This window comes from Bos taurus, chromosome 7, assembly GCF_002263795.3.
Source record: "Bos taurus isolate L1 Dominette 01449 registration number 42190680 breed Hereford chromosome 7, ARS-UCD2.0, whole genome shotgun sequence".
Taxonomy (NCBI): domain Eukaryota; kingdom Metazoa; phylum Chordata; class Mammalia; order Artiodactyla; family Bovidae; genus Bos; species Bos taurus.
Window position 1 is genome coordinate 77,235,620 of NC_037334.1, and position 72,089 is coordinate 77,307,708.

Genomic DNA, 72,089 nt, shown 5'->3' on the forward strand with positions numbered 1-72,089 from the left:
GCACAGAGGTGTAACAAAAAATTGAGAAGTAATGGAGAAGATGATGTGGTGAGTTCTAAAAGATATATATGAAATAGTGCAAAAACAGAGAGATGTTCTATAATTCTGATCAGTATATATGTGTAAATTTGTTCACCTGCTTTAAGAGCAAAAAGATTTAAGAACATACATTGTCTTTACCAAGAGTACTGGAGTGGGTTGCCATTTCCTTCTCCAGAGGATCTTCCTGACCTAGGGATCGAACCCAGGTCTCCTGCATTGTAGGCAAATGCTTTACTGTCTGAGCCACCAGGGAAATCCATCTTTACCATAGTTACTTTGAATTCTGTGTATGCAGTTACTCTAAACTAGATTCAAGAATCATTTAAAAAAGAACACTGTAAAAAATAAAAATGTCAGCACCTTTCAACTTGCAAACCACAGGGGAAAATATGTAAATAAAATCCAGCTAAATAATTGGCTTTCTTAAAGCACTGAAATTTGGAAGCAACTATTTTAAGTAACCTTGTTATCTTGTCCAATTAAAGGAATTCTTAGTAGTTAATAATTCCCTGCACATCTCAGTTGCCATGCAAGATAAAAAAAAAAAAGAATATCTTTATGAAATTCCTTAGAAATGTAGGGATAACAACATGAGATCCCTTTCTGATGGGTGTAACAAGTATCATATTGTTATACTGGATTCCCTCTATAGAGTAAATTAACTTGAGAAGTATGGCTTTAAAATGTCAAGTTGTTAGCAATGTAGTAGAAAATATATACCTCAAATTCTATGGAACTGTCCTTACTTCAAGTATTGTTTTATTGTAAAATGTACATTTTAGTTTAAGGTTAGAAAATATGATGAGATGATAATCGTAAATATCCAGCCTTATGCAGCATTCTCCTATATAGTGAATAGGGCTGGCCTGTGTAGCATTTAGGATACTGTACATGTACACTCTTTGATTTTTGTATATGTTTTGATGATGGCCTTTCTGACCAGTGTGAGGTGATAACTCATTGCAGTTTTGATTTACATTTCTCTAATAATCAGTGACATGGAGCATCTTTTCATGTGCCTGTTGGCCATCTGCATAAGACCATCTTCTTGTTTAATAAAACCTCAAATGTGTCCATGGCCCATCTAATCTGAGTGGTTTCAAGAATACAGAGATTTAGCCTTTCTTTTTTTTCTCAATATCCACTTTGAACTCATAAAACAACATATTTTTTTGCTACCGAGTACATAGAAAACTTTTTTCTATATATTAGATTGTTCCAAAAATATGGAAGTAATTATAAATAGTGTAGAATAAAAACAAATTATATTTCATTGGTTTAATAGTAACAATAGCATTTATGAACATTTAATATGAGCCAGACACTTTGCTACATGTGTCACATGTCTTAACACGTCTTTCTCACAAGAACAACATAAGAATTAACAGTATTATCCTCTTATGTAGACATCAAAACTGAGGCTAGCAGAATTGAGCCCAAATTACATACCCAATCTAGAACTCAATTTTTAAATATAATACTAGAATCATTTTAAACTTTGACACTGTTACCTATTTTTTAAGTTTATCCCTACTTTGAAAACCATGAACATAAAAATACAAACATGATTTCTATACACTTGTTTTCCTCTTTACTGACAAAAGAAAGTGGCTCCAAATGGAACTTTATCAATACCTAAGTAATCTTCAGTGGTATATAATTCATCAAAGTTGTGTATTGTCACACTGCTTATTTAACTTACATGCAAGAGTACATCATGAGACATGCTGAGCTGGATGAAGCACAAGCTGCGGTAAAGATTGCTGGGGGAAATATAAATAACCTCAGATGTGCAGATGACCCGACACTTATGGCAGAAAGTGAAAAATATCTAAAGAGCCTCTTGATGAAGATGAAAGAAGGGAGTGAAAAAGTTGACTTAAAGCTCAATATTCAGAAAACTAACATCATGGCATGCGATCCCATCCCTTCATGGCAAATAGATGGGGAAACAGTGGAAACAGTGACAGACTTTATTTTGGGGGGTTCCAAAATCACTACAGATGGTGACTGCAATCATGAAATTAAAAGATACTTGTTCCTTGAAAGAAAAGCTATGAACAACCTAGGCAGCATATTAAAAAACAGAGACATTACTTTGCCAACAAGGGTCCGTCTAGTCAAAGCTATGGTTTTTCCAATAGTCATATATGGATGTGAGAATTGGACTATAAAGAAGGCTGAGTGCTAAAAATTGATGCTTTTGAACTGTGGTGTTGGAGAAGACTGTTGAGAGTCCCTTGGACTGCAAGGAGATCCAACCAGTCAATCCTAAAGGAAATCAGTCCTGAATATTCATTGGAAGGACTGATGCTGAAGCTGAAACTCCAATACTTCGGCCACCTAATGCAAAGAACTGACTCACTGGAAAATACCTTGATGCTGGGGAAGATTGAAGGCAGGAGAAGAAGGGGAGGACAGAGGATGAGATGGTTGGATGGCATCACCAACTCGATGGACATGAGTTTGAGCAAGCTTCAGGAGTTGGTGATGGTCAGGAAAGCCTGGCGTGTTGCAGCCCATGGGGTCGTAAAGAGTTGGACATAGCTGAGCAACCGATCTGACTAAGGAACTTAGAAAAGGCCACTCAGTTTTTCTTTAGAATAGTCATAGATATCCTCAGATATTTCTTATTTATCTAACTAAAATTATGTTGCCTAAAGCAATCAAAACCAACATGAATAAAAACTAATTTCTATTTTAAAATGTTTGTTTCTAGGGTAACAACTGGAGTATGTTGTACTTTCTTCACAAAATCATATATTGTAAGCTAAACTTGGGGGATGTGCCTGTCAAGCTAAACGCTCTTTATAATTTACTTTAGAAGGTGCAATTTTATCCTAATTCCTAGTAATCTATTCTTAGATAAAATTCTGAAGCACTGATGATTCACATCCTGGAATCCTCCTATGAGTATGTAATTTCAAACAACATGTTGGTTATTTTATTTTAATCATGTTATTGTTAGTTTTGATTGCATAGTCTGAGACCTTATCCCAATATCAAAATTCTCTGTAGAATTAAATGATTCCCTTAAGAATTCAGTTTTATCCCAACAACAACAACAAAAAGCATTATGGTAAAAATGTTTCCTTTGAAGGAAATGAATCAGCTGAGGTGAGATGAATTTCCCATTTTATGGATTTAAGTGAGTTAAAATTGGTCTTTTATCGTACAGTGAGAAGTAATAAAATAGAATCATGTAGAAAGGCCAGGCACCAAACTCACCTCTCTCCTTAAACATCTGTAGCTGGAACCACACAATAATTCCTTGAGGATTTAAAAGATCAGACTCTTGCACTTGTTGTCTTAGAAGTTTCCTACTTACATCTTTATATAATGGATTTTCTTCTGCATTTTTAAGTTGTGAGCAAAACATAGACATTTAAGATGAATCTCCTAATTCTTATCCTGGTTTCTGGAAAACTCTCACTCTTTCACACACAGTACATATGAAGAGAGTCACAGGCCATCTGTGTAATTTATTACCAAAGAAAAGCTTATAATCTGTTTATAAGCAGTTGTGAAATTGTGATCACTCTTTTATTGTTGATGGCATTCATGTTGGAAGTCTGGTATTGATAGATAGGACATGCAATGAATCTACCAGAGAGAAAGCTTTATTAATAGCGTACCCAAGCAAAATGAAAATTCATAAACTGTGCTTGCCATGCTGTTTGTTTCATCTGGATCCCTGCAAAACCTGAGTCAAATATTATGCCTAAATAAGTAAGGTTTTTGATATCATTTTTCCTTTCCTTCCCCCAAAGTCAATCTTGGCTGGTAAAGATCTGTTTACTCAAATCATAAACGTTACCTCTGAGGCACTTTAAAACACACTGCTTCTGATCAAATGCTATTGGAGAATGATTTGATAGTATCAAGGAAAACTTTTGGTGAAACTGACCACCTGGAAATGGAATAAAGTAATTGTTTCTAAATATTTGTATTCATCATTTTTGTATATATCTCTCCTTACTTATAGTGTCCTTTTTCTACCTCCTTTGGATCAATTTGAATTTTTCCCATTTCACTTTTTCTTTCTCTATGATGCTTTTTTTTTTGGATAACTTCCTTCATTATTAATTATTCCATTCACCAGTTGCTTATTGCATATCTATCATATGATTGTCCAGATTTCTTAGTGTTAAAGGTAATGTACGTAAGAACTCAGGACTTCCCCAGGTGGCTCAGTGATAAAAAATCTGCCTGCCTATGCAGGAGACCCAAGAGATGCAGGTTCGAAATCTGGTCAAGGAAGATCCCCTCTAGAAGGACATGACAACTCATTCGGTATTCTGGCATGAAAAACTCTTGGGCAGAGGAGCCTGGCAGGTTACAGTCCATAGGGTCACAAAGAGTCAGACATGGCTTAGCAACTAAACAACAAACTTAAGGACTCAGACTCCAATCTTTGGCATCTTTAATCAAGGACTTTCTATGGCACTGTCCCTGAAGCCACAGTGAAGAGCTCCATATGGTCTGATGACAATCTCATTTTCATCTTTTGTGTTCTCTGTTCAAATAGCCCTCCACAGAATCTCAACCATCCCCCTCTAAATGCACACATCCCCTGTTTATTTAAATCTGTTCTGCGACCTCCCACTCCAACTTTTCACCCTTGTGATCAGTGCCATGGCCCATATTTCAAAGGCCTAATCTGAAGACACTATTTATCCTCAAACACTTGCCTACTCACCAATGGAAATGGACTTTCTCTGCTTCTCACATCAGCTGAACCAGTCACGCTTGTGAGTGTCTCAGTCACTTAAGTATGGTATAATCATAGCTCAATATTTAAAGAGATTCTGGACATCTGGAATGTTACATTTATCTCTAGAAACTGTTTATTGAAGAAATACATTTAGCTTTTTGATGGACTTTGAGAGTACTCCTGATATGAACTTGATTGAATAGAACTTTTTCCCTTTGGTTTTAGTTTTGATCCTTCAACATGTTAAAATTACATATTAGATTTAATAATAAATGTTCCTGTTAAGATATCTTGAAATATCCTCCTCTGTATCTAGTATTTGGATTTGAAATACAAAATATTCTTTATAGAACTCCATGAACTTCTGGTAATGGAACGCCTAAGTGGTCTTCATTAATTCTTGCTCATGGAATTACTCTTAATCACTAAAATACATGTATAAAAACTAACATTAACATTTTAAATCTAATTTTCTCCAACAGTCTGACTACCATTCAAGTTTTGCCAGCATTACCAAAGGTGATATTGCCACTTTGTAGCAGTAGATGGTGAGAATACTCAGTGTTTCCATTTTTATGAAATACATTTTGTCATTTATGCATCTTCAACATTATGTTACACTGTGTGTGGTTTTCTACCAATATATTAATAGCTTTCAAAATAACGATTCTGTTAGTTAAATTTCACCACTTGCAATTTATTTTGTTACTTGGGTACACCAGGATGCATTGAGGCATATTTAATACTATGCGTAGTAATATATGGGTTTCCCAGTTTGACTCAAATGGTAAAGAATCTGTCTACAATGCAGGAGACCTGGGTTCAATCCCTGGGTTGGGAATATCCCCTAGAGAAGGAAATGGGAACCCACTCCAGTATTCTTGTCTGGAGAATTCCATGGGCAAAGGAGCCTATTGGGCTACAGTCCATGGGATCGCAAAGACTTGGACACGACTGAGCAACTAACATTTCACTTCATAGTAACATATAATCATAATGCAAGGGCAGCAAAACAATATAAACTAGCATTTTCTTGAGGATTCACATGTATCCTGTATACCATTAACCACTTGATATGAATTCCAGAATGTGATTTTACCAAAAAAAAAAAATCTGAAATAGGTACTATCATATTTACCATTTTAGGGATAGGAAAATCTGAGGCTTAAAGATTAAATTCTCACTCCGAGCACACAGAAATAGGAAATCTAGAGTCTAGGGAATCAGATTTCAGAGTTAATGCTCAAATTCATTTTATTATGACAACATTTTCAGTTCATATAGGCACTACTCTTCAAAGGTTAACCACCTGTTATTATTAAGCTCTGGACTCCCCAGGTGGTAAAGAATACACAGGACCTGGTAGGAGATGTGGGTTTGATTCCTGGATCAGGAAGATCCCCTGGAGTAGGAAATGGCAACCCACTCTAGTATTCTTTCCTGGAAAATCCCATGGACAGAGAAGCCTGGTGGGCTATATCCACGAGGTCACAAAGAGTGGAATGGAAACACACCTGAGCATGTATGCATTATTAAGCTCTGTAGTTAACACAGGTGTAACCACACCTTGCTGCCAATTACTGGTATGTTGACACTTCATTACAAAACAGCCCTTCCCTACTATAAAAGTCACGCTACAGGCAGGTACTTTGCTATCACAAGTTCCTTATAATTGAGTATTGAATGACCTGGAAAGCAGGAGTGGGAGGAACATAAAGTTTTTTACCTATCCTAGGTTGAAAGAATTTAAGGCTATAATGTCTTCAATGATAGAACAGAGTACGTGAACACTTAACAGACATCACCTGTATTTGTTTATGACCTTGTTACTAAAGCAGGTCCTTGAATGCTGTAATGAATAGAAATTGATGAGAGGGTAGATGAGAATTTCAGGCAAGGCTTTACTGGGACTCCTGCTGTAGCACATGGTAGTGAAAACAAGTAACAGATTTCCTTGTTCATTCCCAGAGGGTTATCAGTTCCCAAAATGGGGTGTGGGTAGGGCTAATCCGTGGGGTGGGCCAGAGTGCGGTCTCAGGTGGTCTGTCCACCCCCTTGGTGGCTCTGGGCACGGGTGGAGTGTGCAGTATCCTGCTTCTCCTCCTGCCACCTGAGAAGAGGCTATTGGGCTTTTGGTCTCTTCAGTCCTCAATATTACCAATGCAACATTGCATAAAGTCAGTTCCTTTCTTCTTGTCATCTACGCTCCTCAGCCTGCTTGTCTTCATCACAAACTGGGTAAGTACCCTGAGGTCAGAGATGAAGTTTTAAATGTTTTTGGTCAGAATTATCCACAGAGCATAGGGTCTAAATGTATCTGTCAATTTACTGATTAATTGAAACTTGGCTTCCAGAAGCTGTGATACTACTACTAATAATAATGATACTGCTGCTGCTGCTGCTAAGTCGCTTCAGTCGTGTTCGACTCTGTGCAACCCCAGTAATGATACTGAGATGAATATAAAAACATGGAGTGAGTGATTGCATACCTAGAAAAATAGATGCCAGCGAAGCACACACCAACCATCCCCAGACAAGTCTCGTTTTCATTGGAAAGGAAAATTCTTCCTAATAATTTTACTTTTTGGTTGTTTTCAAGGGTACATTTAAAGGAAGAGTGTCAGTCTAACCCAGTATTTCTCAGTCATGGCTGCACCATAGCGTCCTCTGGGAAGACACTAACACATACTCATGATTGCTCTAGGTTGTGGGACAATTAAAGTGGATTATCCACAGCAGCAAGTCCAGGAGTGCTAAGTTTTAGAAGCTCTGCAAGTGATTCTAAGGTGCAGCTAGACTTGAGAAACTGCACTAGCTGTGTATGTGTGAACAGATAGATTGAGTGACAGAGGAAACAAGGTTTTCTTGATAATTGTGTAGAATTGAAAGTAACCAGCTCTCTCCCCACATTCCTTTAACTGAGGCTATCCATATTCTTAACATTGTATTTAAGAATTGTGGCAAATATTTTAATCACTACCTTTAAGACTATTTTGTTTGACTTGTTATATGACCTCTGCTCATAGAAACTAAATTAGAAAACAGTCCTATGGTAGAAGTTTAAAAACTGTTTGGGAAAGTGCAAAGCATTTTTACCCTTCATTTCAACCTTCTGGAGAGCCCTAGATTTGGTGAGGGGAGAGAGTAGATTAATCAGGTTATAGGATCATTTATTTTTTATCCTTTCTCTGGAGGATATCAGCAAGAGCTCCTACGTAGGAGACTTATTTTTGTAATGTGAGCAATTGTTCTTTAGGAATGAAATTCTGTTCCACTTACAAAAGACGTGAGAAAGCTCAGGGTGCCCCCTTGAACTGTCTGACACTTTGCACAAAAGGTAAATCTGCTAAAAATATTTTTTAAAAAATACTTGAAATTCTCTCCCAACATTTTCTAAAGTGCAGAAGAATGAGAAATCAACTTCTAGAAAAAGGAAGAAAGAACAGAAAGGCTAACAAGGCTCACAAGAAAGCAATTTTCTGAATAGGAAAAAAAAAAAAAACTCATAGTTTTCTAAAATTGAAGAACATTATTCCTTCAAAGAAAATGTCTCAAAGTGTCCTTAAAAAATATCAGTCCCTGTTAAAATCAAATTGTGTCATTTTTATCAAAGTACCCATAGATTTGTCAATTTTGTAATTGGGTTGGTTGGGTCATCCAATTTGACACCTGTGGGGATTTCACCACCAGGCATTCTTATCAATTTTTTAATAAATTCCACAGATTGAGAATGGTAAATAATAAATGATACAGAGCTTGCAAAGTCAATATTTAATTTAACATAGACTCAGGGAAACTATACTATACATACACATAATTCTATGGCTTAAGTTTAAAGAAATAAGTGTCTTTATTATAAAAACTGAAAAGAAAAAAGAGATCAAGGTTTTAAAAGGCATGAGACTGTAGCAAATCATATACCTCAAAAAGCTAATACATGAGTGCAGTTAATCAGCTTACTCATCTAAGTAGAGAAATACTTGGAAACCAAAAACAAGGCTCCCTAATTTCTTGTTAGAGCTGGAACATACCAAAGAACTATATTAATGTTTAACCAACATTGCTTTTCCAAAATGGATATTTAAGTGGCAAAGGACTTTTAAAAATTAAGGAAAAACCCATTCACACAGAAGACAGAATGATAGTAATTATTGAATTTGGATATACAGAGTGCAGAGAAACATTCTGATAGGATCACAGTAACTACTTTTTAAAAATACTAACTTCAGCCTATTTTTGGTATAAAGTTTGGTTTTACTTGTGTTTAGAAGTCCAACATAGTCACAGTTTGGCGCCTTATTGAATCTTTGAACAGGAATTTTTCATGGAAAATGTGGTTTCTACTACCTGGTTTTACTGGAGAAACAGAATTGTCCTGGACTTAAATACTACATATTTGAATATTATGATTAATAACCTCAACCAACCAGCAAACTATGCCCAAAACTTTAAAGATATCTAAGTGGCTCAGATGGTAAAAGAATCTGCCTACAATGCTGGACACCTGGGTTCAATCCCTGGGTTGGGAAGATGCCCTGGAGAAGGGAATGGCTACCCACTCCACTACTCTTGCCTGGAGAATTCCATGGACAGAGGCACATACAGTCAATGGAGTTGCAGAGAGTTGAACATGACTAACTATCACTTTCACCATTTTTTAAAAGCAAGCAAGCAGCTAATGTTTACAAAGCCAGAGAGACTCAAATGAAATGAAGAAATGAAGACATTGTGTTTAAAAAAATAATGTCATTACTAACTCCTGGAAAGAAAGGGCCCTGTCTTACTGTTCCTCACTGTCCTCATTATAGTACTTTGCACAAAGGGTATTTGTTTGAATTGGCTTTTTGTCCCCTCACGTCTCAGTTTTGAAGAGTGTTTTCCTAATGTTATATGCCTCTATTATTATTTCAAGACATTTTAAAAAAATTCAACAGTTTTTTTTTTTGTTGTTTTTTGTTTTTTTAGAAATTTAGAAAATACGATTAGCACTAGTAGAAATACGTAGAATTCATCTAAAATAGGATGGGGTAGATACAATTGTATAATTGTTTTGGAAAGTAATTGTAAATGTAAAGTTTGAACATCCACTTACAGGTTCAAATTATGGGTAGATCAAGGCAGGATACAAAAACAGATATCCCATAGATAAACCCTTTTTATAGGACAGGGACCATGGGCTAGAAGTCCTGTTCCGTTCAGTTTCTCCTGCTCCCTGTCTTGTTCTCTCAGGTTGCTATCCTCTGATAATATTTTTCTATCTTCTCAGTAAAATATTCACTGTTTACTCAGATATTTAGCCTTTGCAACCCAATGAGATCAATCTAATGTTAACAACAGTAGGCACCACAATAGATTAGTAATAGAGAAGGTGTATATCATGTAAAAGTTGTCTAGTTCCCCCCCAACACACATCATAAAAATGAAGGTAGCTAGTGCCCCCCACCTCCACACACAACTTAAAAATGTAGGTAGCTGCCTACAGCTAATGTATACAGCTGGTCCTACTCAGGAGTTACTGAAAAACTAAAGGAGAATGATCACCCAAAATTTGGATGAATGAAATATAGTGAGAGAAAAAAATATATATATAGCTAGTTTTAAGTATAGCTAGAAGAGTTCAGCTACCAAGCCATTAGGAGGCAAAAATCTGCTAGTGACAGATATACTTAAAGCTTCCTGCAAGTATCTCCTGTGTTTGTCAGTGAAAAACAGGGTACAATGCAAGGTCAAAAGCATAAGCCAATGCCAAAAAAAAAAAAAGTCAAACAACGGGGCACTGAATTTCAGTCATCATTTAGAAACAGAGGAGCCTATTTACAGTTAAACTAGATCAATGTGCATCTTGGTTTTAAATCCTGCAATAGTTTTCCATTGGACTTAGAATAAAAGTCAAATTCCAAGCCCTGGCCAGTGGAACCCATGCCTGTTTCTCTGACATTATTTGCTTCTCCCGTCCTTTTCTATGCTCCTTGTTCAGGCATCCGTTCTGTCCAGAAATAGGACAAGGATTCCAGTCCCTGAGTTCTTAAGGGTTCTTGTTTCTCATCTTGTTTCTCACGGCTTCTCATCTCCAACCCCTTGGTCCCACAAGAGCCTTCCCAAATCAGAATTTTTCCTCTATCACAATCACTTAACACACATTTCTTTACAGCACTTAGCTCCATTAAACAATATCTTGCTTATCTGTTTTCATGCCTATTTCTGTAATTTGTCTCTATAATGTGAGCTCAACATTCCAAAGACGTGAGCTATTCTGCCTGGTCCATCGTATTTCCCGTGAACTGGAATAGCATAGGTGCCTAACTGATTTCTTACAGACAATGTAATTTTTAATGTCATATATTTATTCATTAAACACTGATGTAGTATTACTATAACCTAGTCATCATTCTAACAACATAGGCTTTAGAGTTATTCCCATTTTACAGATGAAGAAACTGAAGTATAGGGAGGTTCAGTTACTTGCCAAAAGTCAAAGAGCTAGTAAGAGGCAGAGTGTGGTTTAGAGCCCAGACAGCCAAGCTCCAGGATTCATGCTACTAGCACAATCGATTGCTGACTTTATTGTAAGCTATCAAATCAGAGTTAAGAATAAAGAACTACAATATTTGAGATAGAACCACAATTTGGTCTGTTTGTAGGAAGTGTAGCTGGTTTTCAGAAAGTTCCAGAATGTTTCAGGGCTTTAGTTTTGTGGTCTTGCTTAGAACAATTTCCCTTTACAATTAATCTTCAGCTTCTAAATTAATGCCTTCACATCTTGTGATGCCTTTCTTTCCTGACCAAATTTCTGAGTAGTAGTGTTTTACTCAGAGAAGAAGAAAATCTTGTTACCTTTATTATTTATTTACTTATTGGTCTCACCACCCAGCATATGGAATCCTAGTTTCCCAACCAGGGATCAAACCCACACTTCCCGACCCACTGCATTGGAAGCTCGGAGTCTTAACCACTGGACCACCAGAGAAGGCTCTTATAACTTTTAAATTACACTTACCCAGTGTTCTTGCCTGGAGAATCCTGGGGACGGGGGAGCCTGGTGGGCTGCCATCTATGGGGCTGCACAGAGTCGGATTCGACTGAAGCGACTCAGCAGCAGTGTCCCATGACGTTTGGATAGTTGTTCCTTTAAAAAAAAGAAAAAGCTTATGTGGTGGAAACAATGTATAACAAAAGAAGAGTAAAAAGTTAAAAATAAAAATAGTATTTTGTAACACATATAAGAAAAAGAATGTAAAATGTGTAAATTGGTCCCACATTGTGAAGCCATATGACGTTTACAAAATATTATATTTGTATATTTCCAAGGTCTTTTATATTTATTAGAATGCTTTAGGCTACATTGAATTTTGAGTACTAAATGAGTAAACTAAGTGATTAATTCTCTAAATTTTTGAAGAATTAAGGACTGCATTTAAATAATATTTTAAAAGCATTTTCATTCACCTGTTGTTATGCCACTTTCTTCCTACTTTACCCAAATAATCAGTGACGATTTGCAGAGTTTTCCTAATCTAAGTTTCTGCCTGTCTATTAAAAGCATACGAATGCCTCTAATGACATTTTCCTTGTGGCCCTCCTTAGCCAGAACTCCTAAAGAAATTCAGCTGAAACTACAACTTAGACTCTATCAACCCTACAGGCTGCAGAGCCGACATCTAAGAGAGATTTATGTGGTTTATCACCAAAATTTAGCTTTTTAACACAGTTATTAATCAGCCTGTTGAGATCCTATTTCCGAATGACACAATTTTCTGTAAGTCAAGAAACCTCCACCGAATTAGAGTTACGGGGGCAGGGGGTTGGGGGTGCAGGTGGAAGAGATATTAAATATGGCCGGGGAGTGATTTCTCCTGGGGAAATTCAAACATTTCAAAAGGATGAGGGCCTGTGTGTGTGTGTGTGTGTGTGTGTGTGTAGTGTGTGTGTAGTGATGGTATACTTCCTTTTCTCCCCTTCTTCCTACTTCTTCTCCATCTCTCCCTTCTTCTTGATCTTTATTACTTCTATTGCCAAATGTCTGATCTGATTTTTTTTAATACAAATTGGTGTGTTGATATTTATTCTAATGCCATCCTTCACTTACAATTTAAATGCTTTCTTCCTTAGGGTGTGTGGGCCATATTTATTTGCATTCAGAATGTGAACCAAAATAGAAACTGGAATTGCCTGTTTACAAAATTTAAACTTTGGATGAGGAAAATGGATTGTGAGCAAATGTCAAGTATGTCATCGCTGTGGTTGTGTCTTAAGGAGAGAAATAGTTTTAAGCAAATATTTAGAGCACTTTGGCCTAATTAAAATTCTTCTACTCTTCTTTATATTTGTATGCCTCAGGGTAGACTTTAAATTATTTTTATTTTTGTTTTCCCTTTTGTGTCCTCCTGTAGCGAGCCCAACAGTAATTTTCCTTGACAGCCTTTATGTTTTCTTCTAATTCCCATTAGCATGTGTTTGTTATTTTTCCCTTCATATCACTGTCTCCTTTCTCTTTTAAATTTTATGGCATCTGTATCTGTAGAGATAATTGGGCCACAATCATAATCTGTGTCACAATCATTATATGATAGGTATTTCTGCATATATATTTAGATGTTAGAAATGCTTAGAATCTAGACAAAATGAACCAGTCATATCTTTTGTAGAGTCTGTACTCATCTTTTTGATTTTGTGGTGGGAAAAATATGGTTTTAGCTTAATTAAGTGAAAGATGACAAGAGTAAGACAGTGTCTCTGTGTTAAATAAACCTTTCCATTTAAATGACAGATATTGTCAGAAACAGCTAGCAAATGCAGACAGAGGAAGCTATGTGTGATTCTATCACAATGAACAGATTCACAGTTGATTCCCAGTAGGGCCAGGAAGTGGTTTAATACTGTACAAATGTCATTCACAGGTATTTTTTCAAAGTAATTTGACCAGTAAATAGCTTATCTTGACCAGATACTTTTTTTTTATCTCCAAAGTGTTGTAAGTCAATTAGTAACAACTGTGCAAGGGACTTAATTGTGGTAAATTTTGGTCTATTATCTATAAAATGATAAGACGACTTTCTTTATAGATTTAGAATGAGAGTTAAACTAAATTGTATATGTAAAGCCCTTAGCATAGTGCCGAGAGAATGTTTTTGTTGTTGTTCAGTCACTGAGTCATCTCCCAGTCTTGTGACCCCATGGACTAAATAGCCTGCCTGGCTCCTCTGTCCATGGATTTCTCAGGCAAGAATACTAAAGTAGGTTGCCATTTCCTTCTCCAAAGGATCTTCTCAACCTAGAGATCAAACTGCTGTCCCCAGCATTGGCTGGTGGATTAAAATAGTAAGCATTAAATATTATTACAAATTCATATTCACATAATCTATACTGGACAGAGGGCTTCCCTGGCAGCTCAGCTGGTTAAGAATCCACCCGCAATGCGGGAGACCCTGGTTTGATTCCTGGATCAGGAAGATCCCCTGGAGAAGGGATAGGCTACCCACTCCAGTATTCTTGAGCTTCCCCGGTGGCTCAAATAATCTGCCTGCAATGCAGGAGACCTGGGTTCTATACTTGGGTTGGGAAGATCCCCTGGAGGAGAGCATAGCAACCCACTCCGGTATTCTTGCCTGGAGAATCCCATGGACAGTGAAGCCTGGCGGGCTACAGTCCATGGGGCCACAAAGAGTCGCACATAACTGAGTGACTAAACACAGGCAGCATTCATTTAAAATATAAGCTAGGTAAGTGAATGATACAGAAATATATGGCAGAAGTCTTATCCTTGAGGTGTTTTCTATCTAGTTGGGAAACAAAATATTACATAAAACATATAGATCTGGTCAGAATATAAGGGCTAAATTACATGGTAGGAAGTATAAGCAATATAGCAGATTAGAGGTGGAAACACATATTATGGATGATGTTCCTATGGAAGGTAGTTGTCACCTCAGTAAATACTTTCAGTAGTTGTAAGTTTTGTACTGAATAATAATAATATAAAACTACTTCATGCTCATGTTTAAATCTCTCATTATGTTATCATGATATGCCCTTCGTGACTTCTCACATGTCTTTATAACCCCAAATGTAAATCATCATTCAAGACTATTACCCTTTATTCTTAGCCACTAAGTTGATCTTTATTAAGTGTAAATAGCTTCCTCATGAATTTGAAATAAAGCCCAAGCCCGCCTCTGAGGCGTAAGAAACCTGTCCCCTGCCTGTTTCTCCAGCATTGTCTTCTGCTAGTCTCCTTTGTTCATCTGACTGAAGTCATTTTCTATCAGTTCTGAGAACAAAGTCCTCTCTCCCTAGGACATTCATATTTTTCTGTTCCTTTGCCTGGGAATGCTCATTCCCCCACTTTTCCTGTAATTCAACGCTTATCTAAAATATCACAACTTTCTTTCAGCTCTCCCTCAATCTCTTTCCATGCATGCCCTTAGCCTCTGTATCTTAGCCCCTTGTTTCCTTCACAGAATGTACTGCATTTCTAAAGTCTTTTATTTTCTCTCTGGATAATATTTTTGTTAGCCGTTCATCTCTGTCCTCTAGGGGAATGCAAGTTTCCTGAAGGCATGGAACATGTCTGTCTTATTCACCATTGCATCACGGAACACAATAAACATTTACTTTAAAAATGGATAATCTGTTCTTCCTAGAGTTTTCATTTCTATCTAAAGCATATGTATGAACCGAGGTTGTTCCTAACCCCCAGTCATGTCTTGAACTTGTCTTCCCTTGATCTCTTCACTGATACTGCTCTCTCCTCCTTAGACAGGCTCTGATCCGCATCATCTTGTATGAAAATCTCATCCATTTTTTTCCTTCCTCCATGAAACTATTTTTAAGCAAACATAAGCAAGCTCTCCCTCTTCTATCCCTCCCACAATTATATATATATATATACCACTCGAGTATTCTTGCCTGGAGAACCCAGGGACAGGGAAGCCTGGTGGGCTGCCGTCTATGGGGTCGCACAGAGTCGGACACGACTGAAGCGACTTAGCAGCAGCAGCATATATATATATATATATATACATATACACATATATATATATATATATGTATATATTTATCTTTTTCTCCCTTTGGGTACTCATTACTTTTCTCATAATACACTTTTTTTTTAGCCCTCGCTTCATCCCATATAAACTTTTCTATCAGTTTGTGTCAGTTGGGATACTTTGATTATAAGCAATAGAAGCCATCTATGGGTAACTTGAGTTAAAAAAAATGCAATACATGAGGCAGTTTATGGAACGGATGAAAAATAGAACCACTAGGCTCTAAGAAAGACTGAAATAAGGTAACTTCTAGAGCTAGGAATTAAAAAAAAATGAAAAGTATCATCAGGTTTCCACTGTCACAGAACGAATAAAGTGTTTTCTATTAGCTCATTGTATTCAGGATTCATTTTCCTGAGAGAGATTTTGGTTGACCTAATTTAGGTTATTTTCCACCCATATTATGTTAATATTATAATCAACACCTTGAATAAATATCCCACCAAAACTACAGTCCAATGAAGGGAGTGTGGTCTCTAACAAATAACTGAGGTCATCTCTTTACAGAAGAGAGAGAGTAACTCTGGGTAGGCAAACAAAACAATTTTGGCTATGGCAAGCTTCACTGAGATGAGAAAGAACCTGACCAATTAAAGAACATAATAAAATATACCATATGTATAACAATACAAACATGCTTTTCTGATGACTAAAAGCATGAAAAATAGATTAAAAACTTTATAAAACAGATGTTATTGCTTTATTGCCTCATTTCTTTGGGGATTTTTAGACTGAAAAGCAGAGATTTGTTTTTTCCACTCAGGTCTTACACTGAAAGTGAAAAGTGAAAGTGCAAGTTGCTCAGTCATGTCCAACTCTTTGCGACCCCATGGCCTATACAGTCCATGAAATTCTCCAGGCCAGAATATTGGAGTGGGTAGCCTTTGCCTTCTCCAGGGGATGTTCCCAACCCAGGGATCATCCCCAGGTCTCCCTCATTGCAGGCGGATTCTTTACCAGCTGAGCCACAAGGGAAGTCCAAGAATACTAGAGTGGGTAAACTATCCCTTCTCCAGGGAGTCTTCCCAATCCAAGAATCAAAGCGGGATCTCCTGCATTGCAGGCAGATTCTTTACCAACTGAGGTATCAGGTCTTGTATTACTGTAACTTAAAAGCTAAGATCACGGCAGCCAATGCCATCACTTCATGGCAAATAGATGGGGACAAAGTGGAACCAGTGGCAGATTTTTTTTTTTCCTTTAGTGTCCAAAATCACTGTGGACAGTGACCGTAGCCACAAAATTAAAAGACACTTGCTCTTTGAAAGAAAAGATATGACAAACCTAGACAGTGTATCAAAAAAACAGAGACATCACTTTGCCAACAAAGTTCACCCACCTGGTGTCTAGTTCTCCCTCTTTAAGAGGACTGAAATTTGAAGAGTTACCACATGCTTATGCATTTCAATCATGGGCCTCTCCTCCCTCTGTCTCTCCAAGGAACGCTAGTTGTAAAACCCAGTTTACATACAGGATTTTGCAAATACACTTTTAAACCAATGATATACTTGAATAACTTTGTTTCACAACTTTAGATCAAATAGATGTCTATACTTGATATATACCAATTTTTTTTTACTATTTTGCTGAATTGCCTATTGCATAAGTTCATTAGATGAAAATAAATCATTTTACAAAAGTATCACAAATTCCTAAACATTTAGGTTTGCCAGCCTAGTTCCAAAAGATAGAAGGGTCAAAAAAAAAAAAAGAAAGAAAAGAAAATCATATATGTGTATACATATGTGTATGCATATTTATATGGGTGCCTATATATATTACTCCATGGACACAAAATGGTCCATTTGCAAAGAGCCGTCTTATCAGCATCCCAGCTTAAACAAACCCAAAGAAAAACTTCTTTGTTCAGTCTTTAAAAAATAAAAGCCAATTTCTTAAAAAAAAATACATATGTTACATATATTCATTTGATTTAGATCCAAAAACACATGTGAGTGAAAACATTTTGAGATCAACTTTAGAAAAACTTATATCAATGAGTTTGGCAAAAATAATTTAGCAAGATTTTAAGGCCTCCAGTGAGCCTGCCACTACACAAGGCATTGCTTTTATTGCTCAAAATTTGATTGTAATTTATATTCTGTATTCAGGTCCCTTCTCTTAAACAGAGCCCAGAAGTCAGGTGAGATTCGTCTCCTCACATGAACCCAGACTTAGCTCTCTCTTATATTTTTAAGCTCTTTCACTTCTGTCTTCTAAATAGTTTTCCATACCTGTGTCTCCAGTGTCCTCAACTGATTATCCATTAGGGAAATAGATGGGGAAACGGTAGAAATAGTGTCAGACTTTATTTTTTGGGGCTGCAAAATCACTGCAGATGGTGATTGCAGCCATGAAATTAAAAGACGCTTCCTTCTTGGAAGGAAAGTTATGACCAACCTAGATAGCATATTCAAAAGCAGAGACATTACTTTGCCAACAAAGGTCCATCTAGTCAAGGCTATGGTTTTTCCAGTAGTCATGTATGGATGTGAGAGTTGGACTGTGAAGAAAGCTGAGAGCTGAAGAATTGATGCTTTTTAACTGTGGTGTTGGATAAGACTCTTGAGAGTCCCTTGGACTGCAAGGAGATCCAATCAGTCCATTCTAAAGGAGATCAGTCCTGGGTGTTCTTTGGAAGAAATGATGCTGAAGCTGAAAGTCCAGTACTTTGGCCACCTCATGTGAAGAGTTGACTCATTGGAAAAGACTCTGATGCTGGGAGGGATTGGGGGCAGGAGGAGAAGGGGACGACAGAGGATGAGATGGCTGGATGGCATCACTGACTCAATGGATGTGAGTTTGGGTGAGCTCCGGGAGTTGGTGATGGACAGGGAGGCCTGGCGTGCTGCGATTCATGGGGTTGCAAAGAGTCGGACACAACTGAGCAACTGAACTGAACTGAACACTTGCTTCAGCTCTCCGGTTGAAATTTTTTTTTTTCCTTTACTCTCTTTTCTCCTCCCAAATTTAGGAAATATGTAGATTTCAGCATAACCTACCACCATCACATTTTTCCCATTGCATTAAAATGATGTATATTCTTATCTTTTATACAACTGCATTGAAAACTCTGGAAAGACAGTCTGAGTCTTGTTCATCATTTTAAGTGTGCATAGTGGGCAATCCATACATGTGTACTGAATGATGACCTTGCTTACGTGTCTTTCTCCATCTTCTCTCATGCCTGCAACTTCCTTCCTCAAATAAAATGTAGCAGCATCCTTTGTAAAAGCAATTCCTGAAGCCAAACTAGTCTTGTATGTACAGTGTCTTTTTTCCCCATGTTTTACACTACTTGGATGTGTTCTAGCCTCTTCATTCTGACCATGTATTCAGCAAGTTGACTGCTGTAACAAGATGTTTCTGTTTTATATTCCTGAGTGCACCACATCTGAAGCAAGTACAAGGTGACTTTGCTGTAACTCAGCAGTCTTTTCAAAATGTCTTTTTCTCCCCTTTTAGGTCCCTGGAACACTGTCATTAAGGGCTGAGAGGTGAAGATACATTAGATAAGAAAATAGCAGACAGGGACCCTGAAGCACTTTAAGAAACCCCAGTCTGCAGGAAATCCTCATCTTGGCTCCAATCATCAGAAAACCTGTTCTTTACCAAAGGTAGGTCCTTCAACCTACATTTCTTAAGATTTTCTACAAATGTCCTTCATAGGAAAGAAAGTTTTGTTTCTCTGTTATATCTAGAGTGTAAAAATACATAAATTTAACTTTCAAAATTGTAACGATCCTACTAGAGTTCTTCTAAATTGAATAATTTTGATAGGAAATACAGTATCTTCTCTATTGTCTCTTCTGTGGGAATTCTACAGATGACTTATATATTCCAAAGAAGTTTGCTTTAAATGACATAGTTTGGCAACAGCCTTTCTGATACTTCTGCATCTAGCTGCTGAATCTCTATGAGCATGAGGATTCTGTTTCTCTGGAACAGGGTGCCATTCAGGTCATGAAAATTGAAGCAGAGTAAAATGAATATAACTTTAGTTACTATTGTCTCATTGTCTTCATGAGGGAGATAGATTCAGCATAACAGAGGGTGTTAAAGCAAAAAAAACTTAGGCAATGACACTTGTTAAAGATGGCAAGGCAGACTTTATTAAGGATCACAGCCATAGATTCAGAACCACTACTGTGGGTTTTCACTGTGGGGCATAGAGATTGTACTCAACTCCTAATACAGCATGGGCAAGTGAAAAGTTACTGCCAAGGAAACTACCAAGAGGAAACATCAGAAGTAAGGGAGATAAAATGACCTAGTGGCCAGCAGAGTGTGTGCTGAATAGATATCATCTGGGAAATGGTGGAGGATGAAGGACATGATTAAGGGTTGGGGGTTATGATTAAACTGACTTACCAGGGTTCTTATTAAAACTCGTACAAGGAAATGTATAGATGTACCTGGAATATCAAACTTCAGTTTTGTTCTGAGACTATTTCACTGTTCAATTTTCTTGAAGGTATGAGAAAGTTTTGGTTGTATTTATCACAGAATCTCTCACGTTATCAAACCACGGTGCTTGAAATTGCAGGACTATTTATCAACATTATCATATTGCTTGAATATTCAATACCTTGGCATAATTCATAAGTATTTATAACAGAAAATTTTCTGAATTGGTATGTGCATAATATGTTTTCTGTATAACATTTGCATGGTATCTTTTGAGAGGCCAAAGCACTCTTTTGTCTCTGAAACCACAGAGGAGTAAATCTGTAACTATATCTCTCTTCTGCTGCTTTCATGCTTTCTCACTCACATGTCTAGAAATGTAGATGTCTATATATTAAACAAATATGTTTGCCATTGATTAAAATATGTCAATGTGAGCTAACCATCTTTCGTTTTGTTATTTCTTTTCTAATTCTGCTGTTCTCAAGGTCTCCCTGACTTTTTACCATTTATATCATTATTTTTTGATTCCTCTGAGATTTTTTTGTTGTTGTTCTGATTACATAATTAGGCATTTACACCGTTGTTTCTATTTTCAAATCAAATCTATTTCCCATTCCTTGCAGAATTCCACTGCAGCCTTCCCCTTGCTCAAGCTTTCATGGCCTCTTTCCTGAACTAACACATTTTATCCCTAAGTGGTCGCCACCTCTATATACCCAAGCTGAAATTTAGCTCACCCAGGTAAAATTATCAGATTTCTTAAATAGAACTTCCATTTTTTCTACCAGTTTATAAAAATTTAGATGCATTTCGTTATGTTAATTTTAAACTTGAGAAGAATAACATTTACACTGAAACCTCATACAATCAGTACATAGTTTTATATTTAGAAAATGCATAGTTAATATATCAGGAATGAAATGATTGTATTTTTAAAGGATATAGGTATATTTTACATACTCAACTCATTAGTTAATTTTAGAATTTAAAACAAATTACAAAGCCTTAGAATTTTCAAGACTTTGGAAGAGAAGTGGAAAGACAGAGGTGGGGGTTGGAGGCACTTTTGAGTAAATTCCTAGTTAGAAAACAAACTCCCAAATGAAATTTTTCTTCCTGAAGATAAAATACACATCTGACGTGTGATAGTTTGATGGAGGGGGCATGACAAGAAGAGTTTCCAGACACTATTGCATTGATAAAAATGAGTAGCAATGGTCTTAAAAAAAAAATCAAAATATAAGCTTTCTTAATGGATCTCTTTCATAAAGGGAAGAAAAAAAAAAAAGCTGCCAACCTCCACAGTTTTATCAGGGGCCTGGGGCATTATGGTTTATTTCAGCCAATTAAAATAACAATTGCTGCAAGAAATGCTAATAGGAGTACCCTTAAGCTGGTGCATTCCCACCACTCATTGTATAATTAAAACCCTTCAACTTCAAATTTTTATATTGTAATGACTACTTGTACTTCAAAAGAATTTGTACAGTAATTTGAAAGAGTATATTCTGTTTACTCCCTTCATTTTCAAATTTTGTTCTTATTGTTTAATCAACTCTTTCTTCAGTATTACAGCCTGAATTCTAACTTTCTTTCCCTACACTTGTAAACTGTTTGTAGGTACCATATTATTATTGTTATTATATAAAAGCCGGCACCGTGCTTGCTATGACTATGATGCGATGTTTCCATAATGAATTTCCAGTGTAAGCTGCTTTATTGCTGACAGCAAAATGATCACTCCAAGCATCCTAACTTGACATATGAAAAATCTCAATGATAATGCTGATTAACATATCTTTTGCATTTAAATTACTGTGTTTTTTTTAAGAAGGGAAAATTATACATTTGGTGGGTTGTTTGCATAGTCAAATAAACATATATCAGGATGTACAATCTAGTAATTAGGTGCATTTATCTACTTGTGACACCACTGGAAAATACTCTGAATGAAGACTCTAGGGGCAAAAATACTTTGACTTCGATTATCATTTCCAAACACGTGACCTTGCATAGCAAAATGAGTGCTTATGCCTAAACAAAGGAAGTGTTCGCCTAAGTGCTTGATTACTTAAGATATAGCCATGTATTTGAAATAAATCTTTATTTCTTTAATAATTCATTCTTTATTTATGGATGTGTTTATCTTATGTGTTATCATTGTAATAGACTCTAATTTATTTGGTAAAAAATACAAGTCTAGAGCATCTCTGTTTCCCTGAGAATGTAGGTATTTAGCGACTGTTTTAGTATTTAAAAGTACCTTGTTGACCAATGTCCAAACAAAGGAGTGCTGAGAAATGCAAGATGTTTTAATATGACATGTATTCTACAAACATAAATGAAATTAAGGTATTGAAGCTTTCAGGGCATATTTCACTCAGGATTAACAATCATCATTCTGCAGGTTTTTTTAAATGGAAACTCATACGTGATCATAATATCTGAGGTTTCTTCCAAAATGTCCAAATGTTACTATAAATATTTACCAGTTCAATGAATAGATTCATTGTATTGGATTCATTGTCTGTCAGCTGCACTGAGTTATGTGATATAAAGGCCTGACCTAAACAGCAAGTCTCACCACCCACTTTAACCCCAGCAGACTCAGTGGGGTTTCAGGTAATGTAAAGGAACCATGCTCTTGCTGAAACTCAGATTTTCTGATCCACGTTTATGTAACAACTTTCTCTCTTTGATACCGCCTCACTTTAAACATAATAACATAATTGACTTCACTATGTTCATGACAGGCATGTTTTAGTGAATTCTGTTTTAGTGAATTGACAAGAAAGAAAAATTAATTTGTTCTTCTAAAGAGAGGGTGGATCCAGATCCAAAGAAGTGCAGCTTTTGTTCTTGTAGGAATGGGAATGAGCAGAATATCAATCTGAGAACTCAGTTACTACACATCAGAATGAAATGTCAGGGTATAGGGTGAAGGGATTAGATGCTTAGGATAAAGGAATGGCTTGATTAAGAGAGCAAGAAACTTTGAAAAAGTACAGTCAAAATAAAGAATGTCAGATATAACACTCTTCCATTTATGTCTTCACAAAATCATTAGTTGGAAAAACTCTCATCAAAAAATTTCTCAACAATGCTATTGGAGAATGTGATTTTGTGATATAATAAAATATATAATAAAATGTATATATATATATATTTTTTTCATCCTTGGTTCCTGGCACATGGCTCCCCAAATCCGTGTAGTGTCTTGAATGATAGGAGTGGGAAGAGCATCTTTTATTACTCATAAGCCCGTTTCAAGTATATGTGAATGTTAGTTGCTCGGTTGTATCCAACTCTTTGCCACCCCACAGACTAGACTAGCCCACTAGACTCCTCTGTCCATTGGCTTTTCCAGGCAAGACACTGAATGGGTTGCCATTCTCTCCTCCAGGGGATCTTCCCAACCCAGAGACTGAACCCGGGTCTCCTGCATTGCAGGCAGATTCTTTACCATCTGAGCCACCAGGGAAGTTCATGCCTGAGTTTATGATAGAGCGGTGACTCTTAGATGATGGGGGCAAGTTGCTAGAGGCACCAATCATGTGGTTAGAGGGTTAGGACTTTGAGTCCCAATTTCCAACCTTGACTTAATGATTTAATCAAATCAACCATGAATAAGTAATATAACCTCCATAAAAAAAAGTATTTGGACATCTTCCAGGTTGGTGAACAGGTGGAGGTGCTGGGAGGGAATCACATCCAAAGAAGTCATGATGCTCTGTGCACACATTTCCTGTCCTGCCTTATTTCATCTGACTGTTCATCAGTATTCTTTATTAGATCCTTTATGATAAGGTGGTAAATGTCAGTGTTTCCCTGAGTTATGTGAGCTCTTAAAGCAAATTATTGAACCAGAAGAGAGGGTCATACAAACTCCCACTTTACAGCTGACTGAAGTATGGGAGGCCTGGACTTGCGATTGGTATCTGAAGTAAGGGACAGTCTTTGTGGGACTAAGTCCTTTTTCTGTGTGTTCAGAGGTAACTCCAGGTAGCTAGTGTCAGAATTTCTCAACGTGCAGGGAAATTGCTCACAGTTGATGTCAGAATATTATGAGTAGAAAAAGCAGCAGTTTTTCTTTTAGAGGAGAATTTGGAAATTGTTTTATTAGTTTTCTTTATAAACGCATGCAGATCTGATGGCAGGAACTGGTTAAGACTAGGGTAAAAATTTTATTAATCTGCACTGTAGAGATGATTTCTTCTCTTGCCTGTAGCTATGGTTCTTAATTTAGTTGAGCTTCCCACTGCTTATAGTTATGGTTCTCAATTTAATTGAGGGGCCAAAGTCTGAAATACCTAGACAACTTTCAAAATTAGTATTAGAGGATACCTTCAATAAGATTCCATTCCAGTAGAATGGATAAACATGTGCATTTTCAAACTATTCCCCTGATAATTCGGATATGCATTTGTTATTGGCAGAGAGAGACACACACACACTCTTATCATGATGAACAGAAGGATGAAATATACTAATGTTAATTATTATATTTATTGCAGCTGAACACAGTTTTCTTTTTGATATTCAGAAGCAATCAATATTTTAAATATGTTAAATGTGTTTAATACAATACAATATTTTATGGCATCTTTAATCATTTTTTTAATATATGTAATATTTTGTAGTCAATTTTTTTATGTCACTACCTTTGATTAGAGCTAACATAACATTAAATGTAATTCATTGAACATGGCTAGGGGTGGGGAGTGGAGGTAGGATACAAACCAGTGTGACTGAAAGATCATTATATATTTAAGTGGATAGATAACGTGTTTTTTATACAGCCTGAGAATTGCCAGCTAAAATGTTATGTGGGTTACTTGTTAAAATTACAGATTCTTAGTCCTGATAGAATTGTCATAGTTGTTTAGTCACCAAGTCATGTCCATCTCTTTTGCAACCCCATGGACTATACCCAACCAGACTCCTTTGTCCAGACAAGAATACTGGAGTGTGTTGCCATTTCCTTCTCCAGAGGATCTTCCCGACTCAGGGATCAAATCCGCATCTCCTGCATTGGCAGGTGGATTCTTTACCACTGAGCCACTAGGAAACCACCATTATATTAATAGACTCAGTCCTATGAAATCAGAATCTGCAAGTATGGAGTATGGGAATTTGAATTTTTATAAGATCTAAGTTAAAATCATGCACTATAAACATTGATATCTAACATTTATAACTTCTAGAATTTCAAACCGGTATTCCGAACCACACAATTCAAAATATTAACTTTTATGATGTGCAGGAAATGTTAGCATTCAGTACCTTTGACTGAACAAGAGTAAACCTCTTACTTTGACTTGTCTTAATTCAGAGCTGTTCTATCTTAGCACAATACTCTGAATTAAAACAGAATAGTAATAACAGAAAAAATGATAACAAATAAAAGCAAAATAAAATATAACCATTACTGGATACATATTCATTCATTCAACAGTTGTCTATTAAGTAACTAAAATGCACATAATGGATTCTTAATATTACAGCTGCATTTTTGAAGGTGAAATGACTGGTATTCTACAGCACTTTCTTAACAGTAAAGCTTTACAGTAATTCATTCAATAAGCACATGAAGAGTCCTTAATTTTCTTGATAGTTTAGTCTAAAATATTGTGTTCATTGATTCTTCTGCAAAATTGCCTCAATAATCTTCTTCTCTAAGATGAGAGACTCAAGACACTATTTGGGTATAATGGAATAAAAATATAATTTTAAAATTATTTTGTAACTTTAATTCCAGTTGCCTATAAAAATATGTAAAGCAGTTTGTTGGGTTCTTCAGTTTCTATTAAATGAGAATTAAATTAGGACTTAGCAGAAGCTGATTTTAAAGCTCTAAATTTCCTAAGTAATTGAAATTTTGTAGACCTAGTCTCTTTCTATACAACTGTATGCTTTTATATAATACTTATATTTAGTATTAGAATAATAGTTGGCATTTGCAAATTATCAAAAAACAAATGATTTTATGACAATTATCTAGAAAAATGATCACTTGGAATATGGTATAAATTTATGAGCATTATTTTAAAAATCTAACTTTATATCATATGTAATGATGCAAGTATAGTGCAGCACTTTTAAATTAATTAAAATTAGATTTTACATTATGATATAATAAAAAATCTTGTGGGTACTTATTACAAACACTACTATGAGTTAACCAAAATCAAGCTATATAAATTGGAAGTGTTTCCCCACTAATGCTTATATTTATCTCAAAGTATTGAATATTTTATTTGAAGCTAAATATGTCATTGTTGGGGTTTCTCTGGTGGCTCAGCAGTAAAGAATCCACCTGCAATGCAGGAGACATGGGTTTGATTCCTGGGTTGGGAAGAAACCCTGGAGGAGGGCATAGCAATCCACTCCAGTGTTCTTGCCTGGAGAATCACATGGACAGAGGAGCCTGGCAGGCTACAATCCATGAGGTCAAAAAGAGCCACACATGACTGAATTGACTGAGCATGCATGTATATCATTGTATATGACTAAATTTAAAAGGTGTTATAAAATAGAATGAACCTTTTAAAAGTAAAATAACTTTGAAATCAAGTGAATACATAAGAACCTTTGGGAAAAAATCATTTGGAATTAATAAATCATGGTTGTATAAACTCAAACTTGTAAGACCTAAGTGTAGATATTGCCCAGAATACCTTTACATGGTGTTTTATCTATTTACACCCTTACCATTGCACTTTTATTCTTTACACCTTAAAATTGTTAGTAAAAAAATAATCATATATATATGTTTCATTTAATCATAGGTAATATATTGAGCCAAAATTTAAATGAAATACCCAAGAATAAATTTGGTGAAAAAACTTAAAAAGAATTACAAATTACCTGGAAATAGTACAGTACAGTTGTAAGGGAAGCAATCATAATTTAGCTGTATTAGTAAGATATCTTAACTAATCATTTCAAACATTAAATTATTCAAAGTTAGTCAATCTATTGAAAGACAGTTTCTCCACTTTTCAACCACTTTTATTGCAGATTTTTAGCAGTTTTGTGTTTCTTTGAAAAATTTGTCTACTCATGTCTGCATAATATGCAGGTTATGCTTGCATAAATCATTGCCTTAAATTGTTAACTACCAGAGGACTGTTCAACATGCAGGCTTTCTAGAGGCTTCAACTTATCATGGGAGCAAAACCAGGTATTAGCTAAGAGTTATTGATCTAAAAGTTACAATACAGGGTCCAAAATTCTTCACAATTTAAGCTAGTAAACATTAGTTGAGTTTGTCTACACGTCTTCCATATATGCATCTTACCTTCCAGGCAAGAACATTTCATTTTTTCTTTATACAATGACTATCAGTTGACCTACCTGTGATCAGATAGCTTGACCACACCTTAGGCTTCTTCAGTGAGAAGATATTCCCTTGGCTAAATAGTAGTTAATTTATGGATGAGTAATTGGGGCTTCCCTCATAGCTCAGTTGGTAAATAATCTGCCTGCAACGCAGGAGACCTGGGTTCAATCCCTGGGTCGGGAAGATCCCCTGAAGAAGGAAATGGCAACCCACTCCAATATTCTTGCCTGGAGAATCCCATAGACAGAGTAGCCTGGCAGGCTACAGTCCATGGGGTCACAAGAGTCAGACATGACTTAGCGACTAAATCACCACCACCAGATAATCTAAACCTGACTAATTAGATCATGTGGGCTTAAATTGTTGATTAAACAGAACTGCTTTAAGTAAACTTTGAGACACCTAAGATCATAGAAAGAAAGTCTAAGGACTTCTACCCACCATTTTGTCATCAAGGAGACACATACTTAATAAATGGATGAAATGAAGCAAAGCAAAAGACAACAAGACTGAGTTCTGGAATTATGATCTAAATCCACCTATTCCAGAAGCTGGAACTATCACTGGCCTATTCAGTTATGTAAGCTAATAATTTCATACATAAAAATGAATTTATCACAATTGAATTGGAAATTTTTCTTAGGAGTTTAAAAATTTTGGCTGTTACACATTCATTATTCAGCATCAATAATTTACGTTGCTTACGATAGTTTGAATACTTTCTGGTAGTGCTTTTGAGCCAAAAAACTTGACTAATTTACCAAGCATCTGATCTATACCTGTTACTTTTTCACATCTGACCCATAATCAAATTGAAATGGACATAGTATTTCCAGGAAATAATTTGCCTTTCATGTATCTGGTGTGTCTATATTTCTATTGTTTCCTCCACTTGGAAAGTGCTATGCTGTCAGAACTTTCTGCAACTTTCTGCAGTATTCTTCTTTACTAGGTACACATAATCACTAAATACTGTAAATGTGACTTGTCTCAACTGGGAGGTCCCTAAATGGACGTAAATGAACATTGCCTTTCAAAGATTCTGTATGAAAAATTTAAGTGCAGTATCTCATTAACATTTTTATATTGATTGCCCACTGAAATGACAATATTTTGGTCTTATTTAACTGGAAAACCTTTATGATTAAAATCAATTTCAAGTACATCTTTTTGCTTGTGACACTGTGAAAGTGCTGCACTCAATATGCCAGCAAATTTGGAAAACTCAGCCGTGGCCACAGGACTGGAAAAGGTCAGTTTTCGTTCCAATCCCAAAGAAAGGCAATGCCAAAGTTGGCAATGTGTGCCAACTACCACACAATTGCACTCATCTCACACGATGGTAAAGTAGTGCTTAAAATTCTCCAAGCCAGGCTTCAGCAATATGTGAAACATGAACTTCGAGATGTTCAAGCTGGTTTTAGAAAAGGCAAAGGAACCAGAGATCAAATTGCCAACATCTGCTGGATCATGGAAAAAGCAAGAGAACTCCAGAAAAACATTTATTTCTGCTTTATTGACTATGCCAAAACCTTTGACTGTGTGGATCACAATAAACTCTGGAAAATTCTGAAGAGATGGAAATACCAGACCACCTGAACTGCCTCTTAAGAAACCTGTATGCAGGTCAGGAAGCAACAGTTAAAACTGGACATGGAACAACAGACTGGTTCCAAATAGGACAAGGAGTATGTCAAGGCTGTATATTGTCACCCTGCTTATTTAACTTATATGCAGAGTACATCATGAGAAACGCTGGGCTGGAAGAAGCACAAGCTGGAATCAAGATTGCTGGGAGAAATATCAATAACCTCAGATATGCAGATGACACCACCTTACGGCAGAAAGTAAAGAAGAACTAAAGAGCCTCTTGTTGAAAGTGAAAGAAGAGAGTGAAAAAATTGGCTTAAAGCTCAACATTCAGAAAACAAAGACCATAGCATCCGATCCCATCACTTCATGGCAAATAGATGGGGAAACAGTGGAAACAGTGGCTGACTTTATTTTTTGGAGCTCCAAGATTGCTGCAGATGGTGACTGCAGCCATGAAATTAAAAGACGCTTACTCCTTGGAAGGAAAGTTATGACCAGCCTAAACAGCATATTAAAAAGCAGAAGCATTACTTTGCCAACAAATGTCCGTCTAGTCAATACATGGTTTTTCCAGTAGTCATGTATGGATGTGAGAGTTGGACTATATAGAAAGCTGAGCACTGAAGAATTGATGCTTTTGAACTGTGGTGTTGGAGAAGACTCTTGAGAGTCCCTTGGACTGTAAGGAGATCCAACCAGTCCATTCTAAAGAAGATCAGTCCTGGGTGTTCTTTGGAAAGACTGATGTTGAAGCTGAAATTCCAATATTTTGGCCACCTGATGCGAAGAGCTGACTCATTTGAAAAGACCGTGATGCTGGGAAAAATTGAGGGCAGGAGGAGAAGGGGACGACAGAGGATGAGATGGTTGGATGGCATCACTGACTTGATGTACATGGGTTTGGGTGGACTCTGGGAGTTGGTGTTGGACAGGGAGGCCTGTCGTGCTGCCGTTCATGGGGTCGCGGAGTCGGACATGACTGAGCGACTGAAATAAACTGAACTAGAATTTTTAAATTAGATTTGTGTCTTGCATTATATTTCTCTTGACAGACTTAATCTGAAAACATGCTTTGAGTAGTTTATAGACTTTTTTCCTTTTCCCCTCTCCTATGTCCAAATTATCAAAACATCCTCAGTCTTTGTGAGCTGCGCTAGTAGGTTTATAGCACCACTTACACTATCTTTGAAGTACATTTGATCACCACTTGTAGATTCTTCTTGAGAACAGAGATGATCATATTGGTCAGTGTGACCCCTGCAGCAGTAACAGAGTGACCTGAAGGGTCATTTTCGTTTATTTTGCTTTCAGCTTATTTGATGGTAAAGGGTTTTGGCTTTTGATAATCAGAGGTAGGGTCATCAAATCGAAGGCTGACAGATACCATTTAAGTATAGTAAATGATGAGAGTCAGAATGGATTAGACAAATGGGGACTATAGAATCTCTGGTAAACTGAACAGCAAATGCTCCATATGAAAGGAACAGTAGACATTTAGCCAACTTTGGCCATGCAGGTGTTCCAGTGTAATGATGCCAGATTTTCAAGTTTTTCAAGAGAAACTCAAAATGCACATCCATAACTCCTTAATGCTCTTTAAAATTGGCATTATAATATAAACGTTTTACAAATATTTGCGATCAGAAATACCACCATGGACTAGCTCTGGCACACGGGCCACCCAGACTTGGCCTGAGGTTTTCACGTCCAGAAGTTCCCTTCTTTGTTTTAGAATTTGTAGTTTTTTATAGTTAAGGATAATGTAAGGCGAAGCTGCATATTAGTCCCAGACTGATTAGTAACAGACTGAAAAGAAAACCACAGGAATACAAAGTTTCTGACTATCCTTCATGTTATTGAGTCTGCCACTCTCTGTAATTAGGGGATGGCATTAATCATTAATTAGAAAAGAAACCCTAAGTGAACAGTGTGAGATATCTCCATGGGAACACCACTGGCTTAGTCTCAATAAGAAAGATTGAGGAGTACATAACAGATGTAGTGTGCATCTCTGTAGGTCTGATTTAGGTAGCTAATATTCTATCTGTGTGAAAACCAAATAAAACACATTGTTTCCCTTCTGTGTTTAGCCATATTTTCTCTTTCAGCCTTTTCTTTTCAATCTTTGGTGATATTTTCTGTTTGAATGTGGTAGTCCGACCTATAGTACTCATAGGAGTGAAATATCTTCTCTACCTGCAACATCAAACACTGAAACAAAAGAGCAGTTGTACTGAGTTCATTGCGATTCACTGAGAAGTGCTGCCCGCCTGCCGAGCAGGTGAAAATTTCCTGCCGGTTTCTCATTTAGGGAAAACCTCTTGGCTTATGCCTCAAGAACTGTACAAGCCTCTAAAGAGTGGTAGTGAGTACTAGACAGTTTTTTTTTTTTTTTCTTTTTTTGCCTATAGAGATAGTTAAGTTATACAATGGAATAAGGATCCGAGAATTAATGAGGAAAGAAAAAGAGAGATGTGATGGACTTAGCAGTCTGGGTCTTTTTCTAACAAGCTGTCCTCTTGTTTTTTTACCCATCTGCCGTGGAGTTTGAAATACCACCTTGCTAGAGAAGTGCATAAAGCAGAGTATGTTACCACTTGTCTCATCTTACAAGCCAGCTCCATTTTACCTTACATTTGAGCAGAAATATTTTTACCTGTTCCTCTAAAATCATTTATTTGTGTCAGATCTTTACATCAAATCTTGAGAAAACCCCGTATCAGATATAAGCAATCAGTGATTGTCTGGATATATTCAGGGAATAGATAGATGATTTTGGTGAAATTGCTTAATTTAAAAAGTTGGGAAACACAAGCGAATTCTAGAGACCTGAATAGATTAAGTTTCTTAACATGACAGAGAATGTGATCATACCTATACACTCACGATTATTAAAAACAGCGAAACTGTCTCTGTGCCAGACAAAGGTGTAAGGGCTTACCGTAAATGATCTCATCTGCTCTTCCTAGCATGCGGAAGACACTGTTCTTGTCCCTATTTTATAGGAACTTAAAATGGTTAAACAATATGTCAGTGGATCTCACTATCACCCAGCTAGTAATTAGTGGTCTAGGACTTGAATTAAATTGGCTCTGACTCCGTAATTAACTCCTATTGATAACAATAGTAAAGTAGTAGTAGCAACCACTTGCAGTGCATTTACTGTGATCCAGGGTCTGTTGTAAACACTTTACATATATTAACTATTTAATCACAAGAATGCTTTGAAGTAGGTACTATTATTATCTTCATTTGACAGAGCAGGAAACTGAGTTGCAGAAACATAATGCAATGTGTCCACTTAACTCCAATAATTTTTTTAATGTGAGATAGAGCACACAACCTAAAGCAAGCCTTTCTGAATCTAAAATCTTACATTTATAAGACAAATAATAGCTCCTAAATACCAAATAGATGGTATTTCCAAAAAATATTTGCAAGGGAAGGCGTTTTCTTCTTTCAACTCCAGCAACACAGTTAAGTTATATATTATCAATATTTCTTGCTTTGAAAACTTGGAGCCTGGTAATAGTTACTTTAGTTACTATCCCTTTGCTGTAATACAAGAGTCTCTCTTTGTCAAGGTCCAAAATAATTTAAAGACAACTTATCTTTATTATTGTTAAGTTCTTAAGATTCTCTTCATCGATTTTTGTTTGACCTTCTGTTGGTGGTTTCTGTACTGACCTTAAATTCCATCTGCTACTACAACTGTAGGTACTGAGTTTCTCTTACAAACAATAATAATAAATTATGTATATACATGTATATATAGCACACACATATGTATGATTGAATAATTACTAACACATTTCAAAAATGTTTCTGTTGTTCAAATTAAAAGTGATATTTAAAAAGCAAGCTCACATTCCTGAAGCCTGCAGGATAAGGAATAAATGATCCAAAGAATAATAACCAAAGTGTGAACTATGGATCTCATGGTATCTGATCTAATAGTTTGAAATATATATAGATTCCCTTTCATGAAAGTAAGTAAGTCAGTTGAAGGATTGAACTGGAGTGACTAATGCAGTATAGCAATAGAACTGTGTCCTTCTTTCCCCCCCACTTAAAAATAATGATAGGTTCTTCTGGAACCTGCTTAAGTAAGTGACACTCGTAGAGATAGATTGCTATGCTGTGACATATGGTGTGCTGGTATTGCGGTTGTATTGTAGAGATTATTACTAGCAGCAAGATTTTATAGTTATTGCCTGTCAAAGCTGGTGTTTTAATCACTATCATCAACACCGCCTTCAGGTTTTACCTCATCTTCTATCCAGCAAGCCAGGCCAGTGTGTCATCCAAAGAGAGACTCATTGGTTTGGGCCTGTTATTTCATTAAGATATATATTTGAGGGGGACAAGTGAAAGATGATTTTTACAAGGAGGGAAAAAATGCTCTCCTGGAAAGAAGAATTTAAGGACTGCAATTATTGATCTGAGGAGGTGTAATACCAGTTAGTTTGTGAAGAATCCATAAGCCTGCCTTGGAGATGAGGGAGGGCTAAGGGGATGCAGATGTTTCCTCTTGTTCCTGAGAGCAATTAAGAGATCCAAATTATTTCCACTGTTACCTAATAAGGCAACAAGTGTCACCTGATGAGGTTAATTCCCAGCACTATTAATGTAAACATTGCTCAGCTTCTTCAGTTCACTGGGATTTTGTGTATTTCGCAGCCTCAGAGAGGAGAGGTGAAAGATGCAAACCATCGGTAACTAAAAGTCACAAGTGAAGGAGTAAATGGAAATGAGTTAGGGATCCTTTGGCATTTGACCTTTAGTTATCTGGGAGCGTCCCTGGTGACTCAAGCGGTAAAGAACACACCTGCCAGTGCAGGAGATGCAGGAGACGTGGGCTTGATCCCTGGGTCAGGAAGATCTAGAGAAGGAAATGCAACCCACTCCAGTACTTTTGCCTGGAAAATCCCGTGGACAGAGGAGCCTGGTGTGCTATAGTCCATGGGCTGGCAAAGAGTCAAACATGACTAAGCACATCAGAGCAACAGTATTTTATTATAGTTAAAAAAGAAAGTGAATTCAAGTAACCCTTTATGTGAACCAAATCCCACCCTGACATCACCCCCAAGGTTTTCAAAGCTAACTATTCCTAGTGTCAATTATCAGTTTTACAAGGTAGAATACACTCCGATATTTTCATTTTGTTTTGTTTAGAGGGAAACTAGACTATGTCCTCAAATCCTTTTCTTCCTTCTATTGAAATATAAATCTGGTGGAAAAGCTTTGACAGTGAAAGGTACAGCTGTGGGGCTCTTTTCCCCTTTGTTACAATTGACCTCTTTTCCGGCACATTAGATTCAGCCTCAGACTTAAATTGCAAGGTGTTATGAATAACGTGTGACTCACTTCAGGCTGGGCTGGTAGAGTTCTTCTTTCTCAGCTTCTCAGCACATAGCACCTCCTAAAAAGCCAAGAGAGACAAATTTCTCATTTATGGAGCACAGCAGGTCAGCCCCTTCCATATGCTCAAGATTTGTGGCTTGTGTCACAGGCAGCCCATTCTCATCCTTCAAGTCCTAATAGTTCAAGAGCCTCAAATCCCTTTGAACCCAGATTAAATGGATTCTGGAAAACATGCTACCATGTGTGGCGGTGTAATGTTCTCTTGAAGTACAGTGCATCTTGAGCCTTCCTAGACTACCCTTTGCCTATCTATCTAGTTGGTCTATTTATCATCGAAAAATGGTGTGTGTGGATGACTATGTATATATGCATATTTATGTATAATTCAGCATGCATATTTGTATCATTTTACTCTCTTGGCAAGCATACTTCAAGACTCGGCTTTCTCAGCCAAAATGAGTTTCACAATTTAAATATAATGCCACATCACTTTCTTGCCAAGTACGGGGGAAACATTGAGATGTTTTCTCCTGACTGAGCTCAGCCTGCAAGTATTATAGGACATTCCCACTGCAGTGTGATCCTAAAGGAAGAAACACCTAATCTCTGGAACCATTCTTGATGCAGTATCAAGAGACAAGAAGTCCTCTTAATCTCCTTTCCATTGGGATCAGCATTTCAAGAAAGTATCCCCAATATCCTAGCTTATCTTTATGCTATTTTTTCTTTTACATAAAGAGTAAACATTTTAGATAAACATTTTAAGCTCTTCCCAATTTGGTGGTAACTTAAATGGACTCTTTGTTTAAGGTAACATTTTAAAAATCATTGTTAAATATGCTTATTAAAAGCATCTTCTAGCCTCAGAGGTCAGTGAACAAATCTGTTCGGATATTATTGTTTCTATAGAACCAGCATCCCTTCTTCACTTAGGAATAAAACTACCATATGACCCAGCAATCCCACTGCTGGGCATATACCCTGAGAAAAGCAGAATTCAAAAATACACATGTAGCCCATTGTTCACTCTAGTACTATTTATAATAACCAGGACATGGAAGCCACCTAGATGTTCATTGACAGATGAATCGATAAAGAAGTAGTGGCAAATATATACAATGGAGTATAACTCAGCCATAAAAAAGAACACATTTAAGTCAGTTCTAATGAAGTGGATGAACCTAGAGCCTGTTATACAGAGTGAAGTAATTCAGAAGGAGAAAAACAAATATCATATATTGAAGCGTATAAATGGAATCTAGAAAAATCATACTGATGAACCCATTTGCAGGGCCGGAATAGAGGTGCAGGCAGAATGGACAGATTTGTGGACACAGTGGGGTAAGGAGAGGGTGTGATGAATTGAGAGAGTAGCATTGAAACATATATATATATATATATTACCATGCATAAAACAACTAGTGGGAAGTTGCTATATAACAGAGGGAGCTCAACCTGGTGCCTTGTGACAACCTAGAGGTATGGGATGGGGGGTAGGGAGTGGGAGGGAGGTTTCAAAGGGAGTGGATTATATCTATACTTATAGCTGTTTCACATTGTTGTACGGCAGAAAGCAACACAACATTGTAAAGCAGTTATCCTCCAATTAAAAATAAATTTTAAAAAAGAACCCATCTTCCTTCCATCTTCCCACTAGTTGGAGAAACTTTCCTTTGATTAATATTGCTGTTTATGATGTCATCATAGTAGGGAAGACAATTTTTCATTATTATTGATTTTGAAAATGTTCTTGGCATTCCTTATATACTCATTCTTCCATGTAAAATTTAGTATACATTTTATAATTTGTATTTCCCTATGAAGTGTTAGTCATTCAGTTGTGTCTGACTCTTTTTGACCTCCTGGACTGCAGCCTGCCAGGGTCTTCTGTCCATGGAATTCTCTAGGCAAGAATACTGGAGTGGGTTGCCATTCCCCATATTCTACCAAAAATGAAATTTTTGACTGATACATATTTCTATTGTTTAAATAATTGAGGGAAAATTGCAATATTCCCATCTTGATTATCTCCATTTTTACCTTGGTGAGGATCTCTATTGGGGCTTCCCTGGTGGCTCAGATGGTAAATGCAGGAGACCTGAGTTTGATCCCTGGGTGGGAAAGATCCCCTGGAGAAGGAAATGGCAACCCACTCCAGTACTCTTGCCTGGAAAATCCCATGTCTGGAGTGTAGACTGGTAGGCTACAGTCCGTGGGTTTTCAAAGAGTCGGACATGACTGAGCGACTTCATCATCCAAGGCTCTCTATCGATTCAAATCCTATTTTAAGTTTTATAGTTTCCTATTTTATAGATCACTTATTTAGCTTATTTCTGTGACATTAAATTTTGTTGCTCTTGTGAATAAAATCTTTTCCTTACACATTTTCTAACTGGATATTGATGATGTTAATAAAGCTACTGACTGTAAATCTTGTAACATTATTTTGTTAATTGTGAAAGATTTGAGTTCATTCATTTTACACAGGTATAATCATATCATCTGTGTATGGATAATAATTAAAAATGATTAAGCTCTTATTTTCAGTATTTCCCTTATGTTCTCAATCATTATTATTTGCCAAGATGCCTCTCAGACCTTCCTAATATGAACATACCCTATGCATACTGTAAGAACCAGGTTAAACACTTTCTCTATAATGAAGAACAGTCCACTAATATCAACAATAAGTAATATCCTCTTTCTTGAAATATCAATATCATATTACCTCTCTTAGAGTTATTAGCATTTTTATTTTGTGTGTTGTGCTTTTATATTTAACTTCTTTTATGTACTAGAAGACAAGAGTTCATGCCCTTGCTGTCAATACAGTCCCTAAAAATTTGTATAATAAATATATATTTCATTTGGTATTTAGAATTTTCTCTTCAACAAAATGAAGATAACAGTAGCACTGACCTGTAAAGTTGTGTTAATAATATTATAATGGCATAAGTAAATTAATAACCTAAAAGTATTATTATTAAATATGCATAGCATAATTTTCCTTTATAAAAGTATGTCACTATTTCTTCTACATTTTAAAATATCTCCCACCAACTATGTCTTGTGTGGAAGAGATCTTTGGCGTTGAAGAGTCATTCCAGAACCATTTAGGATTGTATTGGCACTGTACATTTTTCCAGCTTGTTAGTTTTTTCATAGGGCAGGCTGTCTATTTTACTAAAAAGTAAAATTGTGCCCTTGAATTTCCTCAAAAGGTTTGAATGGGTGCCATGCACAGGTAGTGATTTATCTACTTCAAGTTTGCCTGTTCATCTACTTGGTCTTCTGTGCTTTTAGCATGATTAGATCTGTACCCCCTACCTGCCCAGTTCAAAAGCATTTTGAACTTAAATTTCACTAAAGTCTTTACAGTGTAGACTGTGTGTGTATGTGTTAGTTGCTCAGTCGTGTCCAACTCTTTGCGATCCCATGGACCATAGCCTGCCAAGTTCCTCTGTCCATGGGATTTCCCAGGCAAGAATACTAGAGTGGCTTGCCATTCCCTTCTCCAGGGAATCTTCCCAACCCAGGGATCAAACCTAGGTCTCCTGCATTGCAGGCAGATTCTTTACCATCTGAGCCACCAGGGAAGTCTAAATTATTTTGTTTCACACTATAGCCTTTTTATCTTAATGTATCTTTTATTTAAGGACCACTGAATAGGCACACTGGTTCTCTAGAAGACGTATTGCTAATTTTGAAATATCTGCAAAATTACTAATTAGATAACCTTACTTGTCAGTTTTCGTATCTAATTTGAACTCACTTACTCATAATATATGTTTCATTATTCATCTCACCTTGATCACCTTTCCTCTTTAAGTGTTATATTTATCACTTGACATAACCATTTGGTAGCTTTGTGAAACTGTCAAGTGTTTTGTGACCTGTATCATATGGTCCCCTTCCCCAGGGTTTCCAAAAAGTTTTTCATACATTCTTTAGGTCTCCTATTTTTATTTTGCCTTTTTTTTTTTTATAAATTTTATTCTTCTATTTAATGCCCTTATTTAGTTATAGTGTTTTCCATTCTCACATTCCAAGAATTAGAGTGACTTAATTACTTGCTAGTCACATGTTATTTCCAGCACAAATTGGGTCTTTTTAGTTGTGTCTATTTTATGTAACAATATTAGCTGAAAGGAGCTCTAAAATGAAAATAGAAGGCAATAATGAAAATGATTCATTAATTAAGCAGATACCCTATGGGTAGGCAGTATGCTAGACAGTTAAGAGACATTATCTAGAAACATGATAGCAATTCTGCAGGATACATGAAATCACAGGGGCTGATCTGTTGAGTGCTGCATGGGTACAGACACTATTCTACACACTTTACCTGAATCGGGCTTCCCTGTTGACTCAGACAGTAAAGAATCTATCTGCAATGTGGAAGACTCAGATTTGATCCCTGGGTCAGGAAGATCCCTTGGAGGAGGGCGTGGCAACCCACTCCAGTATTTTTACTTGGAGAATTCCATGTATGGAGGCTACAGTCCATGAGGTCTCAAACAGTCAGACACGACTGAGTGACTCTCACAACAACAGTCACACATTGAGGGGAAAGGGTGTTTCTCTCTCTCTGTTTTGTGTTTTTTTTTTTTTTTTGATTTTTGCTTTTTCTTATTTTTACAATTCATTTATTTTAAATTGAAGAATAATTGGTTTCTGCCATACATCATCATGAATCAGCCATAGGTACACATACATCTCCTCCCTCTTGAACCACCCTCCCAACCCCCCACCCCCCACCCCCTGTCTAGATTGTCACAGAGCCCTAGTTTGGATCTCTTTTAATTTTTTGTTTTCTCTTTCTTTCATCAGGGTCATGAATAGTTGGTAGGTTATGTGGTAGCTTTATGTCCTGTACCAGGTCACCCAGATGATGGGGCAAATATATCTGAAATCCAGTCTATTTTCTGCTTTCTAAGATAAACTGGATTGTGTCTACTCAGAGTCAAGGGTAACTTTGGTAATTTACAGAAAGTCATTGTTCGTGCTAAATGTGATATTTCCCCTCATCTGGAGACTGTTTTTTTTTTTTTAAGATAAAAGAAAAAAATTGAGAAAAATGGATAAAAGAAAGAAAAAAAAGGAGGAAGAAAGGAAATAGGTAAAATGAGAAAAGGAAAAAGATAAGTGAACTATTCTTTTCTAAAAATAATTAATTCTATTCCTATTTTTCTTCTTTATACAAGTAAATAGTAACCAGTATTGGTCTTAGAGATGCATGGCAATGAAAGGAACTGCAAATTTCCCTCAATTCTTTGAGCTCTTTCTGAGTTGCATGCCAGTTATTTTATAACTTGACACATCAAAATTTTTTTCTTAATTTATTGTTATTGTAGGATAATTGCTTTACAGAATTTTGTTGTTTTCTGTCAAACCTCAACATGAATCAGCCATAGGTATACATATATCCGCTCCCTTTTGAACCTCCCTCCCATCTCCCTTCCCACCCCAGCCCTCTAGGTTGATACAGAGCCCCTGTTTGAGTTTCCTGAGCCATCAGCAAATTCCCATTGGCTATCTAATTTATATATGGTAATGTAAGTTTCCATGTTACTCTTTCATACATCTCACCCTCTCCTCCCCTCTCCCCAGGTCCATAAGTCTATTCTCTATGTTTCTCCATTGCCGCCCTGTAAATAAATTCTTCAGAGCCATTTTTCTGTATTCCGTATATGTGCATTAGAATACAATATTTATCTTTCTCTAAGACTCACTTCACTCTGTATAATAGATTCTAGGTTCATCTACCTCATCAGAACTGATACAAATGTGTTCCATTTAATGGCTGAGTAATATTCCATTGTGTATATGTACCAGAGCTTCTTTATCCATTCATCTGTTGTCGATGGACATCTAGATTGCTTCCATGTTCTAGCTATTGTAAATAGTGCTGCAATGAGCAATGGGATACATGTATCTTTTTCAACCTTGGTTTCCTCAGGGTATATGCCTAGGAGTGGGACTGGTGAGTCATATCATATGGTGGTTTTATTCCTAGTTTTTTAAGGAATCTTCATACCATCTTCCATAGTGGTTGTATCAATTTATATTCCCACAAACAGTGCAACAGTGTTCCCTTTTCTCCACACCCTCTCCAGCATTTACTGTTTGTAGACTTTTTGATGGTGGCCATTCTGACTGGTGTGAGGTGATATCTCATTGTGGTTTTGATTTGCATATCTCTAATAATGAACAATGTTGAGCATCTTTTCATGTGTTTGTTAGCTGTCTGTATGTCTTCTTTGGAGAAATGTCTGTTTAGGTCTTTTCCCCACTTTTTGATTGGGTTGTTTGTTTTCCTGGTATTGAATTGTATGAGATGCTTGTATATTTTGGAAATTAACCCTTTGTCAGTTGTTTCATTTGCTATTATTTTCTCCCATTCCAAGGGCTGTCTTTTCACCTGGCTTATAGTTTCTTTTTCTGTGCAAGAGCTTTTCAAGTTTAATCAGGTCCCACTTGTTTACTTTTGTTTTTATTTCTGTTACTCTAGGAGGTGGGTCGTAGAGGATCTTGCTTTGATTGATGTTATCGAGTGTTCTGCCTATGTTTTCCTCTAAGAGTTTTATAGTTTCTGGTCTTACATTTAGGTCTTTAATCCATTTTGAGTCTATCTTTTGTGTATGGTGTTAGGAAGTGTTCTAATTTCATTCTTTTACATGTAGCTGTCCAGTTTTCCCAGCACCATTTATTGAAGAGGCTGTCTTTGCCCCATTGTATATTCTTGCCTCCTTTGTCAAAAATAAAGTACCCATAGGTGCATGGACTTATTTCTGGGCTTTCTGTCTTGTTCCATTGGTCTCTATTTCTGTTTTTGTGCCGGTACCATTCATTCCTGATGACTGTAGCTTTGTAGTGTAATCTGAAGTCAGGAAGGTTGATTCCTCCAGCTCCATTCTTCTTTCTCAAGACTGCTTTGGCTATTCGGGGTTTTTGTGTTTCCATATGAATTGTTAATTTTTTTTTCTAGTTCTGTGAAAAATGCCATTGGTAATTTGATAGGGATCAGTGAACTACCATTGAATATTACTTTTGCAAAATAATTACTTGGGGGTGGTTAATAACATTGACAGAGGAGCCTGGTGGGCATCTATGGGGTTGCAAAGAGTTGGTATGACTGAGTGACAAACACAAAAAATGAATATAATATATTGTATTTTCTTCGTGATGTCTATTATAATAGAAATTATGATTAAAAAGCTGGGAATATTCCCACAAGTAGATATTTGGATTATTTGTAATGTGTGTCTCTGCAACTTTGAAAGTTTTCTTAGTACACAAGTATTGAACTAATTATTTTTTTATCACTTCTCTTTAGGGATCATGAAGCAATGTGATTTATTTAATTTGAAAATACTGTTTAAAATACATTTTGGTAAATATTTCAATTTTAAGGAAAATTGATTTTATAATTAAGTACCCTATAATGTTTAAAATATCTGCTGAAGCATATGTATAGATACATTTGATATTTTTACAGAGCCTGAAATATTTAAATAGCTTAATATAGATATATTGATGGTAATAAAACCATGAGAGTTGATTTCACCATTTGTTCATTAGTAACCACTTTAAATATACATCAAAACACTATTAAATCATTGATGAGGTTTTTCATTAAAGAGACTGATGATAAAGATAATATCTTTAAAAGCTTAATGTAAATATATATCAATGGATGTACTTAATTTATTTTTATCGGTGATTTTTACTGACATATAACACATACAGAAGAGTTTACTCAGCATAAGTTCAGTGAAGTTTTACAGTGTGAACATGCGTATCATGCAATTACCAACCAGATTAAAAGCTAGACCATTACTATTACATCACCTAGCTTGTTTAAACCAAAGGGAACCATTACCCTGATATCTGATGTTACTGTCTATAGATTAGTTCTATTTATAAATTTTGCTCTTTGACTATTATATTAAATAGTATTTTTGTAAAAATCATCTATGTTGCATTAAGTATCTTTCCTTTCATTCTCATACTTTACAAGAGTTGGTATGAAGTTACAATTTATTTACCCATCTTATTATTGATGGACTTTTAGTTGTTTTCCAGGTTTTATTATTACAAATGGTGCAGCCAAGAACAAACTTATATGTGCCATTTGGGCATATACATGTACATATCTATTGTGTATTCTCCTCAAGTGCAATTACTGAGTCACAGGCCATTTCTATATTCACTTTTTCTTCCCTGCTCTCTTGCTCCCTTTCTTTCTTCCCTCCCCCACCCCCTCTCCTTCATACTTTCTTTTCTCTCTCTCTCTCTCTGTTTCTTTCAGAATTCTTTTCTGGTAACTCTAGGTCTTGATTTATTAAAAAATATATATTAAAATATACAAGTACTATTAGCATTTTCCATGTAATGCTAAGATATTAGAACACGTTAACTCTGCCTCATTTCCAATTTTTGCTATCATGCTTTATTTTTCTGCACATATTTTTAAAAAATATATTGTTATTGTTCATATTTCAATTGGATTCACCCACTTATTGACATTTCCCTGTCTCTTCGTTTTTGTTATCTTATATAGGAAATACATTTCATAAATGGAAGCATTTTTATCCTGATTGAGTAACACCTTTTAGCATCACTTTTACTGTTTGCATGCTGGAAAAATGCACTCCTTTTTGGAAATATCTTTACTTTCTTGCAGATGCTCAGTCACTAAGTTGCATCTGACTCTTTGAAATCCCGTGGACTGTAGCCCACCAGGCTCCTCTGTCCATGGGATTTCCCAGGCAAGAATAATGGAGTGGGTTGCCATTTCCTTCTTCAGGGGTTCTTCATGACCCAGTAATCACACCCCCATCTCCTGCATTGGTAAGCAGATTCTTTACCACTGAGCCACCTGGGAAACTCATCTTTATTTTACTTTTAATTTGTTAGTTTGAATTATTCTTTTACTAATCTGGCAGTATATACACATGGTACTGATCTAAGAACTTCATAGGATTTATAGTGAAAAGTAAACCTTGCTGCACAACAAGTCAGTTAGCTGCCTTTACCAGAGGCAACCACTTTTACCAGTTTCTTGTGAAAGTTGAAAGTATTCTATGCATCAGTGAATATATTGCAATACCTACCCAGTCTTCCAATTATCTATTTTATATTCTTTATACCTATTTTCATCTATCTATATACAAATGGTAGAATGTGATGCACATTGCTTTTTAATCATTTTTATTTTAAATCAATTCTATTGTAATAATTTACATACAAGTGAAAATGTGAAAGTGAAAGTTGCTCAGTCATGTCCAACTCTTTGCAACCCCATGGACTGTAGTCTGCCAGGCTCCTCTGTCCATGGAATTCTCCAGGTAAGACTGCAGGAGTGGGTAGCTGTTCCCTTCTCCAGGGGATCTTCCCAACCCAGGGACTGAACCCAGTTCTCCCGATTTGCAGGCAGATTCTTTTACCATCTGAGCCACCAGCCTACCCTGGAGGCTCAGAGAGTAAAGAATTTACACAAAATGGCATGTAAACTTTTAAACTCTAGGTTGATACACTTTACGAAAGATATTCACTTTGTATAATCAGCATCATAATCAAGATAAAGAATATTTCTATCATCTACAAAATTACTCTTGTTCCCTTTCTAAATTAGTCCAACCTACCTACCGACCCCTGGCTCCCAGTAGCTGTGAGATATTATCACTAAAAAATAGATGTATATTTTCTCTTGTTGTTCAGTTGCCAAGTCATGTCTGATTCTTTGCAAACCCAGGTACTGCAGCACACCAGGCTTCCCTGTCCTTCACCATCTCCCAAAGATTGCTCAAACTCATGTCCATTGAGTCAGTGATGCCATCCAATCATCTCATCCTCTGTTTTCCCCTTCTCCTCCTGCCTTCAGTCTTTCCCAGCAGTAGGGTTTTACCAATAAGTTGGCTCTTCACATAAGATGGCCAAAGTATTGGAGCTTCTGCTTTAGCATCAGTCATTTCAATGAATATTCAGGACTGATTTCCTTTAGGATTGACTGGTGTGATCTCTTGCAGTTCAAGGGACTCTCAAGAGTCTTCTCCAACAGCACATTTCAAAAGCATCAGTTATTCAGCACTCAACCTTCTTTAAGGTCCAACTTTCATCTTGGTCACTGATTACTGGGAAAACAATAGCTTTGACTATATCTACCTTTATCGGCAAAGTAATGTCTCTGTATTTTAATATGATGTCTAGGTTTGTCATAGTTTTTCTTCCAAGGAGTAAGCAACTTTTAATTTCATCACTGCAGTCCCCGTCTGCAGTGATTTTGGAGCCCAAGAAAATAAAGTCTGTCACTGTTTCCATTGTTTCCCCAACTGCTTGCCATGAAGTAATGGGACTAGATTCCATCCCTCTTAGTTTTTTGAATGTTGAGTTTTAAGCCAACTTTTAAAGTTTTCTCTTTCACCCTCATCAAGAGGCTTTCTGCCATAAGGATGGTGTCATCTGCATATCTCAGGTTGTTGATATTTCTCCCAGCATACTTGATTATAGCTTGTGCTTCATCTAGTCTTGTATTTCACATGATGTACTCTGCATATAAGTTAAATATGAAAAAGAACATATATGTATACACACATAATACATATAAATAGGTGCAGTGCATGTTTGTATATAAGTGTGTCAACTACATATATATATGATATATATATGCACTATTATATAAGATATGTGCATGTTTATATATGTGTGTGTATGTCAATTACATATGTGTGTGTGTGTGTGTATATATATATAAAAATATATATAATTGAATCACTTTGCTATATACCAGGAAACTAATGCAACATTGTAAATCAACTTTATTTCAATAAAGAAAATAATACAATTGTATTCAGAGTTTCATGTTTTTGTTAGAAGTTTTAATACCTTATAAACTGTTATAATAGGCTAAAATAAAGTTTAGTTATTTAATGTACTTAAAGCCAGAGTCTGATGAGCTAACCACCAAAATGAAAGATGTGGATGTCAAAAAAGTAATAATAGTAAACCTAAAACTATTTTTAAATGACTAATAATGGTTGATTTAGTTTATCTAAAAAGTAAGGAAAGCTCAAGAAAGTTGAGATTCATAATTTTATATTTTACAAATTCCTCTTTTCTGCTCCACTCCCCCATATCCCACATTCAGTCATTCTTATGGTTTCTATGGAACAAACAACTGGTGGAGTGAACACTGGAATAAATAAAGAAGGAAATGTCTCTACCTACTGATTTGGGATAAATACCTTTTACATCATCTTGACAGCCTTCAGGTCCTCTTATCTTTCATCTCAAGTGTTAAAATAATGATGAAGTTCATTATCATTTATAAATAACATATGTTCCTGACAAAGAAATAAGAGGAATAAAAGCTTAAAATTTTAAGATACTGTGGAATCAGCCCATCACAGTTTTATGCTCTGTTTCAAACACCCTCATCCAGCAATTCCTTGAAAACTTAAAAATGTGTAAAAGAAATTATTCATTTGACTGGCTTTTTATGCAGTCATTGAATGCATTCAAGGCCATATTATCCCTTCATTAGAGGTTGAGTGTTCAGTTCTATTTAGAAGGAGGAAAACAACAGAATACAATCACAATCAAAGGGTTCAATCAGCATAAATTTAACTTAAAGAGTAGTTTGCCTTTTTATAACATGAGGTCAGGCAGCAGGTACGTTTCCATACTATAATTAAGAATAATAAGGATTTTCTGATCCTAAATTCTACTTTTCTTTGATCACCTCTAAGTAAAGATGCAAGTAGAAGGATCACACACCAAAGGGGTTGATGTCTCTATTGACTTGCTAATCAATTGTCTGTTTTACAAAACCATTATTTTTCCAAAACTGACCTAATTTTCACAGTCTTGATTTAAATGAGAAACAAATTAGAGGGTTTGTTTTCTTTTTCACTCCTCTATACTAACTACATTGGTTTAGAGGTGAACAAAAATACACAGAGAATCAGTATGCCTTTGAGTGAGATTTCCTTGCCAGATTTAAGCATTTGTCAAAACAAAATCTGTTTAAAATGTATCAAACTTGTCTGTTATTCTTACTTTAAAATGTGGGATGTAAGGGCTTAATAGATGCAAGTAAAATCATCATGGCTAATATTTACTCAGCGCTTATTATTTTCACTGTATTAATGTGCTTGGGTACCTTATCTCCTTTAACTCTCAGGCCAACCCTATGAAGTCAGTGTTGTTATCTCTGTTTCACAGACAGAATGGAAAACTGGCCTAGAGAGGTTAGAGAAGTTGCCTAAAGTCATGCAGCTTTGAAATGGGTAAATCAGAGTTCATCTTCACATAATTTCTCTCCAGAGCTAGAATGTATAAGCAGCCCATAATTCTACTTACCTTCTTTCTTTAAAATTTAAAAATTAGTTTTTGCAACATTATTGAAGGAAAAAAGAGATGCATGCACCCTCTAAAATAAGTGATTTATGCATTTTACCAGCACTAGGCAAACTTTACAGTTTCTCTTGCTCATTTTTTAATTGCTTACAATAATGCAAACTATAATTGAATCATATTCAATTTATATGATTGAATCCGTATAAAACAACCCAGTAAATTGGAAACTTGGTTGATTTTTTTTCAAACCATTATGTAAAACATTAGAAACTAAAGTTATTAGTCTAGTTTAGACAGTAAGATGATCAAGGAAACAATTATCTGCTAATTGGTCCATTTGTTTTGTTTTCTGTAGAAACATGTATGAAATTAACCATGGAACAGGTGAATCATTTATACCATAGTATTTGATCCCATGGTATTTGATCTAATTTGCAACCTCAGAAACTGACCCTTGTCTTGGAGAGGAGAAAAAGTTTTTGCTTACTCCCTTCTAGTTTGTTTGTTTGTTTGTTTTTAATGGATCTACTAATTAAACTGACATAAGAGAGATTAATAGGAAGAAAAAATTAATTTTGTACGCAAATAGGTATCCAAAGGTATTCAGCTCTCAGATAGATTTTTAAGGCTTATTTGCCATCCTGAGATAAGAAAAAGGAGGTAGGGATCTGGGACTTCTAGGGGAGGAAGATAATTTATAGGCAGATGGGAAGAACAAATGTTTAGAAAACAGGTTTGCCATGCCATGCAGATAAATTTCTGATGTAAAGTATTGTCTCTTCCTGGTACAGACTCTTTATTTAAATTACTTTAGGAAGTTAAGGGAGAACTTAGGGAAAAAAAAAAAAGTCTTTCTGAGTCCATTAGGCTGATTATGTTCAGCTAAAGTAATCCACGTATTAAAGTGGAATATTTTGGGGTCACATATTTGGCTACCCCACTCACCTGTAAAACATAGGATCCAAACGATAGTAAGAAAATTATATTTGTATTCCAAATAAACTGTCTAACTTTGTAAATAAAACTGCTTCTACAACACTTCTCTCCTTCTTCCCTTTAAACTTGATATCCAAAGTTGCTAGGTGAACTGTGAATTCCTTTAGATTTCAGTAAGAATGCTTGATCACAAGTACTTGCTTATCTTCATAAAATCTGAAGTTGAAGCAGCAATAATGCTAATCACCTATATTTGCATCTAGATGAGACAGTATGTAAGGCCAATTTTGAAAAGCATGAATTTTTTTTTTTGATTGCCTTCTCCAAATTAAGCTTTTACTCTTTGAAACTACCACTGTAGCACTTCATACAATTAATATTTTCTAGTTTTTTAATCCAATAAAATCTAGCTATCTGGTGCCCTCATTTTCTTAAACATTTTATCTTTACTAAATAACAACTAAATAGATGTTCTGAATTGTTAATGCCTTGCTAGATAAGTGTTCACCAATTACCATAGTTAATGCTTTTAAATATTATGGAGTAAACTATCACTTTTAAAGCAGATACTATGTGCCAACTATTCATATATATATTTTGCACATAGTATTTAATCCTCACTATAAATCTGTGATAAAGCTATCATCATCCTTATTATAAATGGAAATTTCCCTTCAGAAGGGTTAATTGACTGATCTATGACCACATGGTTATCCCAAGCCCCAAGTAACATGAAGAGGATTTATATCATGTTTATTTTTTTTAACGGATGCTTTTTCCATGAATCCAGAATCCCTGGAACTCGAAAACATGACTCTGATGTCACAATCATTTAGTCACTCAAAGGCAGTAGATTTAAGAAGTAGACTAGAAGTCTGGGGACTTCAGACTAAGGTGACTGTCAACATATTTGAGAAAATAGCCCAGTCTAGCTATCTGCCTGGTTTGAATCTTTATTCCCTCTTTATGTTAAGCAGTGAATAGCAGAGATATTTACTCTGGATTTAGAGAATTAGGTAAAATTCTCTGCATCCAGAAGGCCAGTTGGTATTATTAGTGGTTAGGAACTCAGGGGGCTTCAACAGGGGTAGTCACACTACCAGCACATTGTATTAACAGCAATTCTGTGGCTCACTCATTTTTTTCTGAAAACAATTCATAGTAAATAGAAATAGCAGCTCAAAACTGGTGAATATTGAATCCCAAATAAAAATATAACATATAGCTAAACAATAGGCATTTGAGAAAAATCAGTGGTATCAAAGACATCAACAAAACTAAAAATGGGAAACGAACATACAAACCCACAGTGTTAATACAGCAAATGTAAGGATTTTAAAAATGACATTTTATATTTTCATTTAGAGTAGGAATGAATATTACATTTTTGGATATTTACTGGGGGTATCTGTTTTATTTTTTTATTATTTTTTTATTTTTTTCATTTTTTAAATTTTATTTTATTTTTAAACTTTACAATATTGTATTAGTTTTGCCAAATATCGAAATGAATCCGCCACAGGTATACCCGCGTTCCCCATCCTGAACCCTCCACCCTCCTCCCTCCCCTCCCCTCCCTCTGGGTCGTCCCAGTGCACCAGCCCCAAGCATCCAGTACTGTGCATCGAACCTGGACTGGCGACTCGTTTCATACATGATATTATACATGATGGGGGTATCTGTTTTAAAAGTATTTAAATAAATACCTTGAAAATGGGAAAATATCAAGGAGAAAAAATATTCAGAATAGGTACTTGGGTAGAATGGACAGATTTTTTAAAATTTAACACTGGGAGAAACTTACTGAAAATACAATAAAAGACAAATATTTAAAAATATGAAAGATAATTTAAATGCTTATAAGAAAAGGCAATGTAAAACCACATTTACCTAATATAACTTCTAAAAAGAAAAATCAATGAAAAATGGAAGGAACTAATCAGAGGCAATAGAAGAAAATATCAAGAGCTGATAAAGTTATAATTATTCACAGAGGAAGTGACTGCAAATTCTCAAGTGGGATACATGAAAAAAGAAGTACATCGTACATGTTGTTCAGACAACATATTAAACCAAAGCTGATGAGAAAATCTTTTGCTTTTTAAAGGAAATTTAACATAATTTACTACAAAATAAGAGTCAGCATCCCAAGAGAATCAAGAGGACCACTGACTGTTAGATGACTGTAAAGCGATAATAAAATATTCTCTACTCAGCTATAGCAGCGCTCAAGAGAGGAGAAATCATTTCAGTAATACAAGAACTGAGAATGCTAACCACCCACAGACATATTCTGACATTTCAATAGAATATAAGTTAGCATGATAGAGTTAAAATTCAAAAATCATATACATATTAAAAGAAATAGCATATGAAAAACCATTTAGTGATATGATTAAATAGAAAACATTTTTGATTGTAAAATATAATAATCATATGGGGAAACATCTGAAATAAAATATGGGGAAGGAAATTGTGAAGTCATGTTAGAATACACTATCACTTAATATCAAACATAAGACATGGAAATTCTATTGTTTATGGCTCCATACAGGTAGAAAAATTATAATCGCTTAATTAAGAATGATGCACAATAATTTCAAGAAATTAATGTGTTATATAACACATTAACATTAGGAATAACGTTAGGAATGGAAAAAAGTATGGAAATTAATGTGTTCTCTAAAGTGAGAGAAAAAAGAATAACAAAATGGAAAAAAAGTATTGATTTTTTCCCTTCTAATCTCAATGCAAAAAACAAAGAAAGGTTAAGATTATATATAGCTGAATGCTGCTGCTGCTGCTGCTAAGTCACTTTAGTCGTGTCTGACTCTGTGCAACCCCATAGATGGCAGCCCACCAGGCTCCTCCGTCCCTGGGATTCTCCAGGCAAGAAAACTGGAGTGGGTTGCCATTTCCTTCTCCAATAGTGGCCACTAATTGGGTGCTATGCTTATCCATTGTGATTTTATAGATGTCTGAAATATTCTACAATAACATAAAATATAATGAATGTATAAACAAGTGAATAAGGGGGAAATGATAGTGATTTATTAAACTAATAAATAATGATCTGATTTTCTATTTAGAAAACAAAATTAGAAGACAAAATCTTAGTATACATAAAAATACTTCCCAAGTTAACTAAATATTTGAATGTAGGGCCAAATAAAAAAGCAACTTGAAAGAAGTTTTGAATAATTGTTATAATTTCCTGGTAGGAGCAAACCTGCCTAAGCCTGAGAATGCACCTGAATCTTAAAGAAAAAATGATGTTTAATTATATAAAAATGAAATGCTCTGCAGAAATGAACTATATTAGCAAAGGTAAATTTTCTGTTGAACACTTAGGTAAGATATTTATTTCCTCTGTGTAAAATGACTAAAAATTAATATCAGGAATAGAAAAAGAAATATTAAAATAAATACCTAAATGATGATTTATAGAAAAAAGACAAATATATGAATAACTTAATCACAAAAAAAGAATATAATGTGTTTTTCAATAAAAGTCTGTCAAGATAACTGAATAATTAGGGAATGCAAGTTAAAATGGATTTATTTTGCCTGTTACATTTGTAAGAATAACTAAAATGATTAATGATATCAATTTTAGGTAAGGTTGTGGGGAAACGTCTCATTTGCCAATGATAATATACATTTGTAAAACATTCTTATGTATTTAATTTGACAGTAGCTATCAAACTTTATCAGAGAAGGCAATGGCACCCCAACTCCAGTACTCTTGCTTGGAAAATCCCATGGGCGGAGGAGCTTGGTAGGCTGCAGTCCATGGAGTCGTGAAGAGTCGGACAGGACTGATCGACTTCACTTTCACTTTCCACTTTCATGCATTGGAGAAGGAAATGGCAACCAACTCCAGTGTTCTTGCCTGGAGAATGCCAGGGACAGGAGAGCCTGGTGGGCTGCCGTCTATGGGGTGGCACAGAGTTGGACACAACTTAATTTGCCTACCTATTCTTTTGGCCACTATTGTAAAACTAGATATTTAGGCCAGATAATTACTGACACACATGCACAAAAATTCATATACATGAATGTATATTATCAGATCAGATCACATCAGTCTCTCAGTTGTGTCCGACTCTTTGCGACCCCATGAATCGCAGCACGCCAGGCCTCCCTGTCCATCACCAACTTCCGGAGTTCACTCAGACTCATGTCCATCGAGTCAGTGATGCCATCCAGCCATCTCATCCTCTGTCATCCCCTTCTCCTCTTGCCCCCTATCCCTCCCAGCATCAGTCTTTTCCAATGAGTCAACTCTTCGCAGGAGGTGGCCAAAGTACTGGAGTTGCAGCTTTAGCATCATTCCTTCCAAAGAAATCCCAGGGCTGATCAATGTATATTATAGCAGCATTTAAAACAGCTAAAAAGTTGAATGCAACCTATTCCCTTCAACAAAGAATATTGAAATACCATATCATGGTATCTTCATATTCTGTCTTACAATACAGTAGATAAAATCAGGAGTGAGGTAAAACCTATATGGACATATCTGGAATGATTTCCATGTCACATTAGTGAGGAAAGAATATTTCAGAACAATACACAGAGTACCATTTCTGACTATATCATCTAAAACAAAGCCATATACTTTAATGCCACATGTATATGTATATAATTATTTAAACAGAGGTTTTGAAGAACAAAGGTCTAGCTATTTATAGTGATCCTCTTTCAAAAGAAAAATACATCTCTGAACCTTCCTCCCAATTTTGTTATAAATCTAAAACTGTACTAAAAAATAGTCTTAAAAAGAGAATTGCAACTGGGGTTGAGGAAAGGTGGATGCTATGTTTTTCACTTAACATATTTTTTGATAGTTTAAATGTTTACAAGGAAAAATTTTTCCATATATTTTGTTTAATTTGATAAATATATTTATCATTTATAAGATCAAACATTCTAGTAATAACTGGAGACCCTCTGTTTACTTGAGGAACCTAGCTAAACTTCATAACACTTGAAATTATTTGAGAAAGTCTGCTTAATCCCCTTGGTCCTACCCTCATGGTGGCTTGAAAAGCTTCAGGCATCCTATCTATGTTAAAGGCAAGACAAAAGTAGAAAGGAATGGGACTAGCTGTATCTGGCACTATATTACTGAATAAGAAATTCTCAGAAACCCATCAAGAAAATTCTGCTTACATCTCACCATATATAACTATGTTGCATGGTAAAGGCAACCTGTAAGGGTGGTTGTGAAAATTAGTATTTAATTTTCCAAACTTTGTACTTAGTTGGAACAGGGGATAAATGTAAAGGGCAGGTGGGTCAACATCTATCATAACAGGTTTTGACTGTTTTACCTAATGATTGAAATTTTATATAGATTTTGTTGATTGTGTTTAACTGATAACAAAGTATCTGTACTCTAGGTACTTGCCAGAGAATATAATGTCTAACTAACTGCCTCTAGATAATTATGCATGATTGTGGCTGAGAGAACCAATATTAGGAAGACTTAACTGGAAGATATGGACTGTCCATTTCAAATACTTTAAGCTCTGTTCTGTAAGTAAACATCCAGCTTAGCACCATGCACTCTACTGTCTGTCTCCTTTTGCTTTAAATTGTCCTTAAATTGCTTTTCTTAAATTGGTCTTGGCAGTGGTACCATCATCCATTCATGAAGAATATTATAAGGAACCACACTGTGAAATTAATTGCTGTGTTTTCTTACAAATTATACATCTGCAGTGTTGCAGAATATAGAACTTCATCAATTAAACAATTACTATGTTTTGAAACCTTTTTTTAAATTGAAGGATAAGCACTATATATTTTTTTCTGTGAGATCATAAAATTTCAACAACATGATTTTTAATACCTCATTTTTTGTTGTATTGATGTGCTCGAATTTATTTCACTAATTCTCTCCTACTCAGCATACCAAGGTTTCTGATGTTGTGGCTATTATAAAGTTTCAATGAACATCCTTGTCACTAAATCTTGTTGACCCTCATTGACTATTCCAAAAAACGGATCAATGAATACAGATGGGTTTAAGTCTTTTAATTTGCAATGAAGTGGTATTTTAAGGGAATTGAGTGACATGAGCTGGTAAAGAGGAGACTGGAGAATATTTTATTTGAAAGAATTGCAGTGATCAAAGAAACAGCAGTAAGCCTAATATACGACTTGGCACAGCAAACATTGGTTTGGTAGGAGTGATGATAATTTTGGAAAGTTGAGGATGGAAATGCATTCATGAAATACACAGACAAGTAAGAAGGTGGATCTGACAGGGTGATAAACAAAATCTTGCATCATAATTTGAATGTGTTTGACTCGATTTGCAGATGGTATAACACCTATGGTGCCATTCGCCTAAGAGGGGAGGGTAATGCAAAAATAGTTTTGGAAGAAGCTTAACCTGACTACAGTGCATGCGATGAAATTAAGTTGGATAAAGAGGCAATTGGAATAATAGAGATGTGACATGATATCACTGGGATTTGTATTAAATTTCAATACTTTAATTTCAAAATAATTTAATTTCAAATTAAATTAAATTTATTTTATTTAATAATAAAATTTCAAATAATTTAATTTCAAAAATTAAATACAAAAACAGTCAATACTGTTTTTGTGGTTTCCTTTTTTTGGTGTGTGTGTGTGTGTGTGTGTGTGTGTTTTCCTTTTAATGTTTATTCTTTTACTTTAATTCAGAGAGATACATAAGGACAAAGTATATATGAATGTAGAAAGTGATTGTATGTTTTATTCTTAGAATAGTATTTTCTTTGACTCCCCCTCCATAGTTCCTACGTGAATATATTTTCCTTCCATATATAAAGAATCTTATCTATCTTCACATGTGCTCACAGCCATGTGTGTATACTCAGGTACTCACTTGTACACACTGCACACATATAATACACGTCGAAGTTTTTTTAAATTGTTTTTCAAAAGGAAATCAAATTATACATAAATATTTGAAACTGTTGTTTTCTCATTCAGTAATACCTTATGCAAACCATTTGGGTTATCTATAATATTCCTAATTCTTTTCTTATATTATACAAATTTTCACATAATGGATATCCTAAAATTTATTTAACAATCCTTTTTTTCTGAACATTGGCTGTGTCTCCAGTTTTTTGCCATTGTGGACAATGGTGCATCACTCATTCTTGTTCATGGCTATCTATGACCTAATTATGGGACTTGCCAGCCACTCTTAGCCCCATCTATATGCCCACCTAAACAACTAGCTTTTTGCTACAGAGAAAGTCTAGTGACCACCATTATTTCATATCTTCATTACTGATTATTTAATCCTACCTCTAGAGGTAAGCAGGATTTCTGTCACACCTGACACTAACTTCCAAAGTGATAACTTTCACTAGCAGCTGCCAGAAGAATTCAGAATACAGGCTCCATGGGTAGGATGGAAAACGCAGACAAGAGGTCGACAGGAAAATTCTTGCTCTCCCTGTCTTTCCCTTGATGACTGTTCAGAAGGCAGTAGTTTATAAAACTTTTCAATAGCCATCACTTATGATTGAACAATGGACTGTATTTCCTGTGAAGCTGTAGTTACCTTGATTAAACAACATTTGATACACCCTTTCTCTTCTACCCTGATTTTCTATTGCATCTGAATTGCATCTCCACTAACCTGTTAGAAGCAAAATTATACCATATCCTCTGTTTGGGGAGGAAACTTAGCTAAGGCTGTATTATTTAATATGTTATTTTTTGTGAGAAAGATTGTGTGTATGTGTATGGGTGCATATAATTTTGATGTTTCCAGATTACAGTCTCTAAAGGTAGCTTATGTTTTCACCATCACTGGTTGGCCACCCTTTGTTCCACTTTTCTATTAACCCAATGGGTTATTATAGCTTTCTAAAAAATATTTGCAGGACTGCTGCTGCTGCTAAGTTGCGTCAGTCATGTCCGACTCTGTGTGACCCCATAGACGGCAGCCCACAAGAGTTTATAATAAAAAAAAAAAAAAAAACCTGCCACTTTAATTTTGTTTTATCTGACTGCTAGTAAATCATAACATTTTAATGTTAGTTCAAGATAATCTTTTCCTGTGAAATATCCATTTATATTCTCCATATTTCAAATGAATATTTGTGGTCAGCTTGTCAATAGGCAAGATGTCTTTGTGTATCACAGATAGTAACAGTGGGCATTGAGTTTACATTTTTTTCTATTTATGAGCTTTTTTAATCATAGTTTTGGTCAATTAACATTTTTGATCTTTATATTTCCATACTTGGCTCTAGTTATTTTGTGGCTTTTGAAATTCCAGAAATCACTTATATTCTATGAACCATGAGATAACCCGTGATTGTACACACAGTCTTGATTACTTTCGAAGAGCTTAATGTTTTATATTATTTGATTTAATATATCTATAATATTTAATTTTATAAATGTGAGTATCTGGGGATTTTTTTCCAGAAGAATTAGTAGCTTTGCTAGCACTATTTTACTGAGACGGTTTCCCATTAAATGGCAGCCTTTACCATAGCTCATGCACATCCATACACAGGGTTATACTTCTGGATTAGCTACTCAGTTCTGATCCTATATGTAATTTTCTATACTAATACCATATTGTTTTGATCACAGTGACTTTATAGCATATATTGTTGCTGGCAAGGTATTTTTCTCCCTCACTGTTCTTTCATTTGAAATGTAAAGTTATTTTATCTAGTTCTTCACACAAATCATCTTTCTTTGGTGTTCTGATTAGAATTGCAATTAACTTTTATATTAAATGTGGAAGAATTGACATTTTATGATATATTTATATATAATTTTCCATAATATATTCCTTTACACATATTCATATGAATTAAATTTTTCTTATGACTGTAAATGAGATCTCTCTCTCTTTGGTTTATTACACTTATTACAGGAGTAGAGAAAATCGACGCTCTTACATTTGACTTTTATCCAGCCATATTACAAAATTTCTTATTAAATCTAGTCACTTTCACTAGATTCCGTTGGGTTATCAGCCCAAAAAAAAGAACTTAATATATTTTCCAGTGATTAAGTTTCTGTCTGTTGCATTTATGAAAATTTTCAATACAATATTAAGTAAAAACTGTACTAACGGGCATCACTCTTTAGTATCTGATTTAAAATAAGAAAAGATTAGTGTCTTGGCACTTAGAATAATATTTGCTGAAGGTTTGGAGTAATTGGTCTTTTTTCTTTTTTAATATTAAAGCCGTTTCCCTCTATTTCCACTGTCACAAAGAATGGCTGCTGAATTTGATCTGAGCCCTTTCAATGATATGATCCAACACATTTTCCAAAGTTTTAAATAAAATTTTTCAATTAGACTTGAGCACTAGTACAATGAACACATGCATAATTTCTACCTATATTCAACAGCTATGAACATTTGACCATACTTGCTTAATATCTGTATTTCTTGCATTGTACATATGTACAATATATATTAAATATAGAAAGAGGGAACCACTTGAAAGAAAGTGGCAAACATCATAATACTTCATCTCATGGATATCTTGAAAATAAGCATTTTTATTCAAAATGTAATATAATTATTGCACTTAAGAAAATTACTATTACCCTAATACCGTCTAATATTTGGTATACATTCTGTTTTCTGTATTTATTTTATATATACTCTTTCAGATAGCTTTAATGAGATATACTTTATGAACCATTTATTTCATTCATTTTAGATGCACAGTTAAATGCTTTTTAGTAAATTAACAGAGTTATACACTACCACCACAATTCAATTTTTAAATATTTCCATCACATCAAAAAGATCCCTTGTGCCAATAATTTGTTAGTATCTGACCTTTAATTTGCTTCCAGCCCCACTAATGTTTCTCTGTAGATTTGTTTATTCTGACCATCTGATATAAGTGGAATCATATAATATGAAGTCGTTTGTGACCCGCTCAGTTTACTTCGTGAAATACTTTTGTCATTTATCAATGTAGTAATAAGTATTAGCAACTTACTCATTTTATTAACAAATAGTATTATATTGTATGGATATACCATAATGTATTTATGTATTCATCAGTGTGCGATTGTTAGGGCTCCTTCCACATTTTGGCTACTGTGAATAATGTTACTGTGAGCAGTCACATACAGCCTTTATGTAAGCATGTATTTTTAATTTTCTTGGGTAGATACCTAAGAGTAGAATTCTTATTTTATTTGGTGATAACATAAAAACATAAAATATTTAGGGCTAAATATGTCCAAATATGTAAGACTTGTAGGCCAAATTTATAAAAGAGTGCTGAGAGGAATGAAATGAATGGAGTGATATATTGTATGAGAGATTCTACAATATTGAATGAGAGATTCTACAGTATTTCAGAAGTCAGTTATTCCTGGAATTATATATAGATTCATTCCAACCCTGATCAACGTTCAAGCAGAGTTTACATAAAATTGACAAGTAATTTATAAAATTTATATGGAAATACAAATGACTTAGGCAAAGCAACTTTGAAAAAGAATGGTTCTGGAGGATTCACAGTTCAAGTTTATTTTAAAGTTTCCTTGAAAAAGGCTGTGTTAGTTACAAGATAAACAGTTTAATGGAAGAGGATAGAGTCCAGAAATAGACCCTTACTTACGTGTTCAATAGATTTATGTCAAAAATGCAAAAGCAATTCATGGAAGAAAGGATCAACCTTTTAAAAAGTCCTGCTCAACCAAAAAAAAAAAAAAAAGCATTTCAATTCAAACTTGTACCATATACATTGCTGTTATTCACTCACTAGTTGTGTCTGACTCTTTGTTACCCCATGGACTGCAGCACACCTGGCTTCTCTATCCTTCACTGCCTCTCAGAGTCTGCTCAAACGTATGCCCATTGAGTCAGTGATGTTATCAAGCCATCTCATCCTCTTTCATCCCCTTTTCCTCCTGCCTTCAATCTTTCCCAGTATCAGGGTATTTTCCAAAGAGTCAGCTCTTTGCCTCAGGTGGCCAAAGTATTGGAGCTTTAGCTTCAGCATCAGTCATTCCAATTAAAATTCAGGGTGGATTTCCTTTAAGATTGACTGGTTTAATCTCTTTGCAGGCCAAGGGACTCTCAAGAGTTTTCTTCAACACCACAGTTTAAAAACATCCGTTCTTTGGTGCTCAATCTTCTTTATGGTCCAACTCACATTCATACATGACTACTGGAAAAACCATGGCTTTGACTATATGGAGCTTCATTGGAAAAGTGGTGTCTCTGCTTTTTAATAGTCTGTTTAGGATTGTCACAGCTTTCCTTCCAAGGAGCAATGGTCTTTTAATTTCATGGCTGCTTTCACCATTCACAGTTATTTGGGAACCCAAGAAAATAAAGTTTGTCACTGTTTCCATTGTTTCCCCATCTTATTTGCCATGAAGTGATGGGACCAGATGCCATGATCTTCGTTTTCTGAATGTTGAGTTTTAAGCAAGCTTTTTCACTCTCCTCTTTCACCCTCATCAGTAGGCTCTTTTGTTCCTCTTCACTTTCTGCCGTAAGGGTGGTGTCATCTGCATATCTGAAGTTATTGATATTCCTCCTGGAAATGTTGATTCCAGCTTATGCTTCTTCCAGCCCAGCATTTCACATGATGTACTCTGCATATAAGTTAAATAAGCTGGGTGGCAACAGCCTTGACATAATCCTTTCTCAATTTTGTACCAGTCCATTGTTCCATGTCTGGTTTTAACTGTGGCTTCTTGACTTGCATATCCACGATGGTGGAGTAGAAGAATGTTCTCTCAAAATCACAAGTAGCTGCTGAGGAACCCACCAAAAAAGATCAACCTGCGTCCAAGAGCAAAAAAGTAGCTGCAGCAGGGTGGTAGCTGCAAAAAATGTAATCACATTTAAAATCAAACCTCATACTGACAGAGATGCTAGTAGGGTGCAAACAAATCCTTGTGCTCACCAGGATCCGGGGGAAGGAGTAGTGATGTCCCCAAGAGACTAAGCCAGACCTGTCTTTGACTGTGAATCTCCTTTAGAGATATAGGTCAGCAGTACCCTGCTGCAGGAACAGGGGCTCTGGCATCAGCAGTCCTTGGAGGCGCATTATATAGCATAAGTCCTCTTGTAGAAGGTTGCCATTACCCCCTCTATAGCGCCAATGGGCAGTTGATACACAAACTGGAGACCAATTATACCAAAGAAGTTCTCACACTGTTGTGAAAGTTCTAGGCTCCACAAAAGTTTTGCCAACCTGGGGATCTGACAAAGGGACTAAGAACCCCCAGGAAAGTTGACTTTGAAGGTCAAAGGGATTTGATCACAGAACTTCCACAGGACTGGGGAAACAGACTCTTGAAAAGCATAAACACAAACTTGTGTGTACCAGGACCCAAGACAAAGGAGCAGTTAACCCTCAATAGACTGAGCCAGACTTACCTGTGTGTGCTTGGGAGTCTTTGGCAACAGATTGGGTTGACAGTGGCCTGCCATGGGGTCTGGGGCACTGACTGCAGCAGGCCTGGCAGGCACAGTGTGCTGGCATAAGTCCATTTGGAGTCGGTCACCATTACCTCTACTATAGTGTGGCCTCAGGCAAAACTACAGGGAGGGAACATACACTGGCAGGGAGTTGAACTAAAGATTTACTAAACTTAGCCTTGCTCATAGAGGAAGACCCGGTTTTTCCCACCTCCAATCCCTCCCATCAGGATGTTTCCACAAGCCTCTTAACCTAATCCATCAGAGGGCAGGGAGAATGAAAAGCACAACCACAGAAAACTAACAAACATATGATCTTGTCTAACTCAATAAAATTATGAGCCATGCCATGTATGGCCACCCAAGACGGACGGGTCATTGTGGAGAGTTCTGAATAAATGTGTCCCACTGGAGAAGGGAATGGCAAACCACTTCAGCATTCTTGCCTTGTGAACCCTATGAAGAGTATAAGAAGGCAAAAAGATATGACACTGAAAGATCAACTCCCTAGGTTAGTAGGCGTCCAATATGCTACAGGAGAAGAGCGGAGAAATAGCTCCAGAAGGTGTAAAGAGGCTGAGCCAAAGCAGAAACAATGCCCAGTTGAGGATGTGTCTGGTGGTGAAAGTAAAGTCCAATGCTGTAAAAAACAATTGCATAGGAACCTGGAATGTTAGGTACATGAATCAAGGTAAACTGGAAGTGGTCAAACAGGAGATGGCAAGAGTGAACCATATGCATACATTCACTCATAATGAATCATAAACATAAGAGCTAAAATTATACAACTTAAAGTTGAAAAATACAAGAGAAAGTTTTTATGGCCTCTGTTTAGGCAAATAGGTATATTTGGTATAACAAGAAAAGGTTTCTCTTTTCTTGTTAAAAAGAAAAGCTTGGTCTATAATGTTCTTTTTTTTTAATATTTGGACTTAATCAAAATTAATATCTAGTCATTAAAAAAGAGAACTGAAAGATAAGTAACAAGCATGGACTTGTATCAGAATATATAAAATACTCTGAAAACAACAATAATGTACCAAACAAATTTTTAAATATGTATAAATATTGAACAGATGCTTCACCATTGAAGATATTTGAATAGAAAATAGACATTTTCAATTAATTAATGCTCATTAATCATTAGGAAAATAAAAATTAAAAGGACAATGAAATATCATGAAGTACCTATTAAAATGTCTCAAGTTTTAGAATGACCATACCCAATGTTGACAAGGACATGAAGCAGCTGATAACCCCATGTATTTAGTGGAATGTAAAATGATTTAATCGCATGGAAAACAGTTTGGTAGTTTCCTTAAAAGTTAAGTGTACATTCACCATATGTCTTGATTCAGCAGCCCTATTCTTTTCCCAAATGAAAGTATGTGTTTATGCAATACTTGTACACCTATATTAAGAGAAGCTTGTTTATAATTACAAATACTTTGTAACTTATAAGCAAAAATTGCAAATGACCCAGATATCCCTAAATAGATGAACGAATAAATGACATATGGTAAATACAATGGAGTAGTACTTATCATTAAAAAGTAATGACCATCAACTATTCAGTTCAGTTCAATTCAGTCACTCAGTCATGCCCGACTCTTTGTGACCCCATGGACTACAGCATGCCAAGCCTCTCTGTCCATCACCAACTCCTGGAGTTTACTCAAACTCATGTACATTGAGTTTGTAATGTCATCCAACCATCTCATCCTCTGTCTCATCCCCTTCTCCTCCCACCTTCAATCTTTCCCAGCATCAGGGCCTTTTCTAATGAGTCAGTTCTCATCTGGTGGCCAAAATATTGAAGCTTCAGCTTCAACATCAGTCCTTCCAATGAACACCCAGGACTGATCTCCTTTAGGATGGACTGATTGGATCTCCTTGCAGTCCAAGGGACTCTCAAGAGTCTTCTCCAACACCACAGTCCAAAAGCATCAATTCTTCGGCACTCAGCTTTCTTTATAGTCCAACTCTCACATTCATACATGACTACTGGAAAAACCATAGCTTTGACTATACAGACCTTTGTTGGCAAAGTAATGTCTCTGCTTTTTAATATGCTGTCTATGTTGGTCATAACTTTCCTTCCAAAGAGTAAGTGTCATTTAATATCATGGCTGCAGTCACCATCTGCAGTGTGATTTTGGACCCCAAGAAAATTGTCACAGTTTCCATTGTTTCTCCATCTATTTGCCATGAAGTGATGGGACCAGATTCCACGATCTTAGTTTTCTGAATGTTGAGTTTTAAGCCAACTTTTTCACTCTCCTCTTTCACTTTCATCAAGAGGCTCTTTAGTTCCTCTTTGCTTTCTACCGTAAGTGTGATGTCATCTGCTGAAGTGGGTTGCTGTTCCCTTCTCCAGGGGATCTTCCCAACTCAGGGATCAAACCCAAGTCTTCTGCATTGCAGGTGGATTCTTTACCATCTGAGCCACCAGGGAAGCCCCTGGGAATGGTGAGAAGTGGTAATTCCTACTACTACTACTACTACATCGCTTCAGTCGTGTCCAACTCTGTGCGACCCCACAGACGGCAGCCCACCAGGCTTCCCCATCCCTGGGATTCTCCAGGCAAGAACACTGGAGTGGGTTGCCATTTCCTTCTCCAGTGCATGAAAGTGAAAAGTAAAAGTGAAGTCGCTCAGTCGTGTCTGACTCTTCGTGACCCCAAGGACTGCAGCCTACCAGGCTCCTCCGTCCATGGGATTTTCTAGGCAAAAGTACTGGAGTGGGGTGCCATTGCCTTCTCTAGGTAATTCCTAAGGGGCATGAAATAACTTTGGGGGGTGATGAACATATTCATTTATTTACTAATGGTGTTAGAGTCCCTGGTGTATACTTAACAAATCCTGCACTTTAAATGTATTCTATCTATTGTATATCATTCCCACCTCAGTCAGTTCAGTCCAGTTGCTCAGTCATGTCCTACTCTTTGCAACCCCATGGACTTGCAGCATGCCAGGTTTCCCTGTCCAGCACCAACTCACAGAGTTTACTCAAACTCATGACCGTGGAGTTGGTGATGCCATCTCATCCTATGTCATCCCCTTCTCTGCCTGCCTTCAATCTTTCCCAGCACTAGGGTCTTTTCAAATGAGTCAGTTCTTCACATCTGTATCACAATCCAAAGAACTGGAGTTTCAGCTTCAACATCAGTCCTTCCAATGAATATTCAGGACTGATTTCCTCTAGGATGGACTGGTTGGATCTCCTTGCAGTCCAAGGGACTCTCAAGAGTCTTCTCCAAAACCACAGTTCAAAAGCATCAATTCTTTGCCACTCAGCTTTCTTTATACTTGAATAGTGCTATTAAAATATATAAAGATCGAGGTGGATAAAATGAGGAGGTGGAGGAAGTTGTGTGTGTGTGTATGTGTATTTGCTACATTTTAGTCTTTTAAATTACTCCTTATGTATGTATAACATGGATACACATATATGCTGTTGCTGCCAATAGGTGTTTATCTTGCTCCTCCAACAGTCCAGCAGTTTGTTTCCCTGAATACTATAATGATTTTACCTTATTTTTTATTTTGATGTTAGGATCCCTGAGATTGGCTGGTATTGTTATATTGTTCACTGGGCTCAGTTCTTGTTGGAGTGTTTTGTATTGTAGGTATCCTTTCAACGATGAGAAGCAAAAAGGTCTTCAAAGGACTGATTTTTGTAGAGAGTCTAGAATACCCTAGAGTGGATCTTTCTTGGCTCCAAGAAAGGGAGATGTGGCAGTCTTGGACTTTTGGAGTTCAAGGAGATCCTTGATCCTTTTGAAGGTCAAGCATACTCACACATACTCAATGATGACCACTCTATAAAAGGTTCATAGTCTCTAATTTGAGAATGTACCTGAATGTATTGCCTTCTCATCCTCATTTCTGTGACCTGATGTTCTCCAGTGTCCCTCAGACACTTCTGGGAAGGAAGCCCTTTATTACATCTCTGACAAGATCCCAGCAGAACCCAAGACATGACGACACCTAATTTCCTGTGTGTCCAACAGCTGGCTGGCACCAGAGTGTGTCAGTTGTTGTAGATAACTGCAGTGTTGTCTTAACCTCTCATGTGTTTAAAAAGATTTATTTTCAGCAAAGACAGTGGTCCTGTTTATGATGGCCTAAATGATCTGGAAACTCCTAAGATCATAACAGACAGAGCAATGCTGCCTATGTACTCCTCTAAGATTTTTCATTAGTGCATTATTTTTAAAATATAATTAGTCTTCTTAATGTATAATGGAACGTGGGCTCACAGGCTGTTGGCTATTAAAATTAAAACTTATTTGTCTTTTAACATAGTGTTATATTCTTGTATAATTGAATAAGGATTGATGCCAGTTATGTGATGGACAGTAAATTTATCCGATATGACCAAGATAGATTTCCAAGAAGACAGGCTCTGCTGTTTTTGTGTACAAGGGATATGAGTAGACCATATCAGCAAAATTTAATTATCTGTAGGTAATTATTCATTTGAGGAACACAACTTTTCAGAGAAACAGAAGACAGACCAATACAATTACTATTTGTCTGAGTACAGTGTTTGGTGAGAAACCATAACTAGTTTTTCATTAACTTGGCTTGAAGTGATTTAAAAAAAAATAACAAAAAGGAGTTAAATGTGTACGTCTAAAAACAAAAAGTTTGAATGTGAGTTAACTTTATATTATAGGCTGATTTTTGTAAGGCAAAAGTACAAGTGGTAATTTCTCAGGTTTGAATTAAAAGCTGATTGGAGTTTTATGATAAAAGTCACTTAAAATGCAGTTTCATGAAATATATTCTGAAAACCCAGTAGGATATTCCATTATGGATATGTTTTAGTCTTACTTGTGGGCTAAATTTTAAATGTGTATTTGTATATGTGGCTTTAATTGCAAGAGCTCAGTTTTCTGAGTTTAATATTATACCTCTAGAACAATGTGTAATTATCTATGTTTTGCTTGCTACACCAAGTTTATTAGTATACTTCTACCAGTGTTAATGGAGAAGAAAAATCAGCATTATTGTGAAGTGTATATATAGGCTCAGCCCAGAAGATGTGTCTTTAAGTAGAAAGATTGCCATTATTTCATTTTACGAAGCAGACAATCTTTTTTTGAAATGCAGATTGAATAATTGAAATGAAAAGATGGATTACTCCACTCATACATTTCAATTTTGGCTTGAATTAGCTTTTTCTAGGTTAAAAAAAAATTCTTATCATTAATAATTTTCTCAACCTTAATGCCAAACTCTGAAGTCTGTTTTCTTTGAACCACGCAGATATTTGTCCTCTATTATACTCATCTGGCTAAACTATGACTCTAGTTAAATTCAACCTGCTGCTTATATCACACCCATACCTGCACAGTTGAACACAGCAGGAGACACATTGTCTCTGCTTTGCTACTTTCCCGACTATTATAGATCTCTGCTTTTTTCAAATCTCAATCCTTGCTTCCAATAGAAGCATTCAGAAGAGACATTTTATAAACACTACCCACCATGGATCCTGAATACACATATACTTCATTAGCGCCAGTACTCTGTCCTCTCCAAATACTGTTCTGAATGAACAGCCATCCTAGCTAAGGCCAACATCTTTGTGCATAGGATCCTTTCTTCTCTAGCACGTGTGAATATTGATCTTTAGCAATTCTTCCCTCTCTGTTCTATTTTATCATTCTTCAGAGTTAAGAAAAATTAACACAAACTTGGAAATAAGGTAATATTATTTTGTGCTTTCCCAAAATTATACTAGAGTATTTTAAGAATCATCTCACACCTGAGAATGCATTTTCCTAAAAAACCCTGGTGTCTCAGACAGTAAAGAATCTGCCTGCAATGCAGGAGACCTGGTTCAGTCTCTGGGTCAGGAAGATCCCCTGAAGAAGGAATGGCAACCCACTCCAGAATTCTTGCCTGGAGAATTCCAGGGATAGAGGAACTTGGCAGGCTATAGTGCCCATGGGGTCGCAAAATGTTGGACACAACTGGGCAACTAACACTTTTACTTCACTTCACATGAAGCATATTGCAAATTAGAATAATTTTACAGTGTTAAACAAAACATTTATAACCAAAATCCTGTAATTAATATTTTACTATACTTGTTTATTTCTCTGGAGAAGGAAATGGCAACCCACTCCAGTATTCTTGCCTGGAGAATCCCATGGATGGAGGAGCCTGATGGGCTGCAGTCTACGGGGTTGCAAAGAGTCAGACATGACTGAGAGACTTCACTTCACTTCACTTCACTTATACTTGTTTATTTAAACATGAACCAGTCTTTTTACCCCAGTATCCATCCATTTACTTATCTTCAGTGCATTTTAAAATAGATTATTAAAAATGATATAATTTTGTTTGATGTACTATTTACTATTGATTATGGTCCCACACTTATAAAGTTTGATGTTAATTTGCAAGAAATTGATAAATTTTAAATTATTTTAATCTGGAAAAAACAATTCTATCCAACAGGGGGAAAAATGATGCCAAAGATTATAGTTTAATTACTATAAGATATCAATCTATTTTGTGTGTAATTTTGCAGTCTTACCCCATATATTTTATAGTTTACAATTTCACCGCATATACTTTTTTTCCAAGCTCACCTTTTACTGAATCTTCTTTGCCATTGTTCAGGTTCTCTCATTATTTAGTTAAATAAAGAACTGATAATAACTATGTTTGTATGAGATTAACATTTTTAAACTATTTAATATTTATATTTTCACACCCTCAATCAAATCTTTTTCACTATCAGATGAATATTCAATTGTTTCTTTCTAAAATAACCTTCTCTTGACCGCACATGCCTTTTTAACAATTACTTCATTTCTTTCTGCTTTATAGCAAAACTCATCAAAAAAATTGATGTTCTCTATATTCCCTTGAATTCCCATCAATCAGGTTATCTCCCTCAACTCCATCAAATTATCTTGTCAAGATCCCCAGTCCTCTCCACAATATTTTATTCAGTTATTTCATCTCACATTTTACCCAGAAGCTGCATTTCACAACATTTATCTTCTGATTGCCTTTGAAAAGCTTTCATCCTTGACTCATAGTCCACCATTTTCTCCTGGTTTTCTTTCTCTTTCACTGGATGCTTTTCTTAATCTCCTTTGCTGCTTCTTTCTCTTTTCCCAGACTCCTTCATGATGATGGTTTCAGAGTAAGTCTGAGATATACAGATCTAAATAGATTTTGTATGTGCTATACTTTAAAGTTGTATGTAATCAAATACAAAGATTCTCTTACAAAAAAAAAAAAATCAACCAGCTACTGGCTGTTTTAGAAATGTGCAGTTGGTCTGTTGCATTCTGCATTTATAAGTGCTTCAGTCCAGTCACTCAGTCATGTCCGACTCTTTGCGACCCCATGATCCGCAGCATGCCAGGCCTCCCTGTCCATCACCAAATCCCAGACTCCATCCAAACCCATGTCCATCGAGTCAGTGATGCCATTCAGCCATCTCATCCTCCGTTGTCCCCTTTTCCTCCTGCCCCCAATCCCTCCCAGCATCAGAATCTTTTCCAATGAGTCAACCCTTTGCGTGAGGTGGCCAAAGTACTGGAGTTTCAACTTTAGCATCATTCCTTCCAAAGGAATCCCAGGGCTGATCTCCTTCAGAATGGACTGGCTGGATCTCCTTGCAGTCCAAGGGACTCTCAAGAGTCTTCTCCAACACCACAGTTCAAAAGCATCAATTCTTCGGCGCTCAGCTTTCTTCACAGTCCAACTTTCATATCCATACATGACCACTGGAAAAACCATAGCCTTGACTAGATGGGCCTTTGTTGGCAAAGTAATGTCTCTGCTTTTTAACATGCTGTCTAGCTTGGTCATAACTTTCCTTCCAAGGAGTAGGCGTCTTTTAATTTCATGGCTGCAATCAACATCTGCAGTGATTTTGGAGCCCAAAAATATAAAGTCAGCCACTGTTTCCACTATTTCCCCATCTATTTGCCATGAAGTGATGGGACCAGATGCCATGATCTTCATTTTCTGAATGTTGAGCTTTAAGCCAACTTTTTCACTCTCCTCTTTCACTTTCATCAAGAGGCTCTTTAGTTCTTCTTCACTTTCTGCCATAAGGGTGGTATCATCTGCATATCTGAGGTTATTGATATTTCTCCTGGCAAACTTAATTCCAGCTTGTGCTTCCTCCAGCCCAGCATTTCTTATGATATACTCTGCATGTAAGTTAAATAAGCAGGGTGACAATATACAGCCTTGATGTACTCCTTTTCCTATTTGGAACCAGTCTGTTTTGCCATGTCTAGTTCTAACTGTTGCTTCCTGACCTGAATACATGTTTCTCAAGGGGCAGGTCAGGTGCTCTGGTATTCCCATCTCTTTCAGAATTTTCCAAAGTTTATTGTGATCCACACAAAGGCTTCAGTATAGTCAATAAAGCAGAAATAGATGTTTTTCTGGAACTCTCTTGCTTTTCCCATGATCCAGCGGATGTTGGCAATTTGATCTGTGGTTCCTCTGCCTTTTCTAAAACCAGCTTGACCATCTGGAAGTTCATGCTTCATGTATTGCTGAAGCCTGGATGGAGAATTTTAAGCATTACTTTACTAGCGTGTGAGACGAGTGCAATTGTGTGGTAGTTTGAGCATTCTTTGGCATTGCCTTTCTTTGGGATTGGAATGAAAACTGACCTTCTCCAGTCCTGTGGCCACTGCTGAGTTTTCCAAATATGCTAGCATATCAGCACTTACACAGCATCATCTTCCAGGATTTGAAGTAGCTCAATTAGAACTCTATCACCTCCACTCGCTTTGGTTGTGGGCCAAAAGGTTGTGGGCCTTTCCTAAGGCCCACTTGATTTCACATTCCAGGATGTCAGGCTCTAGGTGAGTGATCACACCATCATGATTATCTGAGTCATGAAGATCTTTTTTGTACAACTTACAAGTGTTTACCTCTACACAAACAGTAGTCAAGTAGCAGTGAATTTAAATAATATGACTCCGCAAGATATATTTATTGTGTTATTGTTCTCGTTTAGTTGCCCAGTCATGTTTGACTCTCTGTGACACGTGGATTGCAGCATACCAGGCCTTGCTATCCCTCACCATCTCCTTAAGTTTGCCCAAGTTCATGTCCATTGCATTCGTGATGCCATCCAGCCATCTCATCCTCTGATGCCCTCTTCTCCTTCTGCCTTTAATCTTCCCCAGCATCAGGGACTTTTCCAATGAGTCAGCCATTTGTATCAGGTGACCAAAGTATTAGAGCTTCAGCTTAAGCATCAGTCCTTCCAATGAATACTCAGCGTTGATTTCCTTTAGAATTGACTGGTTTGATCTCCTTGCTGTCCAAGGGTCTCTCAAGAGTCTTCTCCAGCACCACAGTTTGACAGCATCAGTTCTTCAGTGCTCAGCATTCTTTATGATACAACTTTCACATCTGTACATGACTACTGGAAAAATCATAGCTTTAACTATATAGACCTTTGTTGGAAAAATGATATCTCTTCTTTTTAATATGCTGTCTAGGTTAGTCTTAGCTTTTCTTCCAAGGAGCAAGCACCCTTTAATTTCACAGCTGCAGTGACCATTCACAGTGATTTTGGAGTCCAATAAAATAAATAATACAATAAGTAATGGCAGTTTCTATTTCATCATGACCATAATAATACCTGTAGACTGCATGTGCATTTTTCCATGTAGCTCTAAACTAATGAGGGATTAAACTATTCTTATATTTGAGTATATATATACAAATGAAACATGTGCTTCAGAAAAATAACAATCATCAGGTTTAGATGTTTTCTGGTTTTGCTGTAGTTATCCCATACATTCAAAAAATTATTCTTGTACAGTTGTCTTTGATTTAAGCTTAAATAGGGCTTCCCTGGTGGCTCAAATGGTAAAGAATCCACCTGCAATTTGGGAGACCCGAGGTTGATCCCTGGGTTGGGAAGATGCCCTGGAGGAAGGCATGGAAAGCCACTCCAATATTCTTGCCTGCAGAATTCCCATGGACGGAGGAGCCTAGAGGGCTACAGTCCATGGGATCACAAAGAGTTGGACACGACTGAGCGACTAAGCACACAGTGTCTAAGTATGCCTCTTAATTCGTATAGATTTCTGATTATTGGTCTATTTCTTCTAAGAAGGCATGCTATTGATTGGTTTTAAAACTGAGTTTGTCAGGTATGTTATACTCTCTTTGAATTTGAGAGAGTGGATAATGGGTTCATTTCCCATTTATTATTTCTAGGCCAAGGCAAAACTTAGTTTATTGGCTAGGTAAAGCCAACCACATAATTGGACCATGAGGCTGAGGGCTTCTAGATCATGATGCTCTTATCTTCACCCAAACAAATACCCACTGCATATCCTGTTTTAGATGCTTCCGTCACTAAGCGCCAAGTAGATGTGAGAGTAGGAAGGAATAGAGAAGAAAAGAAATCAGTCTCAGCTGTGTGTGAAGAAATATAGAATACTGAAACATTTCAGAGTAAGCCCTGAGAATTTGGGTTCCTTAACATCAGCTCTTTTCTTTAAAAGTATCTAGTCTTAGGGACTCTGTGGGAGAGGGAGAGGGTGGGAAGATTTGGGAGAATGGCATTGAAACATGTAAAATATCATGTAAGAAATGAGTTGCCAGTCCAGGTTCGATGCACGATACTGGATGCTTGGGGCTAGTGCACTGGGACGACCCAGAGGGATGGTATGGGGAGGGAGGAGGGAGGAGGGTTCAGGATGGGGAACACATGTATACCTGTGGCAGATTCATTTTGATATTTGGCAAAACTAATACAATTATGTAAAGTTTAAAAATAAAATAAAATAAAAAAAAAGTATGTGGAAGTTTAAGAAAATCAGATATTTCTACTTGTTACAGATAACTTCTCTAGTGTTCATTAATTCAGTTTTCTGCAAAAATATGACATCTCTTTGAAAAACCATTTGCTAACATCAGTATATCACTTTGGACAATGCATTTTTTAAGGACTTTGTGCTATATCGCCTCAGTTATGTCTTACTCTTTGCGACCCCATGAACCGTGTAGCCCACCAGGCTCCTCTGCTCATGGGGATTCTCCGGGCAAGAATACTGGAGAGGATTGCTGTGCCCTCCTCCAGGGGATCTTCCAACCCAGAGATCGAACCCGAGTCTCTTATATAATACTGTAAATGGTATTAATTAAATTTTGATTTCTAAATACTCATGGCTAGTATACTAAAATGCATGCCCTTTAGTCATTTTTATTGCCTTATGGTATTGGCTAAAATTTCCAGGGCAAATTTGAACAGTAATGGTGAAATCTAATATATTTGCAACTTTCTGTTATAGAAAAGGAAACATTTCTGTTTTTAATTATTGATACTGATATTACTATCCATGTGTCTGAGATTCCATCCATGACATTAATGAAGTTGCCTTCTATTCCAAGTTTACTAAGCATTTTTATTATGAATAGGTTTTAAATGACGTCAAACGGTTTTCTTTATGCGCCTATTGTGATGTGTTTTCTTTTCCAGTTTGAATGTTTTTTCTCCTTTTTTAATGTCTCTTTGGCTGTGCTGGGTCTTAATTGTGGCTTGTGGAATCTTTCATCTTCCTTGTGGCATGCCGGATCTTTTAGTCGAGGCATGCAGTGTCTTGGTTGCACGTGTGGGATCGAATTCCTTGACCAGGGATGGAACCCGGGCCCTTTGTGTTGAGAGTTCAGTGTCTTAGTCACTGGCCCACCAGGGAAGTCCCTCCTGATCTTAAATAGTAAAATATCTTTTCCCTCAGGAACTTGCTTTTCAACATACCTGAGACATGAAATAATTAATCATATATGTGTGCTAATCATATATGTGTGCTACCTATGTGT